This window comes from Heterocephalus glaber, unplaced genomic scaffold (genome assembly GCF_053883595.1).
Source record: "Heterocephalus glaber isolate CG9 unplaced genomic scaffold, H.glaber_assembly_v1.0 deba00000331, whole genome shotgun sequence".
In the NCBI taxonomy this organism is placed as follows: domain Eukaryota; kingdom Metazoa; phylum Chordata; class Mammalia; order Rodentia; family Bathyergidae; genus Heterocephalus; species Heterocephalus glaber.
The window spans coordinates 17,188,460-17,260,548 of record NW_028258142.1 but is presented as its reverse complement, the minus strand read 5'-3'; positions in this window follow the sequence as shown (position 1 = coordinate 17,260,548).

Genomic DNA, 72,089 nt, shown 5'->3' with positions numbered 1-72,089 from the left:
CCTTCGTCTCTGTGTGACCCAGCCTTACTGCTTTGAAAAGTCATCATTTGTGCAAAACTTGAAATTTCTCAGACGAGAATCTCTGTCTTGAAAACCTTTCTCTCTTAGCAATTCATCTCATTTTTTTCCTTTCATCTACACTGTGTTACGTTTTATATTTCTTATTGCCTAGGATTCTCATTGCTAGGACTCTTCATTATTCACTTTTGAGTTCTCTAAATTACAGAGCACAGTGATTTTCACATAGCAGAGCTTAGCAACAATTTTTGAAGATAAAAATAAATACGCTACAAAAATACAAAAGATATGTCTGTAATATCTTTGAAAAGTAAAAAGACACTTGTGAACTGGAATCACCTGTGTCAACATAGCATAAATGAGATTTTAGAAAAACTTAATCAGTGGGACTATTTGCCTCAGAAAACTCTTGCCTTGTAAAGACAGGGCTGTAAACTACCAAATATCTTCCATGTTTGCTTCAGAAAATTCCTATAGATAAATCTATTAGAAACTTGGGTAAACACTTCACTTATCAAACAGTTTACTTATCAATGCTTGCTTCCTTGGTGCTATGTCCACTGATCTTAAATGTTCCATTACAAATTTTGCCAACTTCTAACCGGTTCCTACTTTGAAAGACCTGCTTTAAAATCACCTGAGTCCAGGTGCTAAAGCACAAAAAGTATTTCATCAGCTTTCTTGATGCTGAGAAATTTCCATGACACTTGTAAACCAAAGATGCTTTTTCTCATTCTTCAGTTACAGTTTTCTGGTGATATCTGGGTAGCTTAACATAGCAAGGATGGAAAGTATAAAAGAACTTCAGTTATTTGGATAAGAAGAAGAAGAAAAAGGAATGCACAAATGTATTTTGTTTTGGTTAAAGAGAAAAACAGACTGCTAAAATATGGATAATGTGAGCAGATTAATTTGGGCAAATATATAGATGATAAATGTGTTGGGAGACTCAGGAAATGAATCCCCTTGGGCTCTCCAGGAAAGGCTTCAAAGCTTCTTGATTATTTGTAGGTGCAGGAGAAAATATGCATCTCTTTTAATATAGATAGACAGAATACTCTTATATCCAATGCCTCATAACTCAGTTAACAAGGAACTGGAAGGCACAGTTAGACTTTACTAACAAGAGTTGACTGAAACAAAACACCAAGAAATCCTTTGAGATAAACTTTATTTTCACCTAGTAGGTTTCCTCTTCCCTCCCTCTCCTAAGGAATGTAACCACAGTTGTCCTTGAATCCTGATTAATTTGGAGAGGTCTTTCAAGAGAACAGGGTGATATACAAATACTTGCATGTTCTCCAGTGCACAGAACTTTATGAGAACACAGTCTAAAGCAGTCAGTATTAAATATCTAAACATTCTATACCATAGCTCATAGTGCAAGTGGTATTTTAAAGTTAAATTAATTTAGTGGCCCTTTTAATTTTCTTTAGATTCTCACAAACACATGAAATATTAGTTAAAGTGAAGAAGACTGAGCAAAGGAGAAGGGTAGTAGTTTCGGAGACAAGTAATGATCTGAAGTGTGGTGATCATAGAGGTGTCAGGTAGAGGGTGAGGTGGTGAGAGGCACAAGGAATATAAGAATTTCACCTTGATTCCCTGGGACAGTGATATTACCTTAGAAAGAACAAGGATGTCTGTGCTGTTTGTTGTCAGTGTCCTGGACTCAAAGGAAGATCCACAAAGGCAGCTCTGTATTCTCATCTGTGTTCCCCCAGTCCCTAGCAGGATGCCCAGCCTCCTGTGAGCCTTTTGTAAATATTTGTTGAATGAAGGAAGGAAGGAAGGACACAGCTACCCATTGTTGACTGTTAAATTTCCCCAGTGAAGGGTTTTCTATTCTGCATGTCTACAGCAGAACCTTCTTTTGGAGCTACACTTTGAACTGACTCTTTTGAAGTTTGCTATTGAAAGGGGGCCTCAGTTTCAAAGATTTCAAGCTCATTTTCAGCAGAAGGGATACAAAGAAGAAAGCATGAAGACAAAAAGCCTCTCTGTGCATTTGACTGACATCTCCTGCTAAAAATGCTAATAAGCCAGCTGAGAAGCTGGAGTCCACCATACAGTTCCAGAATTGGTTTGAAAAGGAGTGGATTGACCCTTGTAAATGAGTTTAACTTGCTTTTTCACATGGATAGAAACTGTCAGTTTTCTGTCATCTACACTGACCTGAGTAGCTCTTCATGTACTTTGTGTTGGGTGACACAGCTTTTTTTTGCTGCTTTCATACAACCTCAGGAAAGACCTTCTTCTTTCCTCAGAAACACGATGCTGTGATGGACACCAAACCCAGCTCTTCTTCCTCCCCTTACCTTCAATTATTGCCAAGGTCCTTGTCTTTTTTCTCAAGTGTCTCTCATTTCTTTGAGAAATAGGTTGAGCCTGTTTCCATTTGCATCTATCTGTTGTCCAGAGCTTAACTCCTCTCAGTGTTCTCAGGAAGCATTACTGGGATGGGGAAGAAAGTGACATTCACATTGATACTATTGGAAAGCTATGTGTGATCCTCTTGGTGAAGGTATGGCACCTTCTGAAGTAAGTTTCACCTGCAGGGATGATGCTGAGTTGGGGATCTTCACACCTTTAGATCTTCTTCCTCTGCTTGTTCTAGTCCAGTCTGTGGCTGTGGGACTGGCAGTTTCCTCTCCCCTAGGCTCAGACCTGGCCCACAGAAGGTGCCAGAAGCTCATGCCTGAAGACATTAGTTTCTGGTGTCTGGAATCAAAGGTCAAAGCTCATGGCTTTTCCTCTGTCCAGCTCTCAGTACTGGGCAGATGCCCACTTGGAGGGTATGGTGCATGCTGGGGCTTTCACAAAGAGCCAAGGCTCATTTCCTCATTCTCTTTCTCTGTCCCTTCCTCACCCTTAAATCCTATGTACGTATATGTAATCTGATTACTAACACAGAGCCCTCCCTATCACATTCTACAAATCTCAAATGTAAGGAGATCATATGATTTTAAACAATAAAAGAAGATAGAGATCCTTTCAACTACAAGGACCAATAATGACAGTAATTTTCTATTCCTTGAATCTCTGATTGCCCATATCTTCAGAGGGTTTCAAATGGCATTTTACAGTTTTAGACATAGCTTCACTGATGCTTTTGAACATTCTGGCAAGTATTTACAGTTTATCTTTGAATGGATGACAGTGTTATAGTTTTATTCAAATAGGAAAAAAAATGAGTCATTTTACACCAGCTTTAGAGAAAGAGCTGAGAATGCTAGGCAAACAGTTACGGTGACATGCGCACAGGAGTGATGACTGCATCCTCTGTGAGATAAACGGCAAATAACATCATTTCCCTGGAAGGACTCAGGCATAAAGGTACAAAAGCAATTATACAAGGCAGGTATTATCATTTTTAAACAGTGGAAAATGAAAGAAGGTGTCGTTTTTTAGGAGAGTAGTAGGAAAAAGAAAAGAAAGTCCAAATGCTATGCACTGCCCTCAATCTTTTCAAGAACTTCTCTCTGACCTGCAGCAGAGACTGAGGGCACAAGCAGGTTTACAATTCTTAAACCAACTTGTATGGTTGACCTTATTCCATTCACCAGCCAGTCAGGCTCCTCAAAGGCTGCCCTCTTGTGCTTCTCTGGTTGGTTGGTCTGGTTAGCAGAGTGAAGAAACACTTGCCTTCTATTATTTTTCACTGGTGAAGGTGCAACTCTTAAACCTCTACAACTGTATTGCGATTATTTTATTATGGTTACCATTTGACATTAACAGTGACATTCTAAATAACATGGTTAAATGACATTTACCACTTTGACGCTAAGGTTAACAGACTGTGTGTATGTATACTTTTTATAGTATACATAAAGAATAAATATAGTAACAGGTTATATATACATAGCAGCATATGCAATAAGTTATGTATGTGTGTAGTAAATTACCTGGGTGATCAGAATTGTTAATATTCCTGGAGATTAGTCTCAACATTTTTCTTTTCTTTTTCCCCTACCTCTTTCACTTAGTACTAAGTGTTTCTGAATTCAGAGGAACTCAATCTCTTCCTACTAATGTATGGGGTGATTTTTATTTTAACCTCTGAGTTGTGCTTCCAGGGGAAAATGATAAAACTTTTTGAATTTAGAAATGCTTAGCAATCCTTTTCCCCCTCCATCAACCATGATATGTCTTCTAGGTAGGTACATTTTGAACATACCTGAATCTTTATTTATTAAGAGTTTTCTGCTTCTGTTGTTTATTCTCCACCTGAAGTTATAATCATGTTTGTAACAACGTAATCATTTTGACAGCAGCTGGTCATGAAACTACAAAGTAAGGATTATTCTTCAGATGAGGAATAAGCAACAAAGGACTGATGAGCTCCGAAGAAATAAAAAGAATGTCATTTATATGCAAATCTCCTTAAAGGTGATGAAGGGGAATGGAGAGGCACTGGGCAGAAAGGAACAAAGTAGACTTGAAAAGGTTTTTCCTCAGGGGAATTCAGTGGGCCTTTCACTCTAGCTGCTAGTTGATTTGGTTAGTTCATTTTGATTGACTTATTGTCGCATTCATTTATTCAGTTTGTGGTTTCAGAGGGCCAGACTTGCAGCTGTTAAAAAGGGATGAGTGTGGTGTCAGTATTCTGATAAATGTGCTCTTTGGGGAGGAATAGAGAAAGGACCAGCTGTAGAATGTTCCTCTTTTTAAAGTAACTTCAAAATGTTTTTCTAAACTTTATCTTGAATAGGGGATCAAACATTATAGTGAGGACATGGGTCTCTGTTTCAACTCAGAATACATGGGCCCGTGACCCTTCAAAACTAGAGACTAAGAGAAAAACAGCAGTGAATTGACAAGTTTCTAGAAATATTAGAAGGAAAAGAGGTAAGGAGAATATCATTGTGATTCTTTAGTCATGTTCTAGACGATTCCAGACTTTTTTAAAAACAAGTAAAACTAATTTACAAGCTTTATTTGTAGATTTATCTGAATCCAGAACTCATCACTGATTTCTCAAGTTTTATAGAATGATAGAACAAAAAGGAAGCATGCAAACAACTTAACCTATAATTTGTGTCAAAGAAAAATTGTAATGGGCAAAATTAAGCAGGTAAGGAAGACTGCCTTCAAACTTACTGCAGTAGAGGAGAAACTGAATTTAATTCCACTGCAAAACAGGTAGGATTTAAAGGACTTCAGAGCTGGGGTGAACTGGGAGAAACTACAGGAGGACGTTAGGAAGTTGGTTGATTTAAGTGATTAAATCCTTTGATTGCTGATTGGCTCTTATTGCTGGTTTAGACCTCATCTTCCTACAGAGCCTGGAAGATGAAGAAGCTGTCTCCTGCAAAGATTCCATTTTAGAAGGTTAGCTCCCAGGCCCCTTGATGAAGAGAATACTGTACATATTTCAAAACTGGCAAGGCGCTTAGTAAATATTTATCTGCATTTTAGTGGGCAGAGAAGTAATTTGTAATTCTAAAGTTTCTAAGAAAAGGAAGGTGAAAGCTTAGAATCGAGAAGGGCTGATCTAAAGTTCAGGGAACCCAGGGGACATTTCAGACTGCTTTGGCTGTTGCTGGGTGCAAGAGGAGTTCCAGCGCCTAATGGAGATATAAGGTGCTACACACTGGGAGCTCCATTTACAACCAAGCCATGCCCGGCTGTAAGCTTGCTTTTAAGAAAAGTTTTCCTTCCTAAAAAAAGTTTGGAGACTACAAATCAGGTCCAATGGTTGATTTTACAGGACAGTAAACTAAAGCTAAGAGGGGATAAGGTGAAGACTACACTGAACTTACCCAAACCTTGAGATCCTATGAACGAAACCCCTTCGTTTGTGATCAGAAGCCAACTTAATGCAAGAAATGTCCCGTCCTCATAGGACATGGATGAATCTAACAGGCGGCCTCTCTATTGGTTTAGAACTAAAATGTCTGCCAAAAGCCTCACATGTTTAGAAGTGGGGCTTTTAAAAGGTGATTGGATCATGGACCACTGTACTCATCACTAGATTAATCCACAGAAAATATGCTGTTAGGAGGTGGGGTCTGGTCAGAAGAGGTGGGTCACTGCGGGCGACCTGAAGGGGATATCTGCTTCCTGAGCTCCGCTGCTGTCTCTCTGCTTCCTGTACACCATGATAGGAACAGCTTTCCTCTGCCCAACCCTTTCACCATGGCCTTCCTACCTTAGAACCAGCTGACTATAACTTATGAAACTGAGCCAAAATGAACTGCTCCTCCTTTAAATTGCAGGTGTCAGGTGTTATGTGCCAATGAGAGAAAAGTGACTAAAACAGCCTCCTGTTTACTAAGGACAAAACTGGACGCAATCCATCCAGTTGTTGTCTTTACATGTGATTAGCTGAACTAATTTGTCCCTGTGATGAACTGAAACAAAATGTTTGCTAATCAGACTATGATTAATCTCTTTTTCTCCTAGGTACCTGAACTTCACCCACCCTGAGCCTGACAGAGCATAAATAATCCCTCCTAAAGGGATAGTTTTAGGAATAGGATGATTATAGGGTGAAACATCTCCAATTTAATATCAGCTCATTCCACTTTTCAATCTCTCTTATTCCACTTTCCCACATTTGTACTATTTAACCTTATTAACTCCTCTTTATAAGAGAAAAATATTTTTCTGTCTAAACTTTTGAGAGACATTTGCAGATCTCAAGTTTGGAGCATTCTCCCCACTGTAATAGTTTCCCTCTTCCTATTAGAAAATCTCTTCCATTTTGCAGAATTTTGTATATAGAATAAAATATCTCCTTTGCCAAATGCAGATTTGCTTTGACAGTGTCATGTGCAAATTCAAATAGATTTGTTAAAAGATTGAATTAACAGTCTCAACTTCAGTTCAGTGTTTTCTTCTAAGTGAATACAGCATGGGTGGCATAAAGAAATAGACTTGACAAAGAGGTGAAAGCCAGGTGTGTGCCACCAGAGGTATCTTAGCTTGAGTTCCCTCTGAGACAAAGACTCTGTGCAAGTCATTTATTTGGGAAGTGATGCAAAGGAGGACAAAGAATGCATTGGGGGAGAAGACTTGGGAGGAATGGGAAAGAAGGTAGTCGAAGACATATGAGTGAGCAGGTTACCACATGGGAAACCAGAGATCAGTACACCTGGAGATTTCTGGGAAACTGTGTAGCAAGCTGCAGGGAAAGAGTCCACAAGGGTTTCATTAAGAACCTGCTGAGGTGTTTTCTTAATTTCATCATTGAATTTTTTACTGCTGATTTATAGAAATACAGCTAATTATGATTGTGTTGATTTTATGCCCTCAGCCTGGCTAAATCATTTATTAGCTCTAAGATTTTTGTGGATTCCTTGAGATTTTATATGTACAAGATTGTTTAGGTCTACTGCAAGTCAACAAGATTTTAATTATTCCTTAAAATCTAAATACCTGGTACTCATTTTTTCTTGCTTAATCACCCTAGTGAGGGCTTCCAATACAAACTTAAATAGCAGTAGTAGAGATAGAAATCCTTTTTTTGTTTCAGATTTTTTAAGGAAAAACTTTTCAGTCTTCCAACATTAGATATTATATTACCTGAAGAACTTTTGTGGATGCCCTTTACCAGTTGAAGAAAATTCCCTTACTTCCTTGTTTTTGTTTGGTTTTGTTTTACATTATGAAAGAGGGTAAGATTTTTATCAAATATTTTATACATTAATAAAACTTACAGTTTTTATATTTTATTCTTTTAATATGTGGTATTACATTGATTAATTTTCATATGCTCAAGCAAGTGCTTATTCCTTAGATCATACTTGTTCATATAATCCTTTCAGTATATTTCTGCATTTTGCTTGGTAGCATTTTCTTGATTTTTTCATTTATATTAATAAGGGATATTAATATTTCATATTCCTTTCTAGATGCCTTTGGTTTAGGTATTAATGTAATACTGACTTCACAGAATATAGAAGAATTGATGTTAATTGCTGTGTAAACATTTGATAGCGTTTATGAGTGAAGCCACCTGCACCTGTGTTTTTCTTTGTGAGGTTTTTATTAATACTTAAACTTTTTATTATACGTATCATGAGATTTTCTATTTCTTCAGGAATAAATTTTGGTATTGTGTATGTAGAAATTTCTTCTTTCACATAGATTAATTTGTTGGCAAACAATCATTCAGAAAATTCTCTTTAATCTTGTAAAAATTTCTGTAAAGTTGACAGTAGTGTTCCACCAAAAATACACTAACATGAACTATTGGGCAGCTGCTCTTAGGCAGCCCTTCCCACTCCTTATTAGTCTAGTTAAGAGGCTATTGGCTTTTTTTGTAAATATGAGGAAGAAGGAAGAACATGTTCAAATAGCAAGGGGAACAAGGGAGGGGGGAGAGGGAAGGGAAGAAAAGAAAAAGGGGTTTTAGAAAGAGGATGGAAGGGAAAAATTGAAGACAAAACTTTTGCAAGTAGGGAAGGGAAGAAAATTTGAAGGGAGGGGAGGGAAATGGGGACAAAAAAGAAGAATTAAGACATATCATGTACAGTTACAAGTTATGATGGATGTGGTCATTGTGTATGGCCCATATATACTAATCAAAACATTTTTTAAAGTCTATCAATTTAGTTGATTCTTTTGAACAACCCAGCTTTTAGTTTCTTTAGTTTTTTGTGTTACTTGCTTTAAAGTTCTCTATTACATTAATTTTCATTCTCATCTTTATTACCAACCTCCTTCTACTTTCCTTTCCTTGTATTTAGTTTTCTTTTTCTAAGTTCTTAAGCTACAACATTAGATTATTGACTTAAAATATTTTCAACTTTTGTCATTTATAGACATTAATTTGCCTTTAAAGTATGGCTTTTATTCTATGGTCTAAGTTTTGTTTTGCTGTTATTGTTTTCATTCATCTCAAAGTATTTTCTAATTGATCTTGTGATTTCTTTCATCTATTAGTTATTTAGAAGTCTGTTAATTTCTATAAAGGTGTGAAATTTCTAGACATACTATTGCTATTGATTTTCTAATTTTATTTCAATGTGGTCAGACAATATGCTTTCTAGAACTTTAATCCATTCATTTCTGTTTTATGGTCTAATAATGGCCTGAGAACATATGGTGTTTTTTGAAGAATGTTCCATGTCTATTTCAGAAGAATGTGTTGCTGGATGGAATGTTGTCAGGTGTTTATTAGTTTTAGTTGCTCTGCAAGTGCTCTTCAGATCTCTGTTTCCTTGTACATATGTAGAGATTTGAGAGAGGCACCCATGGGGAGCACAGCACCTGGCACTGGAATATGGAGACAGTTTAGCACCATAACATCCTTAGTTAAAGTGTTTGTTACAAAACAGCACTCACAGTCATCACTTTTATTACCTTTGCCCCTGTGTGACACTAGACTTTCACATATCAAGACATCAAGGTCCTTAAGAAACCTTTTCTATAACTTCAAACTGACCCCAATTCCATTTCTGAAATATTATCAAACTGAGGTAGTACAGCAACACCACTGCTATTTTCTACCTTTAGGATATAGAGAAAATTACTTGAATTTTCTGAGCCTAATCTTCTCCATTTGTTAGAGGAAAAGCAATCCCTATATTTTAGATTTCTTTTTTGTAGAGATTACACGGTACAAAATGTTCAAAGCCTTTGACACGTGGTAGGTGGTAAATATTATGGCTTTTTCCCCTGAATAATTCATTAGTCAGCAAAGAGTGATGTGTTTTAATAATATTTTGGAATACTTTCACCTTAATCCTTTCTTTTTCCCTCTTACCTCCCTTCTTGCTTTTTTATTTTAATCCTTTTCTTCTCAATGTGTTTATTAATATGTAGCCTATTTGTGAAATTTAATGTTGGGAACAATCTGGAATTTAAAACCAATTGTAGATATAGGAGATTTTCTTGAGCACTGTTACATCAGAAAGGGTTGGATGTCTGTTTGACTAGCAGTGTTAGAAGCACCCTTCCATGTGATGGAGGTTGTAACAGGGCTATGAAGTAGAGTGAAAAAGAAAAAAATTTCCTTCTACTCGGTTAGTTATGATGGGTCTACTGGTCATTCATAGTAATAGACTTATAGCAGAGAACAGAATTGTATTAGTCACCTTTCCCATCACAATATTACACAATATCTGACACAATTTAAAGAGGGTAAGGTTTAATGTAGCTCATGGTTTTAAGATATTGAATATATTTTTGGCAGCCTGCAAAGCAGAAACATCATGGCGGAAGGATGGGGCAAAGAAAAGCTTAGTTCATGGCTGCTGGAAGCAGATCAGAACAGAGCCAGAGTGGAGTAGGCAGGACACCAAATATAGTATTCAAGGTCAGGCCTCTATGATCCATTCATATACACCTAGAATCATGTTCACTAATCTGGTAGGTGTGTCTTAATTCAGTGAAGTTGACATATCAGAGTTAAGGGTCATGATAGTTTTATAAAAAAAACAAAACTACTTTTCCAGAATCCACTGGAGAAAGTTCTTGAAAACACGTAAAATAAGAAGTTACGTAGCCTACTTCTGTGATGGATATTTTAACCAGTAGGTATGTATACCTTGTTACCTTTTTTTCAGGCTGGAGTCAGGATGTGGTGGATAAAGTCTTGTCCCTATAGATGACCATCTGGTCTTCAAGGATAGCAGAAGCATAACATTAGGAACCAGTGAGTCTTCTTTAAGACAAAAAAAAGAACACAAAATTACAAATGCTGAATTCTGTAAAAGGAAAATAATTATTGTGGCTAGCTTAGTTGTACAGGACTTGCATGTGCAAGTCAGAGTTTCACCCCCAGCACCACAAACAAAATGAAACAATAAAAATAAGACTGAGTATACAAAACATAATTAAACCACTAAATCAGCATTTATATTCTATATTGACTTATTGGCAGCATTTATACACACACACACATACACACACACACACATATGCTTATAGGTGTCTGTGACTAGAATTTTCTATAAAGTGAATTGAGAGATAATTAAGTAGTTTGAATAATTAATTTAAAATTTACTTTTGGTGTATTTAAAAAGGTTATGTAAGCATCACAGTTCCTCATTGGTACTGTCATATAAATTTTAAGGATTAATGTGGCATTTAGTGAAACATCTATAATGTCTTTTTCACATATAAGCTACAAGATTTTAACACATTTTCTTGCACCAGGACCAGTTTTAAATACACTAAAATGTGTAGGCTCAGGTATATGCTAACTGTAGAGGTGAATCATGAGTTCCACTGTGGACACTGTAGCTGAGTCATAATGGCAGGCTAGTCTACCCAGGACTGTGTTCCTGGAGCCATTTGCTACTATTTGAGAACAGCTACTAAACATTTGAGTGTACATGAAAGTGACTATAAACCACATAAAACATTGTATAATTTTCAAAATAAGACATCTTCAATAAAGTCATCATAGGATATGATATTCCAGGAGCTACCACCAATTTACCCAGTGTTAGGGAATATGACAGGGACAATGTCAGTGTGGGAAGAGGAACTGGCCTAAACTGATGACTGTTGGAAGTTTTACACAAACAAATAACAGAGCAAACCCACCACTTGGATTTATCCCAGAAATATGGCAGGGACATGTGTAGGGAAGGGGCTCAGAAGCTTAAGATCTATTAGATACATGATCAATCCTTTGCTTCACTTATTCTGACTAATGCAATCATTAATTCTGATCTTGAATATTTGATTTGTTATTTTGTGAATAAATTTCTAGCTTTAAGTACCTCACCTACTGCTCCAAACCCCTGCCATTTATATATTGTTGCATCTGCTCCAGCATTGTGGACTTCTCTTTAAACATGGATTTATTTACTGAGACATGAAATAGAAAAACCTATTTTCCATCCCTACACTAGGTAACTGTGTGAAAGTAGACAAGTAATAAATAGTTTCCAATAGGTGGGAATGTTTTGTTATTAATTTATGTATTCTCATGCTCTAACATGTCTTAGTCACTTTCTCAATGTTGAGACACAATATCCAAAACCCACAGTTTAAAGGATCAGAAGTTTATTTCATCTCACAGTTTCAGAAGTCACAGCCCATGGTTGGCAGAGTCCATGGCCAAAATAGCATTGTGGAAGGATTTGTCTATGAGAAGAGCTGCTCATTTCATTACAGCCAAAGAGTGAAGAGAAGAATAGAGAGGGACATATGTATGCCCTTCCAGGCCACATACTCATTGAACCACCTCTTCTAATCCTGACCTAACTCCTCCTAACAGCATATTCAGCTATGGAACTGAATTAATCCAATAATGAGTATAGTGCCACCATGACCCATTCATCTCCTATACTCATGAGAATTTTGGGGGACATTTGGATCTAAACCACAACAAATGTAATAGCTGCCATATGATAGACACTAAGTACATTAATCAACAAAGTGATGAACATCTAATATTATCAGTTAATTCAGCATGAAACAAGACAGTATCTTTTTCTCTGTGAAGCTTATATTACAGTATGGGAAGCAGAAATAGTCTGACTATCTATATGATATAAATATATATAAAATATATATTTTAGAATTTTTCATAATTATAGCTACCAGTATTACAAAGAACAATACAGGAAAGTGGTAGAGAAGGAAGGAAGGAGGCAGATCAGAATTCTATTTTTTTCCTGAAATAAATTTAATCTCTGGATCTGAAGAGCTTACTTATAAAATGGAATATTTAGTCTACATGAATTTAAATATCCTTTATTGCTATTTTTCCGCTGATTTTATGATACTATAGTGGAAACTGAGTTTGTGCTTCTGGAAGATTTCTCAGTCATTTTTTTGAAAAAACAGGCTAGTGCCTTGATTTATTTTCAATTAAAAATGTGTAGGGGCACAATATGATGTTTTGATATATGTGTACATTGTGGAATGACTGAGATAAGATAGAAGAAATAAAGATAGGTAGAAAGGTGATAAGAGCTATGCAAACCAGACCTGAGATAATGGTCATCTAAACCTTGGCCAACCTCTGCTAATCCTTAAAGGCTGGCCTCCTGGTTTTGTGAGTTGGCCAGTCTGAACCCGTGTATCAGAGTGAGACCTCTCTAGTTACTTTAGCTAGGATATTTTCCTGTTCTCCTTTACTATCTAACTCAGCCTAATAAATCAGCATGGTACCTCACACTGATGGATCCTGAAATTCTTCTTCTGTGATGAAAGTCAGTGAACTTACTACCTACTTCCTGGGGATAGCAGGTTGACAGGGATTTTTCAGGGATTCCTTCCAGTGATAATTATGTCAGTGCATACTTATCATTTCTTTTATTTTAAGAATATTTGAAACTTGATTTTCGTAATTTTGAAATATACAAGACATTATTATTAACTGTGCTCAACATGGCATATGATAGATCTCAAAAACATGTTCTTTGTGTCTAACTGAAACTTTGTGTACTTTCATTAATAACTCCCTATTCTGTACTTCTCCCACTTCAACCCTCCCAGCCTCTGATAAACCAATTTGGTACTTTCAAAAGTTAAAAGCCTTCTTGAATTGTACAAACAGACATTCCATGTTTAATGACTGATATACATTTCCGCCACTGGGCTGTTAAATGAATAGGTCACTAAATGAAGAATTGTACTGTATATAGTATGAATACTATAATATTCAGAGCAAAGAAATGATGAATGGAAACTCCAACTTGATGACTTTGTTTTATTTGCATAACTCTTACATGCAGTACTGTAGTGTACAACAGAACATAAAACAACAGTACTGTACTATATAGTATAATCTGCAAAAATTACAGTACTGTACTATAGAAGTCACCATAACACCTCACTGCCACTCACGTTCCTGCGTTTTAAGTCTAAATGCAGGCCTTATGTCCAAACAGCATGCCTTGGTGTTAAGTCTGAACAGTCATTAAATAGGTAGGTTGTTAAACAAAGTATATCTGTATAAGTGAGGTCATGTGGTATTTGTCTTTAAATGTCAAGCTTATATCTTAACTTACAGTCATTTTAATCACTGTATTCAGCTAAAGGCTGTTATACACATGTAACATCTCCCAGTTGGAGATATTCTTAATTTTCATGAGTCACAGGGAATGTGAGGAGAAAAGTGGCAAATACAGAACAATAATTTTATTCTAATCATCTTCCCATCTTTGTCCACTTCTCTTTTAAAAAGAAAATGGCAGAAACTCTGAAGAGGAACAGAGAAATAGGCCAATATTTACTTTTGTTGACACTCCCAGCGGTAGCAGTTTTCCCAAGAGTAAAAGAAAAAACACATAAATGACAGTCAAGTCTTGAACTAGAATTGGTATTCAGAACATATCGAGAATTCTTGAAATAAATTTTTAAAAAGTGTTATAGAAAACTGGATAAAAGATGTGGGAAGGATATACAGGAAATCCAAATTAGTTAAGAATAAAGATGCCAAATGTTATAATTGCAGAGTTGACAAATACAAATGCATTGCTACCAGATCATAAGCATAAAACTAAAATAAAAAAGGTGAAATCTGACAATCACAAGGTTGGCTGAAGGAAAAGAAATCAATAACTGCCGGGGCAGGAGAGATTTACATAACACTTCAAAGAATTTTCTAGTTCTCAGTGCCTATAGTTTTCATAATGTATGGTGACAATTTCTCTTCTAGGAATATTAACCAGAGAAATTCTCATCAGTACATGTGGGAACAAGCTAAAAATGTTCACTGAACCTTTATTAGTAAAACATAAATCCAAAGTTACTAAAATCCCCAGCAACTAATTTTTGTGTATTCATACCACACAGCATTTAAATGCCATAGAGATTTAAAATAAGCTCTGTGGATAAATCTAAAAATACCTAATGCTAAGCAACTCAAGTTGCAAAAGAATACATAAAGAATAGCATAATTCCTGTAGAGTTTTAAACCATGCAGAATAATCGTGCTCATTTATATTTATATACATACAAAATATGGAAGTTAAAAATACTGACCAAATTCAGGAACTAGATCACCCCTAGAAGGGTAAAGTGGGGGAGGATGAGAGCCTACAGTGGTCTTCATGCTTATCTGACTTGTATTATTTCCTTTAAAAAAGAAAGAAAACATGGAGAAACATTGATTTTAAAATAGCTGAATTACAAGTACTTGGGTGCTCTATGTTTGAAATGTTTCAAATAAAAAGGAAAATTAAATAAAAAATAATGTATTCATTTTACTCTATTTGCTACCCAGTGCTGCGGTGAAAACCTTCCAGAGATCCTTGAATGCTAAATTGATGCAAAGTTTAGAGTAAGGAACTCTCAACTCTGGGTGGAACTTTCCATGATTGGGGGAGTAGGGTCATACACCTATCTCTACTTGAAATACATTGTTCTGGGATAAACCAAGTGAGAATTATTTTTCTTGACCCTATAAATACTGCTGTCCCCCAACAACAGCTAAGCCAACTGAAATCAAGACCCCACTAGACTTTTGACTGTATCCAAGGGAGGAAGTAGTTGGAAGCCATGCTGCTAAGTAACGCGATTGTGAAATAAGTCAAGGGTTTATCAATCTGAGTTGGCTGCAAGAACATTTTGTCATAAAGATAGATAAGACAATATTATTTGTAGGCAAAAATAACATTAATCACAAGTATGTGTCAGAAGTATGTTCATTAACGGATTAACAAGAAAATTGCTTGGAAAATTTTCTTGCCAATAAAAATTTAAATTAGAATATTTTCAGAGAGGTAAATGAGAGCATTTTTATCTTCAAAGGAGAGACAGACTTTTATGAGAAAAATAAGCAGTTTGTTCACTCTACTTATTTTCATTCTAATAAATATTGAATTATCTAAGTAAATTTCAGTGAAAATAACATAAATCCAAATCTAACGTTGTCACTGAAATCGATTTGAGTCAAATATATGCTTGGACAGCTGGAATAAAACAAAATAAACATTTACTTTCAAGTGTCACAAACACATTGGCTTTTATTCAGTTAACTCACTCTGCAGTGAGTTATTCAGAAGTAAAGGCCCCTTGTTTGGGCCATCAAGGAAATGCAATGGCACCTTGGGGACTGCTGAGGGCACTCTGGGCAGCACTTAAGGAAATAAAGGCAATTGCAAATGATAGGATGCAGATATAAAACTCAATCCACATTTTTATTGAAAATAGGTCCCTTAGAAGAAAACAGCATTTTTGGTCTCATTATTTTAGCATCTTATAGGCAATATGTACTTATTACTGTAGGTCAACAATAAGCGCTTTCATTTCATAGTAGTGGTGCCCACAAAGCAACGTGCAAATAGCTGGAAAAGGAAAACATTCAGTATGACAAGTAGGCTTTGTCTCTTAAAAATGACAAATCCAATTTTGTTCATATTAACTGAAAAAACATTTGTCTAAATGAAATCATTTATTTAACACAATATATAAGTTGTATTTGAAGAAACAAGAACCCTAAAGGAAAATTGTCTGCTAATCTTGGAGTATCAAGGGAATAATTAGTAATTTATTTTACACCCAGTATGTGTCAGGAAATGAGCTATTTAGTTGCTTTACATGCAACATCCATTTATTCTTTATGGCAACTATATAAAATGTACATAAGATATATATAGGATGTACACTATTTTCCCTACTTAAAACTTGATAAAGGCTGGAGTGATGTTTAATATGTCACTTAACAGCATGCAGCTCACAAGAGATGGAACTGTGGTATGGAGAGGAAGTCAAGATTAAGCACAAAGCCCATGATCCTTGTAATTTTCTCTATCTTATTGTTTAAGGTTTTTGTTTTGTAAAATGTTTAGAATGCTATCTTTCTAAACTTGGCCATAACTTATAATTACAAGTATGTGGTACTGTCATTATTTTTAAAAGGCTATTCTTTATTTCTTACAAAGACCATTCACTATACTTATAACCAGTGCATGTTGCCTTTCTTTGATATCTTAGAGGTTTAAAAATAATGACCCTTGTTTAATTTGTGATTATTTATTATGGGCATTGTTCTAGTTGCTTGCAATTTTTACAACAATCTTTTGAAACAAATTGTCATATTTTTGTATTTTACAGATAATAAAATTGAGGCTCAGGTAACATGTTCAAGATTCTGAAACTGGGAAATGCAGAGCTGGGGTTCATATGTCTGAAAATGCACCCACCATGTATAACTAAACACAAACTGTTTTGCTGCATTAATTTTCAAAGCTTTAGTACTAGAAACTAGAATATCTTTTCATCTTTTAAAAGATCTGCTGTCTATTTATCTTGATAACTGTTAGTTTTTTCTGCTGTGTAACAAGTGACCCCCAAACTCTGCAGCTTCAAACTGTAATTGGTTAGTACTACTCATGTCTTGACTAGACCTAGAAGGACAACTTGGCCTAGGAGTCTTGCTAATGTCTCTAACTAGAAAATGTCTCTAATTCTACTTTGCACAGGAATGACTTAATAAGTATACTTTTTAGTCTCTAATCCTCATTCCAGGGACAGTGCTCTTAAAACGCTTTTGATTTTCTCAACTACAAAGGACCTATGAAAATCCATTATTCTTATATGTGGGGGGCCTTGCCCCCCCGTTAGAACTCTTGAGTGCCTTTTACGGGCATGTCTGGGCCTGCTGCAAGTCTACCTGGCAACAAGGAAATAGCCCCAGTACCCTCCCCTTGCTCCTCCCCTTTAGCCCTACGGTATATATGCTGTAGCAGCTTCTGCAATAAACGAGACTTGATCAGAAACCTGTCTTGTCTCCATCTCTCGTGTCTCTTGTCCCTTGTCATTCTTACTCCCCCTCTAGGGTCTCTGTTGACTTACCCGCGGGCCGGGACAAGTGGCGCCCAACGTGGGGCCCAAGAACGGGGGATCCAGTGAAGAACGCTGCTCGGGGGCCCAATAAAATAGAAGTGACAAATAAAATAGAAAAAAGAGGATTGCGTTTGACGTGAACCTGCTGTCTTTCCTGCACCTCACTGAGTTGAGCAGCGATTATGGGACAGGAGATTAGCCAACATGAGTTGTTTGTAGAAGGTCTTAAAAAAACTTTACAGGCACGAGGGGTAAGGTTACAGTCAAACAGTTGTTAAAATATTTTGATTATATTAGAGATCTCTGCCCTTGGTTTCCCTCTGAGGGTACCATCGACGAGAGGAGATGAAAAAGAGTAGGGGAGGCCCTTAAAGATTATTATGCTACTTGTGGACCAGGAAAGGTCCCGATTACTGCATTTTCTTATTGGAATCTTATTGATGAAATTATCTCCCAAAAAACCAAAGATCCGGTGGTGGCTCAAGCCATCCAGGTCAGGGAGACAGCTCTCCAATCAGAGGAAGGCTCGGTCACTCTCCCTCGGAGTGAGGAGTATGTAAATACCCTCCGAGATGTCAAGATGGTGCCGAGGCCCGAGCCCCTGCGGGACGGGACTTCCTCAAAGAATGAGAAAGAAGACTTGATGTCTTTTGATAGTGACGATGAGTCAGGCAAAAAAAATGCAACGGATGAGGGTTTACAGGTGGGCTCTGCCTCATCCAAGCCTTTTAAGGAAAAGCTTCGGTGCTCCTCAGCTTCTGCCTCCTCCCTTTCAGCCCCTGCCTCTAACCCCGCCCTGCCAGTGAAAGAGGAACCGACCTTGTACCCTTCCCTCCTTCACCTCAGACACCCCCCTTGCCACAGAATGATCCGGGGGAGGCTGACTGGGCCAATCTTGAGGAGGAGGCAGCCAGATATCATAATCCTGACTGGCCGCCCGTAGTCCAAGGTCCGCCTCCTTATGTTCCGGTACCCAACACTCCCAATGCGCCCGCTTTGGCATGCCCTGCTGTTGATCCCCAAAAGGAACTCCAGGACAAGATAGAATTTCTAAAAGAACAAATAAGATTAAAAAAGGAACACCAGGAACTTATTACCCAGCTCTAGGGCTTAAGAACAGGCAAAACCCATGAAAATGTCCATAGAGAGGACAAACTTAAGCCACGACCCCCGTTAGAGGGGCGGCCCCTAGGGTGCCATCCGGGTCGGGAGTATCCCTAGAACTTGATAATGTGGAAGCCTTTCCCATAACTGAAACTACTGACGCGCAGGGACAGGCATGGAGACACCACAGTGGTTTCGATTTTAAGGTCATTAAAGAACTTAAAACGGCCGCAGCTCAATACGGGGCCACTGCACCTTACACAATGGCCATTTTAGAATCAGTGGCAGAAAATTGGCTCACCCCAATCTATTGGCAGACTCTGGCCCGCGCCACCCTTACAGGAGGTGACTATTTACTATGAAAATCTGAATATGTGGAAATTTGCCGAGATACTGCTAGACGCAATGCTCAGGCAGGTAATGGTTGGATGCTCGATATGCTTCTGGGGGATGGAGCCTATGCCGCCAGCGATCAACAGATGCAATTTGATGCGGGGTTGTATGCCCAGATTCAGACCGCAGCCACTAGAGCCTGGAGAAAGCTCCCTTCTAAAGGAGATGTGAGTGCTTCTCTCACCAATATCCGACAGGGGCCTGATGAGCCCTTCGAGCATTTTGTTCATGCCTACTCACAACAGCGGGTCGGATTTTTGGGAGAGCAGAAACGGGGACAGATTTTGTTAAACAGCTTGCTTTTGAAAATGCCAATGCTGCTTGCCAGGCCGCCATCCGCCCTTATAAAAAGAAAACTGATCTCTCAGGTTACATTCGCCTTTGCTCAGAAATTGGGACCGCCTACCAACAGGGGCTTGCTATGGCTGCCGCCATGCAGAGTTACATGTTCAGACAGTTTTTGTCACGCCACCCGGGTAACAAGTGTTTCCGGTTCGGGGCAGCGGGTCACTTTGCCAAGGAATGTCAGGCCCCTAGGGTGTCAGCCCCCAGGGCCACACCTCGGGGGCCTTGCCCTCGATGCAATAAAGGGAGACATTGGGCGAATGAGTGCAGGTCCAAGACAGAGGCTCAGGGCCAGCCCCTCCCGCTTGCCCATAACTCGGACCAGGGAAACGGGAGAGGGGTCCAGCCTCGGGCCCCCAGACCCAAACAAATTTATGGGGCACTCAACTTTGCTCCAGCAAACAACAATCCATTTCAGACCTCTTCAGAGCAACAACGGGAAGTGCCAGACTGGACCTCAGTTCCACCGCCCAAACAGTATTGACTCCCAAAATGGGGGTACAGGCCCTCCCGACAGGGGTCTTTGGACCCCTGCCTAAGGAGACCTTTGGGCTTATAATAGGCAGAAGCAGCAGCACTATGGATGGGCTGCTGATCTACCCTGGGGTGATTGATAGTGATTACTCCGGAGAGATTAAAGTTATGGTTTCTTCCCCCAAAGCCATTAACACCATTCAGTCAGGCCAAAGATTTGCTCAGTTGTTGCTCCTTCCCCTTCTCCCTACCTCTAATAAGGCTCTTAACAATGTCAGAGGCAGCCAGGGATTCGGCTCATCCGATGTCTACTGATCGGAAATACTTTCAGCCCAGAAGCCTCTCATGACCTTATGGTTAGATGGGAGACAGTTTTCTGGATTGGTAGACACTGGTGCTGATGTAACTATCATCAAAGGAAAAGATTGGCCTCAGGTGTGGCCATTAAAAGACACCCTCACCCACCTCAAGGGTATAGGTCAGAGTCAAAACCCTAAACAAAGTGCCAAAGATCTGACCTGGAAAGACCAAGATGACAATCAGGGCACCATTCAACCTTATATCATCTCAGGGTTACCCATTAATCTATGGGGGAGGGACCTATTATCACAAATGGGGATGATTATCTCTAGCCCTAATGAAGTCGTCACTATGCAGATGTTTAAAAATGGGTACATTCCAGAAAAAGGGCTAGGTAAAAACTCTGCAGGTATTATACAGCCCATTGAGCCAGTCCTTTGACCCCCCCCCCCCGAGCAGGGTTAGGCCATTTTCCATAGGGGTCATTGACACTCCTGCGGACCATGCTGAAAAGATCACCTGGCTCTCAGATGATCCGGTATGGGTCGATCAATGGCCCCTTTCCAAAGATAAGTTATTAGCAGCTCAGCAGCTGGTACAGGAACAGCTTCACACTGGCCATATCATCCCCAGCAATTCCCCATGGAATACTCCCATCTTTGTCATTAAGAAAAAGTCAGGAAAATGGAGACTCTTACAAGATCTTAGAGCAGTCAATAAGACCATGGTATTTATGGGACCTTTACAACCCGGTCTTCCCTCACCGGTAGCCATCCCCCTTGGGTATTATAAGGTTATCATTGATTTAAAAGACTGTTTTTTCACCATTCCCTTACACCCTGCTGATCAAAAACGTTTCGCATTTAGCCTTCCAGCGACCAATTTCTGTGCTCCAATGCAGCGCTTCCAATGGCGGGTGCTCCCTCAAGACATGGCAAATAGCCCCACGCTCTGCCAGTCCTTTGTAGCTTCAGCTATTCAGGCCGTAACTGAATCTTGGGCCCAAATGTATGTTATACACTATATAGATGATATTCTGCTTGCTGGACAACATAACAATGAGGTTTTAACCTGTTATGCCGAGCTCTGCCGAGCCCTTGAGGCTCGTGGCCTCCAGGTTGCCCCCGATAAGGTACAGTTAAAGGACCCTTATACCTTTTTAGGTTTCCAAATGGCCGGACCCCACATTTTGCCCCAAAGACTTACCCTTCACCTTGATACCCTAAAAACTCTTCATGATTTTCAAATATTGCTTGGAGATATAAATTGGCTTATGCCCTATCTTAAATTAGCTAAAGGAGAACTAAGGCCCCTTTATGATATCCTACAAGGGGATAGTCACCCCGCCTCACCTCGGGAGCTTACCCCTGCCGGTCGTGAGGCCATCACCTTGGTAGAACAAGCAATTCTTCGTCAAACTGTTACCTTTATGGATTATGGCTTACCACTACAATATATTATCTGCAAGACCACGCTTTCCCCTACTGCTGTTTTTTGGCAGACCGCACCCCTCATGTGGGTGCACCTTCCTGTTTCGCCCAAATGGGTCATCGCCCCCTATTATAAGGCCATTTCTGACCTTATTGCCCTGGACAGACACCTTGGAAAGTGCCATTTTGGGAAGGAGCCTGACATTATCCTCCAACCTTACAGTAAAAAACAAATTGACTGGCTTATGCAAGTTACTGACTTTTGGCCAATTGCCCTCGCCTCTTATGCAGACCTTATAGATAATCATTATCCTCCAGATAAACATTGATTTTGCCAATAGACATGATTTTATTTTTCCAAAGGTCACCTCGCCTACTCCATTAACTGAGGCCCTGTTGATCTTCACAGATGGTTCCTCCACAGGGATGGCTGCCTATGTGTGGAACACTAACACCGTCCAATTCCAAACAAGTTGTTCCTCCGCCCAAATGACCGAGTTACATGCAGTCGCAGTGGTTTTTCGGCCTTCCCTGAAGAGGCCTTTAATCTTTTTATAGACAGTGCTTACATTGCCCAATCGGTACCTCTGTTAAAAACATGTGGACAGATAAAAAACGTTTCCCAGACAGATAACCTTTTTATCCAATTACAAGGTCTAATTAGAAAAAGATCTAAGCCCTTTTTTATTGGACATCTTCGTGCCCACTCTAACCTACCTGGGCCGCTTACAGAGGGTAATCGACTAACAGACCTGGCCACAAAACCTCAGGCTTCTGCCTACTCACTACATATTGGTGCCCCCGTTCAGATTGACCAGACACAAAAGGCGCACCAGCTACATCATCTTAGTGCCCACACGCTTCGCCTCATGTATAAACTTACTAGGAAACAAGCTAGACAAATTGTTAAAACCTGTCCTACGTGCACCCTCCATCTTCCCACACCTCATCTGGGAGTTAATCCTTGTGGCTTAATTCCAAATGCCCTATGACAAATGGATGTCACACATTACCCTGAATTTGAAAATCTTAAATATATACATGTCAACATTGATACATATAGTGGATTTATATTTGCCACCCTACAATCCGGGAAGTCTACTAAACATGTAATTGCCCACCTTCTAGTTGCCTTCTCAGTACTTGGATGTCCACAGCAAATTAAAACAGACAATGGTCCAGGCTATACCAGCTCTGGCTTCTCGAAGTTTTACAAACAATTAGATATAACACACATAACGAAAATCCCATATAATCCACAAGGACAAGACATTATAAAAAGAGCCAACCTCACACTCAAAATTACATTAGATAAAATAAAAAGGGGGGAATGGTACCCTATCAAGGGGTCACCCAGAAACCTAATATCACATGCACTATTTATTCTTAACTTTTTAAATTTGGACGCTAAGGGATTATCCGCAGCTAACCGTTTCTGGCAACCAGAGAAGCAAAAACAATTTGCCTCTGTGATGTGGAGAGACCCCCTGGACCACTCATGGCATGGGTCTGACCCCGTACTCATCTGGGGCTGAGGGTCAGTGTGTGTTTACTCCAAGGAAATGAAGTCAGCCAGGTGGCTTCCAGAACGCTTAGTGAAACAAGTTGATAAGCGTATTGATGATACCGATGACATAATATTGTCCAATTTCAACCAGTTAACAATGGCGCCTACAATTATAATCTAATAATCATAAAGAGAATAGTATAATTCAATTTGGCTAGATATATTTGAGTGCACCCTAATTTTATAAACTGTCTCATATGTTTGTCTGTTGTCTGTTGTTTGTGTTCGTACAGTTGAGCTCAATATTTCTTTTCCTTACTTTTCAAAAGATATTCGCCTATCGTTAAATTGGCTTACAGATAAATGTTATTAAATTAAAGGCATGCCTTCCTTCCCAGGTTGCTAATTGATCAAAGTGCCACTGAGATTTATTTTATAAAAGTAATGTGTATTGTCACCTACATGCAATAACCAAATTGCAATAAACAGTTGTAAAATAAAAAGATATATATATTCTTAATTGCTTGTCAAAATGATTAGAGACTATGGGGACTCCCTTTGATGAATATAGAAGTGGCCACCCAGAAAATGATTATTCTGGTCTTAATTCATTAAAGGGACCCCCTAGTAAATTTTATATTATAATCTTATGGGAGACACATCACAACAAATATTGTCTAAATATGTTATAAATTGATTACATTGGTTATCCTTGATATTTAAACACTGAATATGTTATTACAAAATGTTTACATTGGTTAAGTTCTAAATATGTTATTGTAATATGTTCACATTGGTCATCTTCAAAAGCTTAATCAGGTTAGCCTAATTCTCTTATCTACAGCCCAGCCTTGCTTACATTGCAGGACGAAATTTTGCTTACAGGTTAAAAAAGATGACATCCCTGATTCTGTTACATGGCCTGTTGCTGCTCCTGGCACCGACAGCAGAAAGCGGATTTCAACCAGTTAACAAGGAACAACTGCTCATTGCCCTGTATGGTAACCCCTGTGACTGTGCCGGGGGTTCTGGCGGGCCCGTACCCACAAGTTACACCCGTAGTACTGATTGCGGCAGCAAGACTGCCTACTTGGTTTATGAGGCCTCGATAACGGGAGGATATAACCAAAAATGGGATTGTGTCACTAAGCCTAAAGTCATACTAACAATCAATGACAAACCAGGGCCATGCCTGAGTGCTTCTTATTGGGAAGTGGTGGAAAGTAGTGCACCCCAACTCCACAGTGACACAAGCCCCTGAGCTCAGACACTTCCAGTTACCCTACACATTTTTTTAAAACTTGGATCTTCATCTGTATCCTTTATCATGTCTTTTACTGGTATAATGGACTGGCAAATGCATTTCCTTAAGTTTTTTAAGCTTTTCTAGCAAATCAGTCAAACCTGAGAAGAAGGTCATGAGAACATTTGCTTTATACACAGGTCAGACAGAATTCTGGATCACCTAGAAACTCACTACTGGCTATTAGCAGCTAAAGCATGTGGTGGTAGACAAGGGGAACTGAACTTTAATCTGTGCTTGGGTGGGGGTGCACTAATGGTTTAGTATCAGAATGGAATTGAGTTGTAGGACACCTAGCCAGTGCCTCAGAATTGCTTGTGTGGGGGTCACAGAAGTGCTCTGTATAGTTTTTTCCCTATTACATTACTTTTAATGGCAGCAGCAAGAGCATCACAGAACAAAAGGAAACAAGCTAAGCCACTATGGTCTAGGGCCCAACAATACATTGCCATTTCTACCTCTTGATTGATAAAAGCAAGTCACGTAATTGAACTCAAAGAGGTAAGGCAATATTTTCTGTCTATATGGGATAAACTTCAAAATAATACAAAAATGTCATAGGTTTAGAAAGGGGTGAAGAATAATTGGAGCTGTTGATAGTATCTACCACAATATCTAGTCTACTTTCTTATGTTGATTTAAGACTTTTAAATGCATGTATGTTATACATTATTAAAATATTTACTCTGTAAGACATTATTAGCTTTTAAACTTTATTTTCTGTGATAAGTTGTGTTAGTCTATTTCAGCTCCTATAACAAAATATACTCAATTGGGTAACTTATAAACAACAGAAATTTATTGCTCATAGTCCTGGATGACGGGAAGTCTCAGATCAAAGGGCTAGCTGATTCAGTGTCTAATGACAGCTTTCTGCTTCATTGTTGGCACCTCCTTTCTGTGTTCTCCAAGGTGGAAAAGGATGAACAAGCTCTCTCAAACCTCTTTTATAAAGACATTAATCCTGCTAATGAAGTTCCACCCACCCATCTTAATCACCACCGAGATGTTCCACTTTCCAACACCACTGAACCAGATATTAAATTTCAGCACATGAATTTATGGTAAGCAGAAACATTCAAACCATTGTAGAATTCTTAAAATTATTGTGTTAATATTTTGCATTGAGAGATAAATGCAAAAGATAGTGCTTCACTTGATTTTTGTATTGGAAGCTTTAAATATATTTTAAAAGTCAGAGCTAGACAAAATTCAGTATATAAACAGCTAAACCAAAAGAATACAGTCTTCTTCTTCTGATGGGAAGGTTTTATAGAGAATGGATGCAGTGATAGTAAAACTTTGTTTTTCCATTAAGTTTATTGGTGCATTTTAGGTATAAAATAGTTACATTCATCATTGGGATCCTGTACCTTTCTTTACATGATGTATCTTGGTTCTTATTTTTTTCCATTTCCCCTACCCTCTCTTCACCCCCTCTACCCTTTCCTATTTGCAAAGACTTTCTTTCCATTTTTTTCCTTTTCTCATATTTTTTCTTTTCTCTTCTTTCCTTTCTCCTGCCCCTCCCACTTCTCCTGCTCCTTTAGACCTTTTCTTCCTATTACACAATATCAATTATACATTTTAAAATTACAATATCAAAATTTGGAGGACATTACCACAGATTTTACAGAATTTAAAAGGATATAGAAAGCATATTACAAAAATCTGTTTTGAAATAAATTTGATAACTTCTAAGAAGTACCTTGGAAGACAAATTAATGAAATTGTCTCTGGAGGAAATATAAAATTTGAATAGCACCTATTAAAAAAGTATATTCCTAGCTCAAAAACCTACCTATATGACAACAGCAGGCTCATATACATTTTAACTGATAAATTATATCAAATATTTAAAGCAGAAGAAAGAAGGAACACTTCTGCCCTCATTGTAGGAAATCAATATTGTGCTAATACTAAAACGGGATAAAGATAATAGAAGAAAAAAGTATGAACATAGATAGAAATTTCTTTAACAAGACAAACTATTAGAAGTCAGATCTGGCAGTATGTAGAAAGTGGTTTTATTATAGGGATGGCAGTGTTGGTACAGCATTGGAAGATCCACCCCATAAGTCATCATTTTAACTGAGGAAAGGAAAAAGCCATATGATCCTGTCAGTAGTTGCAGAAAAAGTATTGGACTAAATTTTACAGCTGTTCATGGTAAAAGTTATCAGGAGACTAGAAGTAGAACAGAACCTTCTCATCAGATAAGACATGTATTCCATACTTCCAGCAAAAATGCCTTATATGAATGGAGAAGACACAGTGATTTCTCCCTAAGGTGGGGAACAAGGGCAGATAGATATGCCTACTCTTCATCTGTCCATTAAACTTTGAAACATAGGCCTAAAGCAAAATAGTTTGGCAATAAAAAAAACACAATTAGCATAATATAGGCAATAAAAAAACACAATTAGCATAGGACTGGCAAGGTAGAAGTAAAATCTTTATATGTAGATGAAATCATCATCCACAGAGAAAATACTAAGAAATCCCTAGAACTTGTATTTGCATTTAGCAGGATTAGAAAACACAAGGTATACATAAAAATTCAGGTCTATGTATACTTACTATGAATGAAGAATTGGATATTGAAGCTTAAAAGTTAAGAAGGAGTACAAAGGATCTAGAAAAGTAAAAAGGAAAAAAAAACAGTGTTGGAAGACATTTAATACCTAATTTTAACACTTCCTCTAAAGCCACAGTAATCAAGGCAGTGTTGGTGTAAGGTAAGACATACAGATCAATGGAATAAAACAGAGAATCTAGAAATAGAAGCACAAATATATGGTCCACTGATATTTGAAAGATTATTTAACATTAACATTTTATAGAACATAAACTCAATTCAAGAGCAGAGGAAAAGATAGTGTTTTCAGCAAATGGTACTAGAACACCTGGTATCCATATGTAAAAAATTAACTTCAACCCTTTGTTTCCATACATAAAAATAACTTGAAAGGGTCTATGAACCTAAATATGAAAGACTAAAATATAAAACTTTAAGAAGAAATTATAAGGAAAATTTTCATGAGTTTAGGGTAGGCAAGTACTACCTAAGATACAAAAAACTTGACATATAAAAGAAAAAAGTTGATAAATGATATTCTATCAAAATTTAGAACTTTATATGACATCGTAAAGAAAATGAAAATTAGTTCTTAAACAGACCATATTTATAATACATATAACCTAAGACCAGAATATATAAAGAATTCTTCAGCTCATTAATAGACAACTCAATTGAAAAGTAGACACAAGAAGATGATAAATAGCCAGCCAGTACAGCACAAAGAAAGGTGTGCAATATTAGAATCAGAAAAATACTAATCAGTACAACAAGAAGATCGTATTATACACTTATTAGGGAGATGAAGTTAAGAGTTTTAAAAGAACAAATGTCAGCCTAGGTGTGAACCAGTTAGAACTTTCTAATTCTGCTAATGTGAATGTAAAATGACAAAACCATTTTGGAAAACAATATAAAAATTTCTTGTATTACTGATAAGAACCAACAGTTCTGTTCTTAAGTTTTTACTTATGAGAAATGAAAACACATGTTCACAAAAGATTTGTACATACAAGTTGACTATCGGCTATCTGAAATTCTTGGGATCAGAAGTGTTTCAGATTTTTGTTTGAAATCCACTTGATCCGCAAAGAGGATAGCTATTCCTGCTTTTTTTTTCAGGTTCCTGTCACATGGAGTATTGTTTTCCACTCTTTAACTTTCAATCTATGAGTTTCTTTTTGTATTAAGTGTGTTTCTTGTATGCAGCATATTGGTGGATTTTGCTTCTTGATCCATTCTACCAGTCTATTTATTTTGATTGGTGAATTGAAACGATTAACATTGATGGTTATAACTGATAAGTACTGACTTATCATTGTCATGACCTTTTCTTTTTGTTGGATTCTCCCCCCTTGCATTTAATTTCTAGTCGTGCCTGACAGTTTCATTCTGCTGGGCTTCCTGGGGTTGTGATCCTCATTGTCTTTTCCTAGGATATTGTCCACAATTTTTTGGAGTGCTGGTTTGGTATTCATAAAGTTGCTAAATTGCTCTTTGTCATGAAATTATCTTATTTCTCCATCAATTTTGAAAGATAGTTTTGCAGGGTACATCAATCTGGGTTGGAGGCTGTTTTCCTTTAGGGCTTGAAATACATCAGTCCAAACTCTTCTTGCCTTGAGGGTTTGCATTGAGAAGTCTGCTGTGATTCTGATGGGCTTTCCTTTGTATGTGATTTGTTTCTTTTCTCTAACTGCTTGTAGAATATTTTTCTTCTATTGGGTTTCTGGAATCTTAATTATTATATGCCTATGTGTAGAGGTCTTTTTTTGTTTTTTTTTTTTTAAATGGCTATTTGGAGTCCTATATGCCTCACTTATCTGTATGTCAAGTTCTTTTCCACACTTGGGAAGTTTTCTGATATCACTTCTGTGAGCAGGTTTTTTTTTTTTTTTTAATGTCATCTGCACTGTCTCCTGTTTCTTCATTGACTCTGCTCAGTCTTAAGGTATTCTTCTTTGCATCATCTAGCAGCTGCAGGATTGATTGCCCATGGTACCTTACAATTTTAAAGAAATTTTTCTTTTCCCTGTCACTTATCGCAATCTTGTCTTCTAAATCTGAGATTCTGTCCTCACATTGGCTCATTCTGCTGTGTAGACTTTCAATGGAGTTTTTAATCTCATGGAAATCTGTTTGCATCTGTTTTATGGATGCCATTGGTTACCTGTGTTGGGATTCCATCATGTTCCTTAGCTCCTCTATTTTTTTTTGTCTGTGTCCTCTCTAGATTTATTAATCATGTCTTGCACTATGGGCACAATCTATGCTGTTATGTGAGAAATTATTTCTGATTTCATTTTTTCCAGATCTTCTTTCATTGCCAGTTCAGGGAGTCCAGGTGACTGAGTATCAGAGTGTTTCATCTTGTTTTCCTTTGGGATTGTTTTAGGTGATCTCGAAACCTGGTTTTTATACTTATTTACCTGTCTTCTCATTTTGACTGGGGGTGCTTTTGGGGCCCGTGTGGCTCATCGCCTCCAGGCAGGGGGTGGTATTGGTATGGTGGCTGGGAAGCCTCCTCCTGGGTGCTGGGAGTAGCTCACCTCCTCTGCACTGGGGGAGGTGGTACTGAGGCCTGGAAGCCTCCTCCTGGGCACTGGGGGCAGTGGTGGTACAGCATTCCAGAAGCCAAAACTTTGTTTTTAATACATGGACATGAGCTAGAATGCAGAGCAGAATGTTTTACTTGTGATAGCAAGAAGGAGGGAAATATTTCCACAGTGGGAGTTCTGGCCATAAGTAGGAGGGCCATGTGTCTGTTTTAGTTACTTTTCTCATCGCTGAGACAAAGCACCTGACACCCACAGGTTAAAGGAGGAAAGGTTTATTTCAGTTCACAGTTTGGAGAGGTTTCATTCCATAGTTGGCTGGCCCCAAGGCAGGCAGCATATCAGAGGGACATCACAGAGGAGACACAGTCAGTGGCAGAGCAGGTAGGTACAGGAAGCAGTGAGCACACTTTCCTTCATTTCCCTTCATATTACCTCCAGGCTATATGCCTATTGACTGGTGACACCCACCAGGGGTGGGGCTTCCCATTATCCACACCCAGAAAAATGCCAAACCAATAAGTGTACTAATATAATTATCACACCCTGAATCTTCATTCACATTCACATACCCTGATCCAGCTACCTCTGAAAAGCCCCACCTATGAGCAAATGAGACTTTGGGGTGCATCTAGATATAAACTGTAACTGTGTCCATACTTCTTGGTCTAATGATGGTAAAGTTAGTTACACATTAGTCACTTGTCTTTCTCTTTTAGAGGAGCACCTGAAGGTGAGGTACTATAACAATGGATGCATGATTCCAAATAGTCCATTCAAATCATCAACTATATGCACATTCTGAGTCTGATTACCTGCATGCTGAGCACATCTTATTCAGACCTCCACCACATTTATGGACCCTCAATTCCTTAGCTAATATGGGTTGATCAGAAAAGCAGGTAAACAGCCTTCCTTGTGTTAATTCTTCTCAATATTTCAGAGGCAAATAGGCAGATGTGACATGTAAATTTCTCCAAATTCTTTATCTTTTAATTTTGATTTTGAGCATATTTTTTAGAGCACTGCAAAATTTGAGATAATTTTTTTTTAGTACCAAAAATCGAATTCAGGGCCTCATACTTGCCAGGCAGGTGCTGTGCTGCTGAGCTACATTCCCAGCCCATAATTTAAAATAATTATGCAGGCAAATATTCTTCCTGGTTTCTGACTTCAGAAAAGAGCTGGTAATCTCTTCTTCATCTCATCATTTTTTCCCTACTTCACCATTTAGGAAGAAGACAAGATTACTATCAGTTGCCTCAATAAATCTTTTATATAACGGAAACAACATTTCTAGGTAAAACATTTTTAATTGCTGTGTCTCCTTTCATGAGATTACGTTAGCTCTGTTATTAATAAAATTAGCATGTAGAATATATTTTATCTGAACCTAAAGTCATTCTAGATGATCACAGCTTTATTTTTTTTTAAAGTTACAGTACTTACTTCTCTTGTAATAAAAATCTATGATATTAATACAGTGGCTAATAGACTATCACAGGTCCCACAACCAGATTATCATAGTTCCAATTCTTATTCAACTGCTTAATAATGCTCTGGCTTTGGCCTGGTTGATTAATCTTGCTAGGTCCCAATTTTCTCATGTGCAAACTAGAGATAATGACAAAATTTACCTCCAGCTTCACTACGAGAAGTATAGGAGACAATGCATATATGACAGTGCATATATGACAGAGTGCTGTGACAGTGCTGGCTCATAATGTGATTTCAAAAAATGTAGGTTACTATTATTGTTATTAAAATCTGAATGGGAAATAGCTATTATATTTAAGTCTATCCCATTAAATAAACTTATGACATTGCATTTATTTTGTGGTTTCTAAGGCATTTATAATACTTTCTTTAATTTTTTTGTATTATTGATGTTTTTTCATAATACAAATCCTTTATCATTTATTTCATTTTACTTTTTGCCTTGATTTCCTTTACTGTGTTCTTTGATCCTCTCCTTGGTTTTCTTCTATGTTTGTTTCTTTTGTTTTTCTCCCTCTCACTCTGTCTGAGATTTGCCCTGTATGAGTCCATGGTGATCTCGACCAGAGTGTTGTGTAGAGAAGCTATTCCAGCTTTGTCTTCATTCCTGGCTTCAGAGAGTATCCTCTCCCTTAAGTCCTCCATTTCTTTTAATTTCAGTTCAGTTCACATCTACTCACCATAATTTTATTAAGCTGCTGCTCTGCACCAGGCCATGCAGGAAGCTTTGGAAACACAGGTGAAAACAACCTCCAAAGCTCTCCATTAATTGCTTGGAAATGTGTGTGAGACATGATAAAAAACTATGATGAAAGTTTTAATTTTTAAAAATGTAGTATAGTATAAGACACATTGCCATTAATCTTCCTCAAAATACTCTCTTTCATTTTGAACACACTTATACCATATTTCTTCCCATTTGTTTTTTTTTAAACCTAGTGTCACTGTATATTTCAGGCTGACCTTGAACTCACTGTGTAGCTCAGGCTGGCCTCAAACTCATGGCAACCCTCCTACCTCAGCCTCCTGGGGGCTGGGATTACAGGTGTACATCACCACACCTGGTTGCTTGCCACTATCTAAAACAGTTTTAGAAGTTCTTTTTCATGACTGTCTTTAGTGTCTTGTGGTGGCTGATTTAGTGATCTGAATTGGTTCACAATGTTTATGCTTTATGGTGATTTTGACTTTGAGGAAGAGCCAGAAGTCACACAGTGCCAGATCCAGGGGATATGGTGGGTGGGGACACATTGTGATTTTTTTTTACAAGCCCAACTTTCCACTGGACACTACTTGGCAGCACCATTCAGTATATTTGATTATATCTCATAAAGACAGCCATGAAAGAAGATTTCCAAAACTGCTACAAAGAGTGTCAATAATGATGTGATAAGTGTTTTTAAAGCAGGGGCGGGGTGTTTTGAGAAGGATTGATGGCAATATGTCTCTTGCTGTAAGAGCATTTTTAAATTTAAACATTCACTGTATATTTCTGTCATCCTTGGTAGCTCTAAGGTACTTTGGCGCATGTTATGATGAGAGTGCATGTATGTGCTCCGGGAGAATCCAGGTCGGCCCTAGCACAGACTTCTTCCAAACAGGTTGTTGATGAAGGGATTTAGTAGAGGCTTGAAGAATGAGTATGAGGCATCGAGGTGGAAAAAAATTAGAAGTATTTCTTAGGTACAAGAACAGTACTGGTAAAGATAAGGACCACAAAGTCATGTGCAACATAACAAAAACAGATAATTCATAATTACCAAAGCATGAAACATAGAGTGAACTGAATATACTGTTCTGTTTTTTTCTATCTTGATGGCTATTGAGAAAAATAAAAACTTGAAATAGTCATGTGGGTAAGAGGGATGAAAAGACAATAAACAGTATAATATAATTTAAGTTTAAAAGCAACCTTGCTATTTTTTCATTCTAAGAAGTGACCTAACATCACTTACTTTGAATTCCTTCTTTCTCCTGGCTCTTTGCTTCATTACATAGAGAAGAAGAACTATGCAGTTGAGAATTTTACAAAATAAAGGTAATACCCAGGAAGCTCAAAGGAGGAATAAAGGAGAGAACACCCTGTATAGGTGAGAGTTTTAGAAAATTTGGAATGTGAGAGTGAAAAAAATTTTCAAGAATAGTAGCATTCATAAGACAAGGGCTGTGGCTGGGTGGAATTTTCTGTAAGATTTTACTGAATTTTCTATGAGGTTTACATGTCTCCCTATACCAAGCCATTCATTGACATTTTTGGGTAAGATGACAGAAAAATCATTTAAAATTTTCTTCTAGACTGATCTTAGAAACATATCTCATATATTTACAGATAGATATTTTTATAAACTATTAGAAATTTGTTTTACAAACTTAGTTTTCACTTTCTGCTAGGAAATATCTGTATTTTCTATTACTTTGGTGATGTCCATTAGGGAATTGAGTTCTTTACTAGAAGTAAGTTTAATATATAAAGTTATCAATAATTTTAGCAAATATTTCTGATTTAATTTATCTTTCAATTTGATTAAGAGGATTATAACGAAGTAATCAAACTACTTTGTAGACTAAAATTTAGAAGATGAGAGAAGACATTCCCTTGCCTATAGATATAAATGTCAGTTCACATATTTAAGCTCGGTTCTGCATCAGAGAACTGAAGACTGCATATAGTATATTGAATTGCATTCAGGACTTGGAATCATTTTCTCAACATCAATACATCTTCAAAAAAACTAACATGGGGAAAAATCAGACATGAGAAAGTCATTGAATTTCAATCAGCAATTTATTATATGAATTTCAAATGTGGAAGCAATTACCTCTAAATTTTTTTGGAATTGAGTTTCATCAGAGAAATACAAATTATTATATACAGTCTTAATTCATCGTATGGCCTTTGAAAAAGCCTAAGCCCTGGTGAATTATTCCTACTTAGTTAAGACTGCTCCTCCACTTCTGGGCTTTCTAAAAGAAAATTTCTTCTTTATTTACATTCACAAACTTTTACTCTTTCTAGTTTGCTTCTAAATGTTTTAAAGAGAAAGTGTGATTTACCAGTCACACTTATTTTAAAGTTCTAGTCAATGACATTCCTATAAAATCAAATAACTTACTTTATTCAGCTTGCCCACCCTGTTGTATAGCTTCTGAGTTGAATTGTTAAAAAGGGTGGGAAATCTGAGCTAGAAAAAGCATTCAAGCAGAAAGTGACACATTTTTGACCACATATAAAAATTTGATTGTAAACTTTAGTATGGATAGAGACCCTTAGGCAGGGAAAGAGGAGGGATGCCCCCACCGGGAAGGAGTTTTTAAATAGGTGGCAGAACAGGCTTAACCACCTGTGAAAACCTGACAGCCTGGGGACACACTTCCTCTTTAAGCTGTACCCTGCAAAGCTTGGTTTGCTAAGATTAAGAAGAAAAAAAGGGAAACTTGGCCCTAAGGTGTGAAAGCCCCCATGACCCTTCCTAGTAATGAGCCATGTCAACCAATTAGCCAATCAAGAAGGGGTGCCCTCAGCCCAGAGACAGGGTGAGCTCTCGAACATTATAAAATAAACCCCTTGAGTCCCCCTTCAACGGTGGCTCCATTTCAGGGACCCCTGTCTGTCTCGCTCAGAGAAGACAGCTGTACTCTTGCATGCTGCTGAATAAAAGTACAACTTTGCTTCTACACTTTCGATCTCTATCTGATTCTTCCACAACCTTCTGCGTCGATGGGAGAGTCAGGCCCTGGACTGCATGGACTCTCTACCCATCTCTGCCTTTGAGGGCACTCAAAGGGCACTCACACTTTGAGAGCAGATGTATAGTTTTAAAATTTACTCCGGGCAGAAATATTATGCGAAAGTTGAATGTAAAGTAAAGGAGTCGGTTGTTTCCCGTATCATTTTCAAAAGATCTCTTTGTTTCTTATTATCTTTTATTTTGCCTGTTTTCTGTTATTTAGATTTTATTTTGCTCTTTAGTTTATTTACACCTTAGGTTTCTCATATAAAAGAAACCATGCAATATTTCAACTTGTGTATCTGATTTATTTTACTTTTAAAATTTTTATTTTTATTAGTACAGCCACTATGGAAATCAGTATGGAGATTCCTCAAAAAAATAAAACTAGAAATTACATTCGATCTAGGTATTCCTTTTCTAGGTATCTTTCTGAAAGAATTGAAGACATCATATTCCAGTTGATTACTCTTCACACACACACACACACACACACACACACACACACACACGACATATACTTTGTGCAGCTATATGTTTAACTTATATAGTTTTGTGAAGTGAAGGAAAAAATTGTTTCTCAGTGATGGAATAGGTCAACCCAAATGTTGATTGTCTCTTGGCTATGCATCAGTTTTGTATCTAACTGAGAAATGCTATCATCCCACAAGTATTATATATTCTAAACTGCTTTTTGAACCACTTTTGACATCTTGCTAGATTTCTATTAATTAGATGTTAAATCAAATCTTTTACATGTGACCATTTTGTATGACATGTGATATTCTATATTTGAAATTTACAATTTAGCGTCCCTAAAATCAATGATGATCAATGATAAATAAAATCAATGATAAATTTAAAACAAAGATATTGACTCAAGATTTTCTGCAAAAAATGGGTGAAATTTAAGAGAAACAAAAGGAATATTTTATGAACAGATACCATAATAATATGGAAGACAGAAAATTTGGTCTCATCTGAACTTTGCCAGTACAGTAATGATTGAAGTTTCAGTAAGTTGTTTAGCTGCTTGATTTAATTACATCCCATTTCTTGAAGGAGCATATCTTTTTATTTCAAGTATCAAGGAGTATCTTTGTATTTCAAGGAAATGAAGAAAATGAAATCACCTTAGTCATAATAGTTATATAAATGTAAGTAGTAAATATAATAGAAGTGGAATTTAAGGGATAATAAGCAAAATGCTAAAAGTAAAGGAACACATTTTGTTTAAAAAGCTACTACTAATTTGTTTTATGTTGTCTTTAGATGCTTAAGATAAAAATATAAATCTCCAAGGAAAAACATGATAAAAATAACTTGCTATGATTATCTTTAATTTTATATAATTTCAAATAATATGAAAAATCTTCCTGGAAAATTATTTGTTTTTTAAAAGAAGTTTAGTATTTCAGCAATATATCTATGAAAGAATTTCTTTCTATTTGACAGAAAATTAATTCTATCCCCTAGTACTTCTGGTGAGAAGTGAAACTTCACTGTTTATGGATATGGTATAAGCATATTTTGGTACACATGATAACAGTAAGACTCTAGCCTGTTTGGTGAACATTTAAGGTGATTTCCATCCAGAACCATTGTCCATACAGTGAGTCATAGATGTCCAGGCAATGTGTGAGTAGTGTATTTAACACATAATGGCTCTTCCTGCCAAGCATGGGGAATTTGAAGCATGAGCAATTTATACATTTTTTAAAACACTGAGTAATTAACTCTTATGGTTTGTATCTAGACATCCCCCCAAAGCTTCGCAAGGTCATAGGTTGGGCTTTTTGGAGGTGGCTGGATCTAGGGTGTGTGATGCTGGGATCAAGGTTGTGATGCTGGGATTGATTCATACTGCAATGCTAGGATTAAGGCTGCCCCACCCTGAGTGTGAGTGCTACCTGCCCTAAGGGTGGATACCCTGGATAAGATATAATGGACAGAAAGAGAGTTCCTGCTTGTCACTTGCAGCTTTCTGCTTTTGCTGCTTTTGCTGCCTTCTGCCTGCTGTGAACAGTTTTTTGCCACTCTTCCTTGGAGCCCACTGATTATGGACCAAATCCTCTACAAACTGTGAACAACTTTTCCTCCTTTAACTTTGGATTTTGATTATTTTGTGTCAGCAATGAGAAAAATGACCAAGGCAATAACCAATAAAGGAATAAATATATAATTAAAAATTTTTGTTGTTGTTCTTTTGATTTCATGCTCATCTTGAACTCACTATACAGCCCAGGCTAGCCTTGAACTTGAGGTGATTCTCCTGTCTCAGTATCAAGAGTGCTGGGATTACAGAAGTGTGCCACCACAGCTGGCACATAATAAAATTTAAAAAGCAGTTTAATAATTTATATATTTTAGATACATTAATATCTTCATATATTTGTATAAATTGTTTTGTGTCTATAAAGATATTCATCTTATCCTTGAGCATGTGAAAATACTTCTTTTGCTTTGAAATATAAACATCATCTGGCTGGGTATGCAAGTCTTTATTTCTAAATTGAATGTGTACCCCAATGTCCTGTTGGCATTAAATGTTATAAAGGAGATGAATTAAACATCAAATGGTTTAGAAATAGCTAGCCATTTGCTGTGGCAGTGCTATTTATCTACATGTAAGGGACATAGGATTTAGGTGACTTTGAATTAATGCCCATTTTTAAAAATAGTTTTTGTCATTTGTTGATTGAAGCAATTGAGTTAGATGATCCCCACAGAACATTCCACTTTCCAGACTTTATATTTTATGACTATATTTTAGATTGGTAGAATGTACTGCAATAGTACTTTCTGTATTAAATAAATGTTTAACAAGTAATGAAAGGGTATTGAAGAGGAGATCTTTGAAAAGATCTGTATTTTGCCATTTCTGGAAGAAGTTTTTTTCTCTTCAAACAGAGAGAGATTATAACATATTTTTCTTTTTTTATTTTTATTGTGGTAAAAGCATTTAACATGAGATCTACTCTCTAGAAAACTTTTCAAGTGATTGAAAATTTTACGTATAATTTTTTGCAATTCATTAATTGTAGGTATAATCATCTACAGTAGATCAATTAGAGGTGTAATTGTCTCCAGTAGATTTCTATAGTTTATTCATCTAGGTTAACTGAATCTTAATGCTCATTAAGCAGTAACTTCTTTCTCCATTCTTCTACAGTTGGCTCTCTTGTGTAAGGAGAAGCAGCCAATAATTTTTCCTCTGTGACTAGCCTATTTCACTTATCATAATGTTCTCCAAGCTCTTCCACTTTGTCTCATGTTTCAGAACTTCTTTTTAAAGCTCAACAATATTTCATTATATATACAAACCACATTTTCTTTATTTATCCATCCATGAACATTTATATCTTCACCTTGGATATCACAAATATTGTTGCAATGTATGCTAGTATCTCTTTGGAACTATGATTTAAGTTATTTTGGATAAATGAAGAGTATGATGGCTTTATTTCTTTTTTATTTTCTGCAAAGCCTCCATGTTATTTTCCATAGTGGCTGCAGCATTTTATCATCTCACCAACAGTGTCCAAGGATTCTAGTTTCTTATCCTTCTTTCAAAAACTTACCTTTTTTTAATAGACATCCTGATTGTGTCAACTGATATTCATTATGATTTTCCTTTGAATTTCCATAATAACAAATGATGGCCATTTGTATGTGTGCTTTGGAGAAATGTCTATTTATATCTTTAGCCCAATTTTAATCAGGTTATCGGATTTTTTGCTAGTGAGTTTTAGAAATTCTTTAAATAGGAATATTAACCTATCACATACTAACCTATCAAATATTAACCTATCACATACATGTTTTGCACATATTTTCTCCCATTCTACAGATTGCCTTTTCACTGTGTTTATTATTTCATGAAAAAATAAATCTCGAGAAGGAAGAACAAAGCTGTAGACACTACACTTACAGATTTCAAAATATGTAAGGAATACAGACTAATCAAAACAGTAGGGCACTGACACAGATACAGCTAGATAGAGCAGTGAAACAGGAAAGGAGGCCCCCAAATAAACCCACACATATATAGTCAACTAATTTTCAAAGGGGACGGGAAGGATATATAACAGACACAGGGTAATCTCTTCACCATATAGTGATGGGAAAACTGAATATGGCCAGTTAAAAAATGTAATTGGACCTTTATTTACACTATCCACAAAAATAAGCTCAAAATATATTAGAGGCTTAAATGTAAAACTCCTAGAAGAAAACAAAAAGGAAAAATTCCATGACATGGATTTTGGCAATAATTTCATATTGGTTTTGGCAATTATTTCATGGCTATGGCAACAAAAGCACAGGCAACAAAACCAAAAATAAAGATGTGGGGTTATATCAAACTAGAAAGATTCTTCTCAGCAAGGGAAATGATTACTAGAATGCATGACCAAATTTGATTGTTTGAAATTATGCAAAACATCAAGGTATGGCTAAGAAATTCTTACTGATATTGAAATATGGGCCAATGTATTTCAGTATATAAAGAATACTTTTGGAAAGTTCTTATCAATATTAAAGAGATTTATTTTCTAGTAATAGTTTAGACTAATAGACCTGAAAAACACTTGTGTTCATTTTCCTCTGAACTCACTAAACATTGAATTAGGACATGCCAATCTCAATTCCACCATTTACATATTATAAGACTAACTTTTCTGAACTTTTGCTCTTTTGCTTAGAGCTGAGAAGATTTACATTTTATTGACATTTATTTGGATGAATATAAAGAAGACTCTGGAATATATTAAGAATGTAAGAAGGACTGAATAAAGTGTATTTATGAGTAGGTAGGGCCAGCATTACCATCCAACATTTACTACATAAGGAAATAGATTACAAATAGTTTTGAAATTTCAAAAATTATTTTGATGATATAAAATCCAAACAACAATTAGATCGCGGGTGTTCTGACTTTGAGACTTCAATAGTCCATTTACTGATAAATTGTGGGAGGTTGTTATTGGGGATAAATTTTATTTTTGACCTTTATTTATTCAAATATGTCAAGATGTCACAAGAAGAATTTTGACTATCAAACTGAAGTGAGAGTTTGATACCTTTAACATACAATTTCACTTTATTCTGAACAGTGTAAAATATATTTGAAAAATAGAATAATCACATATTTGTTTGAACTCATCAAAAGCAAGGTCAAAGCAGAGTTCTAAGTAATTTTAGTCAAATACTAAGAATATATCAAAAACTATGATAAAAGGGAGAAATACATCAAAGTTCAAGTAATGTTCAGACAACTTCTTCATGAATATGACTTCCATGAAGAAAATTAAAATGAATGACAAAGACTTATGGTGTTTAATAAAAATAAGGACAAATTGAAATATTTTATAGCTTACACATTTTAAAAACAAGTTACATCTCAAAAACAAATACAATGGAAAGGAATAATGCTAAAAATGTAAAAAAGTGACCCAAGTCATTTTAATACTAAATAATTTCATTTAAAAATATATACACATATCTTTTGTCATTTTGTGTTTTGGAGGATTTTATATATAATTTATTACTAGTTACAAAGTTCTCTCAAACACTGTTATCGTCATCAATGACCCCTTGAAGAAAATACAGGATATTGAGATGCTTTATAATTATACACCTCCAATACATTTCACTGGGGAAGTAGATGCTCATACAGTTGGCATGTCTTTGTCAACACCTAACAGCAATAAGCTGGGTGGAGGGAAGAAATAAATTTGTTTCTAATATCACAAATAAGAACAGTAAGCAGCCTCAGAGGTGGGTACTTAAAGAACTTCATGCACTTTGGAAGTCATGCCATGTGTTTTATCTCCCAACACCAGGGAATTATTTTTAAATGCTGAATTTCACAATTTTTTTTTATCAGCAAAATATTTTAAATTTGTCATTTTGTGGAGGAGTCACATAAAGAGGGTTTAAATAAGTGTCCATAAATGGTTGGAACTCAAGGGCAATTAAAGGCAGAAAAGGTGCCCATACTTTATTACAGAGTTAAGGGTTAGAATGGCATCACTGCCATGGGGCAGCTACTGTCAGTGATTCCTTTATCTCACTTTGGAAAAAACATATGCTAAAGCTATGTGAAATCAATCTCTCAGGCATGGTATGGGGTGGTGGCAGTGAGGAGGGAGGTGCTTGAAAGAAAATTGTGTGTAAACAGCCTGAAGATACAAGGTTAAATTTTCCTCGACTGTGTACAACCCATATAATCTAAAGAAAGTCAGTCAATTTCTGGCTTCTGGGAAACTTTTTTCCTTCCCTGATGGTAGAACAGCTGATTTCCTAAAATGTCTTTGATGCTCTGCTCTGTGATTCTAACTTTTTGCTCTAATTTTTCTAGGTTGAATGATTAGAAATTTCTACTCTGGAAAACAGAATACCTGCCATGTACTGTCCCTATTCTGTCCTTGTGTCACCTATAGTATTTGGGGCCAATCACATCCAACATATATTATTTGTAGAAGGGAGATTTCTATGCCATCTTTTTGGGTGGTAGAAAATGCCTAGAGATGTAGATGATAAAGAAAAATCCCATGTGATATGCAGTACAGTAGGAATTCCTGCTTCCATCCTGGGCTAATAACACACCAGTCTGAAAATTGCAAGAAGGAAAATAAGCCTTGTAGATGAAAAATAAGTGTCATGAAGCTGGCCTTAGAAAGTAAAAAAACAACTTTAAAAAAAAAAGTTAGTTTATTTATATCAAATCATAATTGTGGAGTTATTACAAAGTCTTTTGTTAAACTATTACATATAATTCTCTGCTTCATTTATATTATTATTCCTAGCATGTGCCAGACACATAGCAGATGCATAACAAATGTATGTTGAATGAATAGTTTAATGGTTTGAAGAATGGCTGATGTATAAGTACAAAATTGAAAGCCTCACTTAGTTTTCTGAGAGTTAAACGATAACTCTTAGGAATAGGGTTCCCTCATGATAAGTTAGATAAAAGCCAGTTCTTTTCTAGCCTTATAAAGATATAAAATATACAAAGCTCTGATTAATAAATGATCAATTTTACAAATAAACTATAGAGATATTTATCCTTACAGATAAAAAGTTATTATATGGCTATGAACCCTGGTAAATATTCTACTTAATTTAATATATAAGCTTTCTTAACATCTGGAGATGACAAAGGAAATCATAAATTTCTTAAATAATGAGACCATCGAATCTTACAGCTGGAAGATAATTTTAAATCAAAGCATTATGAATTAGAAGTTTATAACTTTTCAGGCTTGTTCAGGTTAGGACATTTATCTTTTATCAAAACTTCCTGCATACCTTTGCCTCTGCCAGAAGAAAATTCCAGAATTTTGACCAATAACAACTTTCCTCAGAAAGATGTCTGTCTTGCTACTGGACTCAAATTTTCTGTGACACAATCTGATTGTTTTTTTGAATCTCTATTTAGTGACTTGAAGAACTATTCACTCTTTTAGATATATGGAAGAAATCTTTATAAATCTGAAGACTCTAATGTGGTTTAATGTATTCCTTACACCTAAGTGCACACATTTCCCTGTCACCTGGGTAGTTCTTAAAGAAGGAAGTCATGCAGAAAAAATGACTTTTGAGAGTGAGATGGATGTTTTTGGTTATCAGCTGTTGGAAATGGAGCAAAAGGTGAGAGAAAATAATAGTTTCACAGGATTACTAGTATAAAAATGCAGCTATTGCTTATCATAGAAACATATTAGAAAATCAAATCCAAATGTCTAAGAAACATAGAAGATATTGAATAAAAATATCATGGAAATGTGTTTTTAAGTGGAATTTACTAACTGTTCAGCATTTCTTATAAATTAGTAACTGGGGTTGTATGTTAATCTACATTTGCTAAAATCCCAGCTCTACTATTTACTAATTGTGAAATACTTGGAAAGATAAAACTTTATTTTTTAATTGAACACATGGCTTCAGGTACACTAGGTGAGTGCTATAATAATGAGCTACCTCTCAAGTCCCCTAAATAATAAAAATGTAAGTTTCAGTTTTCTTTGTGTATGATGGAAATGATAATAATGCATATGTTAAGAATGAAATAATGCACATGTGTTAATTATTGGTATTTCTTGCACATAGTAAATGCTTAGCGGGTGTTAATATAGTAAGAAATATTCTGGTTGCTTTACCTCACTTGTTCACAGCAATACAGTGAAGTATGTACTATCATTATCCGTCATCTATAATCAGTAAGGAAACTGGACAAGATATACAGGAAGAGCAGGTGGAGAGGCTGCGATTCTAACCCAAAACTCTCTGTACCCAATCCTATATACTATACTGTTCACAGAAGGCAGAGCCTCAAGTGCTGGAAAGGGCCATTGGGCTGAGACAAATATGTGAAGTAGACAGGTGAAAGTCAATAGAGAGTGGATTGCTGCTCATTCATTTTTTACTTTTTTCTAGCATTGTGCTAGTCTAATGTAATACATTCTGTAGGATAAACTCTGTCTGTAGAACATTTGCTGCCCCTGGATTTACATACTGCTTGGGTTGGCCCTGGGGAAACAGTGCAATGGTGGGATCTTGTACTCTGGCTTTAACTTTCAGTGCCAGTGCCCCACCCCCCAATTTCACTGTACCCAGGTGACCTCTCTGGTTGATGAGTGCAGTAAATAGTGTCACAGAAGAAATCTTAGCACTCAGTGAGTGATAATTTGCATTAACCTTCCAGGAACTACTTACTGTCTTTTCCATTGGGTGGGCCACTTCTTAATTTTAATGTCCTCAATTAATTGATTCACAGAGCAACAGGTATTTTGTAAATCTTCAGAGGTGGAGTGAAAGAGTGAGTGGGTCAACTAAGGGAGTTTTCGCAGCATTTCTAATAAGATGTCAAAATCTAACAGGATTTTGGAAAGAAAACAATATATTAAGAATAAAAGACTTGGATTTTAGAATTTCTGTGTAACACTTTATATTAGGACAAATTTCTTAGTGTTTTTGTTCACGTTCTTAGCTATAATTAGAATGGTCTTGACAAGACAGTTTCTAAATTTTCTCTAATTCTTAAATTTGCATATGCCTAAATTTTACCTTTATCTTTCATAGTTCATCAAAATTTATTTCATGAACAGTAGTATATTTCTGGTCATCTTTGGTATAAAGTTATGGCAAGTAAACATTTAGAGGACATAATTTAGATGCTTACATTTAACTGAGCTCCATTTAACCCAAGAATAAGTCTGTCCTGATTACTATATTGGACTTGCACTGCTTTATTTAGAATATTCTAGTTAAGTAGGATGATGTGTAAATTTATGGCAAAAGTTAGTCATAATCTGTAGTACCAATAAAGTTCAACTACGTAACTTTTGACTTAAAAATTAGTGATATTTTAAGACAGGTGACATGATCTTTTAGGAGTTAAAGAGACCTACAGCCCTGGAATGAATATTGTAAAAAGTCCAGCAGGTTCAACAGTTCTGATTCTGTTTTGATATTTCAGCTTGTGAGATCAACAAGTTTTGAACACTATATAATTCACCTTCTCTGAGCACACTGTTTCATATCCATCTGAAAGGCTTGTTCAACTAGCCTAAGAATATTTAAGTGCCCACTTTTGCACTAGCCTTCATAGAAAGTGGTAGCATATCAGAGAGCAATAAAACAAGACCATTATTTGAACTATAAACAGGCTTTGGCATTGTGCCTATTGCTAATAAAAGTCTTTATATTGATGTTATTACCAATATTTAGTGTGATTATTTTGCACAAGACTTGCTTTCATTGCCTAACACCATCTGGAAGCAGTGATGTAGGAGAGAGGCATAGTGCTGTGAACTAACTTCACCCACTAAAGGCTATTGATATTTAATGAAATTTCTGACTGTCGCATTGGGCTAAATCAGTTCAAGATATTGACAGAGTCACTTACCTGGGGAATTCACAGTTGCATATGCTCATTTGAAATAAGAATCAAGTAAAATAAAGACTAGATATTTCCTCTCCTAAAGTAACAAGATAAATTGCCATCAGTGGTATCAACAAAAAAGATAAAAAATATTATAAACTTAAGGTGTGTGAATATAGTTTTATCCTTGAATTTACTTCTCTCATTCAGAATAGATAGACCTGAAATAAGAGTTATTGCAGTAGATTGAGGTAGAAATAGAAAGAGATATTTGTAATTTTGTATGCTATTACTGATTGTTTCAAATGAAAAAGTCTTTTTTTTGGCTATATATTTTGTGGTACTGGATGCTGAACCCAGGGCCTTGCACTGAGCTACATCTCCAACTCTTGTATTAAAAAATGTTTTATTTTGAGACAAGATCTAACTAAATTGCCTAGGATGCTCTCAAACTTGCAGCCCTCCTGTCTCAGCCTTGACAGTAGTTGGAATTACAGTCAAATGTTTGTAAAGTTAAGTTCACAGTACACTCACTTAAAATCTATACTTTGTACTGTGTCTAGGGAACAGAAGTGATTAAAAGAGACAAAAATTCCTGATTTCATGAACTCTGTATTCTTTTTAAAAATTTTCTTTATTTTATTTCTTAATTATTTTTATTGGTACATTTAAGGTATACAATATAATGACATTCATCATTGGAAACATGCACCTTGAGATTATCCATCTTGGTTCTTATTTTTTCCCCCTTCTGCCTTCCCTTCAATCCCTCTGCCCCTCCCTATCTACAAAGACTTTGTTTCCATTTTTTCTTTTTCTCATATTAATTCCATTCTCTTCTTTCTTCCCTTACCCCTCCCAATTCCCCTTCCCCTTTGCATGTTTTCTTCCTATTTCACTTTATCTATTATACCTTTTAGTCCTTATTTACACTTTCAGTTTCTCACACTAGAGAAACCATTCAGAATTTACACGTGTGTCCTATTTATTTCACTTAAGCATATCGCCTCAATGTGCATCCATTTAGCTATAAATGTCTCTAATTTCTCATTTTTTATGGCTGAGTAGTACTCCATTTTATTAAAAAGCCACATTTTCTTTATCTAGTCTCCAGTTGATGGGCATTTGGGCTGTTTCCAAGTTTTAGCTATTACAAATTGTGCTGCTATGAACATGGGTGCATATATATCACTGTGGTTTGATTCTATTAATTCTTTGGGGAAGAAACCCAGCAGGGAAATAGCTGGGTAAAATGGGACTTCCAGTCCTAGTTCTTTGAGGTATCTCCATACTGATTTCCACAGTGCTTGCACCAGTCTACACTCCCGCTAGCAGTGGAGCAGGGTTCCTCTTTCCCCACAGCCCCACCAGCATTTGTTATTGGTTAATTTCATGATAGCAGCCATTCTTTCTGGAGTGAAGTGGAATCTCAGCATTGTTTTCATTTGCATCTCTTGAATGATCAATGATGTTTTACATTTTTTCATGTGTTTCTTTGCTATTTCTCCTTCTTTGTCTGAGAAATGTCTGTTCATTTCAGATGCCCATTTTCAGATTGGGTCTTTAAATTTGGGAGGTCTGATTTTTTTAAGTTCTTTATACATTCTTGATAGTAGACCTTCGTGTGAGGAACAGCAGGTGAAAATTTTTTCCCACATTGTGAGTTGTCTTTTCACACTATTGGTCATTTCTCTTGGTGTGCAGAAGCTTTTTAATAAGAAAAGATTCCACTTACTGATTGTTTCTGCTAGTTCATGAGCAACTGAGGTTTTGTTCATGAAATCTTTTCCTACACCAATGTCTTTAAGAGTTGTACCTATCCTCTCTTCCAGCTAGTTTAGTTTTTCTGCTTTAATATTTAGATCTTTAATCCATTTCAATTTTAGTTTAGTGCATAGTGAGAGATATAGGTTTAGTTTTAATCTTTGGGAAGTTGAAACCCAGTTTTTCCAGCACAACTGATTGAAGAGGCTATCTTTCCTCCAGTGAGGGTGTTTGGCTCCTTTGTTGAAGAAGAGGTGGCTGGGTGTGTCTGGAGTTGCTTCTGCATCTTCTAATCTGTTTCACTGGTCCTCAGGTCTACTTCTTTGCTAGTACCATGCTGTTTTTATCACAGTAGATTTGTAGTATAGTTTCAAGTTGGGGATTAGGATACCACATACCTTGTCTTTATTGCCTTGAATTGCTTTTGCTATTCTGGATCTCTTCTTGTTCCAAATGAATTTATGAATTGTTTTCTCAAGTTCTGTGAAGTATGCTGCTGGGATTTCAATTGGGATTGAATTAAATCTATATAGCAGTTTTGGAAATATGGCCATTTTAACTATGTTGATTCTTCCTACCCAGAAGCAAGGGCTGTCTTTCCATTTTCTGATATACTCTTCAGTCTCTTTTTTCAGAGTGCTATAGTTTTCAGAATAGAGGTCTTTCTTTTCTTTCCTTAAGTTGATACCTAGGTATATCATTTTTTTTTTGATGCTATTATGAAGGGAGTTTTTTTCTCCAGCTCCTTTTTCAGTGAGTCTGTTGTTAGTGCACTGGAAAGCTATTGGTTTTTATGTGTTGACCTTGTATCCAGTCACTCTACTGAATTTAGTTATTAAGTCTAGAAGACTTTTGTCCTATAGTTCTCTTTTTCAGTTGGGTCTTTCTCTGCTTTGGGGATCAAGATGATACTTGCTTCCATGAATGAATTCAGGAGTATTGCTTCCCTTTCAATTTCACTGAAGAGTTTAAACAGTAGTGGCAGTAGTTCCACTCTATATGTCTTGTAGAATTCAGCAGTGAAGCCATTAGAACCTGGGCTTTTCTTAGTTGGTAAGTTTTTAATTACATTTCCAATTTTATTGATTGATGTTGTGTCTTTCAGAATTTTTAGGTCATCTTTGTTCAACCTTGGTAATTCACATGTATCTAGGAATCTGTCAATTTCTTCTATATTTTCCACCTTTTTGACATATAGGTTCTTGAAGTAGGTATTGATGAACCTCTGGATTTCTGCTTGGTACATTGTAATTTCACACTTTTTATTCCTAATTGCATGGATTTGGGCCTTTTCTTTCCTCTTTTTTGATGAGATTGGCTAAGGGTTTGTCAATTTCTTTTATTTTTTCGAAGAACCATCTCTTGGCTTCATTGATTTTTTTTTTATTGTTCTCCTAGTCTCCATTGCATTGATTTCTTCTCTGGTCTTTATAATTTCCTCCCTTGTATGAGCTTTGGATTTGTTCTGCTGTTCTTTTTCTAGAAGCTTGAAGTTCAGCATCAGGTTGTATAATTTAGCTCACTCTGTTTTCCTAATATGAGTATTCACTGTTATGAATTTCCCTCATAAAACTGCTTTCATTGTGTCCCATACATTCCAATATGTTGTGTTGTCATTGTCATTTAATCATGGAAACTGCCTGATTTCTTTTTCATTTCCTCTGTGACCCATTGGTTCTTCAGAAGTGTGTTGTTCAATTTCCATGTGTTTATGAAATTCTTGCAGTTTCTTTTTCTATTTATCTCCAATTTCATTGTGCTATGTTGTGATAATATACAGGGGATAACTTCTATTCCTTTGCACTTACTTAAACATGTTCTATGAGTGATTATGTGGTCTATTTTGGTGAATGACCCATATGCAGCTGAACAGAACGTGTATTCTGATTTTGTGGTGTTGTACCACTCTGTAAACATCTGTTAAGCTCATTTGTTCAAGAGTTTGATTGAGTTCTAGTATTTCATTGTTTATTTTATGTCTAGTTGACCTATTTGTGACACTGCAGTATTGAGGAACCTCACTAGTATTGTATTGGTGCTTATATGATTTTTCATGTTCATTAGTGTTTGTTTTATATAGTTGGGCACACTAGTGTTTGGTGCATATATATTAATGTTTGTCATCTCTTCCTGTTGGATTGTTCCCTTTACAAGGATGTAGTGTCCTTCTTTGCCTCTCTTAAACAGTGTTGGTTTGAAATCCACTTGATCTGCAAAGAGGACAGGTACTCCTGCTTTTGGGGGGCGCTTCCTGTCATGTGGAGTATTATTTTCCACCCTTTAACTTTCAATCTCTGAATTTCTTTTTGAATTAAGAGTGTTTCTTGTATGCAGCATATTGTTGGATTTTGCTTCTTGACCCATTCTGCCAGTCTATTTCTTTCGCCTGGTGAATTGAGACCATTAATATTGATGGTTATTACTGATATATATTGACTTATCCTTGTCATTAATTTTCCTTTTTGTTGGATTCTCCCCCTTCACATTTAATTTCTTGTCATTCCCAATGGATTCATTCTGCTGGGCTCTCCTGGGGTTGTGATCCTTGTTATGTTTTCCTAGGATAGAGTTTAAAATTTTGGGGAGTGCTGGCTTGGTATTCATGAAGTTCCTAAGGTGCTCTTTGTCATGAATGTATCTTATTTCTTCATCAATTTTGAAAGATAGTTTTTCAGGGTAACATTAATCTGGGTTGGAATCTGTTTTCCTTTAGGGCTTGAAACAGATCACTCCATGCTCTTCTTGCCTTGTGGGTTTGTGTTGAGAAGTCTGCTGTGATTCTGATGAGCTTTCCTTTGTATGTGATTTGTTTCTTTTCTCTAACTGCTTGTTTTTTGTTGAATTTTGTTCTTCTCTTGGGTTTCTGGGATCTTAACTATTATATGGTTATTTGTAGATTTATTTTGATCATGGCTAGTTGGAGTACCTACATGCCTCGCTTATCTGTATATCAAGTTCTTTTCCCCTATTTGGGATGTTTTCTGGCATGACTTCTGTGAACATTATTTTTATGTCATCTGCACTCTCTCCTGTTTCTTCATCGACTCTCATCTGTCTTATGTTATTCTTCTTGCATCATCTAGCAGCTGCTTGATTGATTTCTCATGGTCCCTTACTATTTTTAAGAATTTTTTTTGTTTCCTGGTCACTAATTATAATCCTATCTTCTATATCTGAAATTCTGTTCTTGCACTGGCTCAACCTGCTGCATAAACTTTCAATGGAGTTTTTAATCTCCCAGAATTGTATTTGTTTTATGGATTCCATTTGTTTCCTATGTTGGGATTCCATCATATTCCTCAGCTTCTCTATTTTTTATCTGTGTCCACTCTAGATTTATTAATCATGTCTTATACTATGGACACAGTCTCTGCTGTTATCTGAGAAATTATTTCTGGTTTTATTTTTTCCAGGTCCTCTTTTTTTGTTGCTAGTTCTTTGAGTCCAGGTGGTAGAGTATCAGATTGTTCCATCTTGTTTCCCTTTGGGGTTGCCTTAGGTGATCTGGTAGTCTGGTTTTGAGACATATTTATGTTTCTTCTCATTTCAAGAGATGGAACCTGCTGTGTCTTTGTTGAGGTGACTTTTTGCTTGCCCAGTGGTCTTCAATTCTCAGCAAGCCACTGAGCCATCTTTACTCTGCTGCTCACCAGTACACCAATTTCTGGGGTCAGAATGGCCACCTTCTGGATCCTTGAGCTGACTTGTTGTCTGTGAAGGCTTCTGGATGGGGCCTGTTTACACTTGGGATGTTATTTAGGTGTGCCTCTCACTGGACCCCCTATGTAGCTGTTGTCTGGGAGGGTCTTTGGCTGGGGCCTGTGCACCCCAGTTCCTGTTATCTTTGCAGACTTCTGGCTAGGGTCTCTATGCACTTATCAATAGTATCAGGGCAAGCCTCTGGCTGTTGGTTTTGCACCTGTGTAGCTCTTTTCCAGGGGAGCCTTTGGCTGTGGCCTATGGTATGGTATGTAGTGGGCCTCTGGCTGAAGTTTGTATGCCTGTGCAGCTCTTTTCTGGGTGGGTCTTTGGCTTTGGCAGGTGTGCCAGAGCCTCTGGTGTCAGGGTGGAGTCCTGGATGGGATTTGCCTGCAGCTACACAGCCCTGGTCCACACAGCTGCTCCCTGCGATCTGTGCCCACTTACTGATGGTATGGTGGACCTCTCATTAACCCCATTTTCTAACGTGGCAGAAAATGCATTCATAATACAAACATGTATACTACCTTACATGCTGATCAATGCTACACAGAAAATTGACTTGAAAACCAGGCAGGGAGTGGTGAGGGAGAAGGAAGACTTGTTCAATCTTCAATAGTAAAAACATAACTGCTACCTTGATGTTTGAGGAAAGATCTGAATGAGAAAAAAGCAAATATGTGCATGTGGAAGGCCAGACAGAGGAAATGGTTAAGGTGCAAGAAATGAGCCTAACGAGTGTTTAACAAGAACAAAATTCCAGTATAGTTGGAGTGGAGTGAGTGAGGGGAAGCACCATAGGGGATTAGGTGGGAATAGGGAGCTAATTTGATCATGTAAGCTCTTTCAGTGATCTTTAAAATTTGACTTGCACTGCAATATTTTGATCAGCAGAGAGACATACTTTAACTCATATTTTAATAAGATCATTCTGATGGTTAGGTTTTACATACAAGAAAGTGGGAAAAGGCAGAAACAGGGAGAATAGTTTAATAGAGTACAATAGTCCACATGAGAAAGAATGGTAGCTCAGACTGAGGTATTAATGATGTAGGATGCAAGAAGTCTTTGAACTGTAGATATGTTTATAGGATAGAGTTGTAAGGATTGGTTGATAGGTTAGGTTGAAGATGTGCAAAAATAAAAGGAGTCATTTGTCTGAGCACTTGCAAGTTTGGAATTTCTGTGACTATAAATACAGAAGATACCTAAACAGAAGTAGATTTTGGAAGAAAGATGAGGAGCTCACATTTCAACATAATAGGCTTAAGAACCCTATTAGATATGCAATTAGACACACTAAGTAGACAGTTAAGTATACATGTCTGGAAATCAGGAGAGTGAAAAGATTATTTTAGTTATCAGCACATAGGTGACATTTAAGATACTATGACACTATATGTAATTTACCTTAAAATATAGATAGGAAAAGGAAGAGATTCTAAAATTGAGTCCAACAGCATTCCAGAAAAGATCAGGAGAGATAAAGAGAAATACTAGGAAAGGCTAGAGTGAACATTATGCTTCAAGAAGGAAAGAGTGATGAATTCCTCCCCGATGTCATGCATGATTTCTTTGTGAGTTAATTATTATCCAATGAATACAAAAATCAAAACATCACATTATACTTCATAAATGCATACAAATATTATGTGTCAATCAAAAACTTAATTAATTAGAATGAGTATGCATGGCTTTATTAAAAATTTTTTTTGCAACTGAGATTATCACAATGGATCTTTTAAATACTGTACTTGAAACTTATTCCAAAAAACTGTGTTGTAGAAAATGTCTATATTTATAAAAATATATGCATTTAAAGAAGCTATGGAAACTGACCACTTGAACAACTATAATATTGGTTATTTTAGTTGCTTTTAGTTTCCTTTTTCTGTGGAAAGTTTATATGATATTTATGTGAAGTTACCTGTATAGATCTCTATGTCCTAGTTTGAGAGATGTGGAAATTACAGTTTGCTGAGTGCCTGGGATATGGAGCTGTCAGGCTGACAGCTGTGGAGAAAGGACAAAAAGCCCTTCAATATTTAATGTTTCTTTGCATGCACTATGTAAGAGCTGAACACATGTTTCTGTGTTGATAGAAATACATTTTTTCACCTTAGATATAGTCAACTGTAAATGTTTATCAGTAAGGACTGTAAAAAAAGAATTTCAGCATTTGCATCAAGAGCTGGGTATAAACCAGCAAAAGACAAGTGAGAAAAATCTTTTTTTTCTAACAAATTGTTATAAAATTGTTCAAGTATAAAGAAAACTTGAAATATTATAGTTGATATTTAAATAGTCGATAGCTAGATTTCACCAATAAACTTTTATTATAATAAGTACATACTCCTCTATCCATGTATTGATCCATTTCTTGGATACACTTCAAAGTAAATACCAACTTTATTTGTCTTCTAAATACTTCCACATGTATATCACTAACTACAAATCAATGTTTCCAGTTTTCTTTGCGTTTTTATACATTAAAATCCACAAATATCAAATGTGCATCAATGAATTTTGTAACCCAAACCCCTATAAAGTTACAGAATGTTAGCCTCACTGTCTCTATCCAGAATGCTCTCTGAAGCTCTTTTCATTCATTCTCCACACCACTCCCAAATCATCTTCTATTCTGATATTATTCCATTATAGATTTGTTTCTTATATTTTTAGGCCATTCCATAAATAGAATTACACAATAATTTTATGTTTATGTAAACCTACTTTTATTCAATATATTGTTGAAAATATCTTGAAGAAAAAAGTTTACGAAAGGAATCCAAAATATTAGTATATTTATTTAATCCAAAGGCTGAGTCAAATAAATGGTTAAACAAAAAGTGCACTTTGACAGAAATATATGAATTCTCTGATCTGTAGATTTCAGAGTCACATGCATGTACTTCTGTGGAAGATCATCTCAGAATACTGATACTCCTTAAACACTTTTTAAGAATAAAAGAGGAAGGGCCAGGGATTTAGCTCAGTGGTTCCACCACCTGCCTTGCAAGTGCAAAGTCCCCAGAGGAAGAGAATTGATATTTACAGACCACCTAATGTGCACCAGATATTTGATATGTTTGTTTTTTGTTTTTTGTTTTTTTTTGTTTTTTTGCACCAGGGATCGAACTCAGGGCCTTGTACTTCTGAGGCAGGCTAGGCACCATTGAGCTAAATCCCCTGCCCCCTGATGTGTTCTATTTCATTTAAGCTTCCTACTACAACATAGATATTATCTGCATTTTGCAAACAAACAATTATCTTGCTAGTGATTTTTGCTATTCCCTGGAGTTTCCTTCTACCTTGTATTAGTGGAGTGATCAGGGTGCAGAGGCCATTCCTGGATAGCCATTCCTAGATAGCCTAGATTACTTTCCTTCCAGATACTTCATTTATCTAAGTCTTTCCCCAAATTGGCAATTAGCTAATTTGTTAAGCAGCCGTGATTTAATGTCTTAGCAATGCTAGTATACTCATAGTTGCTTCTTATGCTAGATAATATGTTTAATCATAGCAAGGCTGTCTGAAAGTGGTGAGGATTTTAGATGCTCCTTTAAATACCCTGTGAAATCTTCAAAAGACAGACGTCTGTACTTTTCTAAAATGTATATTAACTAACCTCATAAGACTTTCTACACTGTTGTTTGTAATTTCTAGGTATATGATTGTTTCCAAATCCATCACTAGGAGCTGAGAAGTGGGAGAGCTGGTTCACAGTTGTCAACAAGTGTTCTAGAACCTTCAGACTAACTCAAGTTGCCTAATTAAAGCAGTATATTTAGTAGTCACATGGATACTATATCTTGGCCTTGATTTCTTTATTTTTTTTTATTTCTTTATCTCTACCTCCTACCTCCCTCAAATGTGAGCATATCCTTTGTCATCACAGTAAACTAATATCTGGACCTTAGAGTTGAGGATCCCAATTCCTGAAGATATCTTCTGTCTCTGCAGCTTAATTGTATACAATCCTTTGACAAGCCCCTTCATTTATTGCTCCTAAAACTTCCTTTTCTATTCATTTCTGATACCTGTAATTATTGCCTTTTTTCTTATATACTTCAGAATATGTATTCCATACTTTTAATATTTCTCCTATACTTGTTTGAATGGTTAAAACAAAACTTTGGTTACGTAAAATGCGGGTATTAGTTCATGTCACTCTAACTTCAGCACACAGAAAATGGTCTAGCAAAGTCTATAGGTTCTAGAAATATTGAATGACAGAATAATGGTGCATGAGTGAACGGTGGGAATATATAGTATTGAAAATTTATCTTAAATTTTAAAGTTTCTCTAGGGTTTCCAGAATTACTTGGGATTATATGAAAAGTACCAGAAATACTAAGCACATAGTACCAAGCCCTTATGGTGTGATTATTTTGGGGCCTCTTCCAACTGTAGTATTCCTCTACAGAGGTTCCTGCCAAAGGCTCAGAGGCCCACCACATCAGAAGCTTCCAGAGACCACCCTTTGGCAGTTGACAGTTGCACAGCATCCCACGGGCTTACTCAGCAGTTTGTCTCACTTCTATCGGCAATAGCTTCCTGGAATACCATGTGCTAATAGTGGTGATAGTGCCAACATTTTCTAGTAAAAACGTATGGAGATTCTGATGTTCATCCAGGATTACTTCTCTACTTATAAAGCTTCTTTCTGGCTCCATGAAATTATCACAATTTAGTGTCCCATGAAAGAAGTTCCAGATTTTTCAAAGCCAAGTGTTTTTTCAATATTTCACCTTTCAAGAAAATTCTGTTTCCCAAAATGCTTCCTAGTTGAAGCAGCAAGTATAATAACACAATACTTTCCACATTCCTTTTCTGTGTCTTTCACTCAATTCTCCCACAGCCTGACCTCTCACATTCTCAGAACATAATAGATGAAATCCACCACTCCTCCCAGGCACTGTCTAAACTTGGGCATCAGGAGAAGACTTCCACATATATCCCCCTTAGTGCTGAGGAACTTAAATTTCAGCAATGTATCTGGATAAAGGAGTCTTTTCCCTCCTATTCCTCTACCCCAAACTTAGATGTGCAGTCAGAATTATATTTGTTAGCTTTAGGTTAGTTAAATATATATATATATATATATATATATATATATATATATAATATTCAAAATTGCCTATCACAAGTGATATGTTTGAGCTGCCCTCCCTCCTTTGCATTAGAGTAGCTTCCCAAATTTACCTGAGTATAGAATCACCTGGGATACCTGAGATGTCTATTCAAAAAGTAAAGATTAAGATGCAATCTGTGTATTATTAACTTCCTACAATGCATCCTAATAAAATTAGTATTTAATCAATAAACCAATTAGTAATTAATTAATAACAATTTAAAAATAATTAAAATAAAACTCGCTCATCTTCCCTCCCAAAAAACAAAGAAGCCCCGACTTATCCACTGGAGCTTATGATTCATTAAGGTTTTGGCATTTTAATGGTAGAGCCAAGGGATGGGGGTGTGAATGTAGTGCTAGGGTTGGGAGTTACCGTATTAGCAATAATTACATACAATTCAAACTGTCAAGCCAGTTTGAGAAGTTCTATGTCACAAAATGGGAGTGTTGTAATTTGGTCATTCATTTCCTTTTCTCCTGCCCTCACCTTGTCAAGAGACTGAAAACACTCTCTTTCAGTCTTCATTTTTGTGTCTGTGATGAACCAAAAAGATTTAAAAAGTGAATGACCAGATAATAAATGGTAGACAAGTGTTAAAAATATTCCAGAAGCTTAGATTTGACCCTAGATAAATGTGAACTCATAATTTATTCATTAGTGATATTAACACTTGCATAAATTACTGTAATTCTGTGAATGAAAAATAAAGTGCCATGATCATAGAATCGGAGCAGTGCTTCGTAACACACACAACTCTTTAGAAAGTAGGAGAAATGTAGGGAAATATGAAGAATCAGTAGCATTTCCTTTCTGCTGGCCTACATGAGACTTGACAGAGCATCCAAATTGCCCCTCTTGTCCCTGTACTTCAAGGTAGGGTTAACCCTGAAAGCCAAGCTTTGAAATTGCTCTCTGAGATACAGAAGTGCTTTACCAACAGAGTTACCTGGGGAATTGCTCTTTTGAATTGTACCAAGAAAGCAAAGGGTGCAAACAATTAGAAGATAATGAGGTTACTGTAAGCCTTGGAAACAATCTGCCTTCCTTTGGACTGGACTGGACTGTTAATGAGCAGTGAAAAGAACAACTACCAAACACAGTGGAGAATCTGCAGCGGTCTGAGCAAAACACAAGCCTCTGCTAAATCCAACAGACTTTCTTTTTTCTGCTTACTTTTTCTGACCTAATAACAGATGTTCATTAGAATGCCAATCACACTCCAGGTGGTGACTGTATGAGTAAATTTTGGTCCTCTGTATAATGCATGATAAATAGGCGTGCAACATATGTGTACATATATTCATAGAATTTGTACATATGTATATACATGTATGTAATGCTGCAGTGTGGATGTTTGTGTTCATCCAAACGTCATATGTTGACCATGTTATCTTTCTGTTCCTGGTCCTTGTAGAATAAATACCTAAGAAAAAGAAATTAGAGGAGAAAAGATTTACTTTTTCTCACAGTTTGAGAGTTTTAAATATCAGCCAGCTCCATTGCAGTTTTTGGCCTGTGGTAAGGCAGAACATCCTATTGGAAGGGTGTAGTAGAGAAAACCTGGTTACGTCATAGTAGCCCAGAGGTGCAGGTGGCAGGGATCCAAGAGGTAGGGGCAGGGAAAAAAGATGAGTCCTCAAAGTCCTGACCCCATGACTCACTCCCTTCAACAACTCAGCACTTCTGTTCCCAACTCTTCCTAATAAGGATATCAAATTATGATCTCATCAGTGTTTTAATCCACTGATGAAATAAAGGCCTTCAAAATCTTCTTTAGATCCTACCTCTGGGCATTGGTGCATTAGAAATCAAGCCCTCAAAGCATGAGTGTTTGAGAAGTGCTTCATAATTAAACCAACCATAGCACTGGCAAGCCTCAGTGTGTTGATATTAAGTGTTGAGATCTCTGAAAGCCATTAGGTTATAATCATGGACCCTTCTTGAATGAAATTAGGGTCTTTAGAGACCCAAGGGAGTGCATATGCCCCTTCTACCATACAAGGACACAGTACCAAGGTGTTGTCTATGGACCAGGAAACACACTCATCTGACACCAGATCTGTACAGAATTTGTGCCTGAATATTTTCTCTTAGAGTAATATTTTCATTTCAATTGGAGACAAAGTCTTAGGCACAAAAAAATCTCAGTAACTCTGTTGCTCAGAGCAGTGTGTGTTTGTGTGTGTGTGTGTGTTAGAGAAAATGAAGGGACCCATAAAAATTTCCATATAAATTTGTATCTATTCACTGTATGTAATGTGTTGGTTTTGCTGTTGAGAAATAAGGATACGTAGAGGTGCAAAGTCTGATAGAAGTAAGAAAAGTTATTTAAAAGTAGTGCACACTGCTTTATATGAAGTAGCTCAGAAATAAGTACTAATATGGCAAATGTCATCTGTTCAGTTATATACATGTTGGATGTGTAAATATTTTTAGATCACAGTTTAAGGGCACCTATGATTAACATAAAATGTATAATCCTTGCATTCAAGAAAGAAGGAAATTACATATACTTGGGATAATATCACCATTCTTCACATTAATGAGTAAACTGAAAGATTAAATTACATAAAGTGATTTAGATTCTTCTCTTAGCTCATGTACATTTAGTATGTCAGTGTTTACTGATTAATAAATTGCACACAAGTTAGTTTAAATGAAGAAAATTGCTCACATATTCATATAATTTAAATCCTTAACTACCTCCCTGTTTTTCAGGCAGTGATCTTAAGGATTAAAAATAGAATAAATAACATGTGGATTGGAAAAACAGACAAAATTTTTTAATATTACATTGTGATAAAGTAAATTATGTCAATATTATGTGTTAACACATTTTTTCATAGACCTAAAAGCTCTTTTAATTCCAAGTTTCAAATAAAATGAAGACATTTTGTGGATCTATAAAAAGTATTGTGAACCCCTGGCACTGTGATTCTGGGCCTAAGGAATTTCTTCCTCCAGAGCACCAAAGTCTTAAGCTATGTCACTGTGATTATTTCCAGATCTCATACACATGCAAGGTTCTTTCACAAACTTGTGTTCTGTGCCTTTAAAACCTTGTATCCTCTTCACTAGATGACAAGGTTTCATCCTTGGAAACATCTCAAAATTTATCTCCTTGGTGAATGGTTTTCCTGAATTGCCAGGGAGAATTGGTCACTGTCAGATATTTCTTTGGCACTCTGTATATAACTTTAATATTATATTGTTGTAAAAACCCTCATAATATTACTTACCACATTTCCCTCTTTTGTAGGTCTTAATATTTAGAAAAAAATTTAGATTCACAGAAAAACTGAGGAGAAGGTACAGAAGTTTCTATTTACCTCCCTTTCCCCACACAATCACAGCCTCCTCCCACTATCACAATCTTGAACCAATGAGGTGCATTTCTTACAACTCCACATATTTGTTCCAAGTGTTTAATTTATTTTTGTTTGTTGTTATTGATGATTAGCTCAGATTTTCGGCACAATCTTGTCATTTGTAAACAAAAAGAGTTTTATTTATTCCTTCTTGATCTGCATACCTTTTTAATTTCCTTGTCTTATTGAAGTAAGTAGGAATTCCAATTAGATGTTGAAAATAACTTGTGAACTGGGACAATCTTGCCTTGTTCCTCATCTTAATAAGAAAGCTTCTAATTTTTTACCAGTAAATATACTACTTGTAGACTTTTTAATATATACTTTATTAATTATAGGCTATCCCCTTTTATTCCTAGTTTGATGAGCATTTCTGTCATGAATGTATGTCAGATTTTATCAAAGGATTTTGTGTATATAGTGGACCCTCAAGTTACGACAAGCCTGACATATGAACAAATTGGGTTATAACTGGAATTTTAGTTTTAACTTATGAACAAGGTCTTCAGTTACTACCCGAATGCCAGCCACTTGTGCTTCCAGATGGTCTCAGGTTCATATGTAACCCTCAAAGAGTTCAGAAGGAATATTACCACATTCTTTCCTGTGTGGGGTTAATTGAGAAATCCTGGGCCAATGTCCAAGGACACTGAGATCTGCCTGTATACAGGAGAGGGATTTTGAAGACTGTGTAGAGGAGCCTGGGCCTTCAATTGACCACCTTGAGTTACAACCAGCTCTCGTGAATGAGTTGAATTTGTTAGTCAAGAGTTCACTGTATATTAATGTGATCATCGAGGTTTTTCTGCTCTAGCCTGTTGATGTGAGGAATGTCTTCAATACTTTCTGGTTGCTAAGACACAATATCCTACATCCACAACATAAAGGAGGAGAAGTTTATTTTGGCTCACAGTTTGGAGACGTTTTAGTCTACAGTCATGTTTCCAAGGCAGGACAGTATAACAGAGGGCCATGCTAGAGGAGAAGCAGCTTATGACATGGTGATGGGAAGTGAGACCAAACAAGGAGAAGACAGGAAGGGAGATAGACCCTTTCTTGCCACAACCACAGTGACCCACCTCTTTGGACTAGGCTTTACTTCCCAAGGTTACATTTAACTATAAACTCATCAGTGGACTAATCTTTTGATGATTACTACATGTCCTGGCTTACTTACTATCTTGTTGCTGGGACAAAATACCGGACACTCATAAGTTAAAGGAGAAGAGCCTTATTTTTGCCTCAGATTGTAAAGGTTTCAGTCCCCAGTGGGCTACCTCCAAGCCAGAGCATCATGGCAGAGGACTATAGCTGGGGAGAAATAGGGCATGTCAGGGCAAGCAGGAAGCAGAGAAGGATTAAGAGAGTAAAAAGGATATATACTTCCAGGCCACGCTCCCAGAGATCTACCTCTTCTAACCAGGATTCACCTTTCAACATCACACTCAGCTATAAAACCCATCAGTGGACAAGTCCAGTATCACACACCCATGATCCAATCACCTGTGAGTGCACGAGGCCTTGTGAGGACATCTAGATATAAACCACAGAACATGGATGACAATAATTGATTTTTAAATCTTGAATTAGGATTGCATATGTGGGCTAAATGTAACTAGGTCAAAGTGCATAGATCTTTTATGTATTATGGGATTTGATTTGCTAACAGTTTGGAGGGTTTTTTTATAAACATTTCTGAGTCTTATTGATCTATAGTTTTCTTGAAATGTATTTACCTTGTTTAGGTATTAGGGTAATGCTGCCTCAAAAAATATGTTAGAAAGTATTTTCTCTGTTTCTATTTTCTGAAAGAGATTTTGGAGATTTGCTATAATTTCTTTTATAAATAGTTGGTTGATTTTACTAGTGAATTCATCTGACCCTGGTATTTAGGGAAGTTAGGAAAGTTATTAATTATTGATTTAATATTTCTAATAGAGGTATTCTTATTCAGATTGTCTTCTTTTTGTGTGTGTTTTGGAAGATTGTCTTTTAAAGAAATGGTTTATTTTATCTTGATTGTCTTAGTTGTTGACATAGAGCCAGTCACGGTATTTATTATCATTTTAATATATATGGGTTCTGTAGTGATGTCCTATTTTTCACGTTTCATATCACTAATGTGTGTGTCTCTATTTTTTTCTTATTTGGCAGATAAAGGCTTATATATGTTATTGATCTTTTGAAAGTACCAGCTTTTACACATTACATTACCCATCCATAATTGCACATTGTCTGCTTTTTCAACTAAAGCCTTTAGAAAATTATTCATAGTTGTTCAAACTTTCTGGTTTGATAATTCAAACTTCTCTGCCATATCTGAGTCTGTTTCTGATGTTTGCTTTCTTTCTTCAAATTATTATTTTTTATTTTTAATATCTTTTATGATATTTTGTTAAAAGCTGGACATGATTTCATTGATAAAAGAAACTATAATAAGTAGGTACTGAGTGATATGATAGGTATAGAGAGAAGGGAATCATTTCACAACTCTATGATTAAATCTTAACTTGTACTGAGGCTGTTCCTCTAGACTGTGAACTTGAGGATGCTTCTTAGTCTGTTCCCTTGTTTGGGTGGGACAGGGTGACTAGAGATGGCAGATATTGGTTATTTCCTTTCCCCCATGCCAGTTAGGCCCTGATATAGCCCCAATAAGTTAAGCTGTTGAAACAGTTTTTCTTATGGACAGGCCTTGTTAAAAGCAGAATATTCTAGTATATTTCAAAATGGTTATTTTTTTAAATCTCACCCTTCTAGAGGTATGAAGGGATTTTTCTGTAATATTTATTATGAAATCCTGGGCCAAGAATTTAAAACTCACAATAGCGTAGACAATTTTATGTGTCAACTTGACTAGGCTGTGGGGGGTCCCGAGATATTCAGTCAGATATTATTTTGGGTATGTCTGTCATAGTGCTTTTCTGATGAAATTAGAAATTGAATCAGAAGATCTAAAGCACATTGCCCTTCTTAATAAAAGTGGCCTTTATCCAATCAAATGAGCTTCTGAATAAAGACTCATCAAAAGTGAACCTCTTCAGCCTGACATACTGAGCTTCATGGTTGTTGTCTTCCTGCTTTTAGACTTGAACTGAAACCTCACCTCTCTTTTGCTCTCATATTTGCCAGATCTCAGACTAAATTCTACAGTTGTCTTGGTTCTTAGATCTTCAGATTCAGACTGCCACTGCACCGTTGGCTCTCTCAGGTCTCTAGATGGCAGGATCTAGCCTGCAGATCTTGGGACTTGTCAACTTTCATAATCGTGTGTGAAAATTCTTATAACAGATTCATTTATTTATATACTCCGTTGATTCTGTTTTCTGGGGGGTCTGGATAAAAACATTTCCCTTCCTGGAGTTTTTAACTCTGAAACTTACCATACTGATCCTCCATATCAGTTATACTTCGAGTTTTCTCACCCAGTAATGGGTTTTATGGATATTTCTACTTGTATGTTTCTACTCCAAGATGTGTTTTCCTGTAGTATCTTTGTCTTTTCAAATTTGGGAGTTGTAATTTGCACCATGACATCTATCACTTTTTTGATAGTTCTAAGAATTGTTGATATTTCAGTTCAGATTTTTCCTTTTTAGGACAAAGTAACAACTTTCAAGATCTTTACATGCTTTGACCAGAAACTAGACATCTTCCACATTTGTGCTTTAATAAATTATTTGTTTGGGAATAATTTTCAAATCACACTAAAATTCTAAAGATAGGTAGATTCAATTTTGGCTTTCCCTAATGTCATTACCTTGCATCATTTTGATACACCTATTAAATTAAAAAAATTAATACTTTACTATTAACTAAATTCCAGATTGTTCAGATTTCACTAATTCTTTCAACTATGAATTTTCTTTTTCTCTGTTCCACGGTTTCAGATTTCATTTCCTTAGCATGTTCTTCATCTGTGATGACAATTTATCAGGATTTTCTTCATTCGTATCATCTTGAAGGTTTCAGTAAGGTATTAAGAGGTATTTTGTAGATTGTTCCTCATCTGTCTTTTATGTTGGCTTTTCTGTAAAGAATAATATGAAGGTTTTTCTCATCAGAGCATATCTGGATACCACTTTAATTTGTGGCTATAGATATGCATGATTTTGTCTACATGGACAATATGGGCCCATGTTAAGTGAACTGCAGTTGTGTTTCCAGAACACACATCATAATGGATGGAATGTACTAAATATTCAGTGGTTTTGTTTGTCTCCCTTGCTTGATAAGAAGCCTCTTAAAGCTGAAAACTATTTCTTCCTCCTTTTTTCCTTTATCTCCTTAGTACTAGACACAGTGCTTACATTTAAGAAATGCTAAATAAAACTTTTCAAATTTATGTTAGATGGATTATGTTTGTAGCTGTATCCAAGGTCTTGCAATGTTAAATATGTCCACACAAACAAAATGGTTGGCAAGACACAAAATCCTTAGGTTTAGCCTATAAATGGGAAGTACAGATAAGACCCAAATTGATGCACTTTCTCTTTCTTGAAAACTAGTCCACTTTGATACTTAAGTAACCTGGACTATTGAGGTTATTATTTAAGCTTTGTCTTTTAATGGCACCCTCTGGGTTTGTTCTGGGATTTCTTATTCATTAGATGGTAATTCCTTAAGTAGCTAACTGCAAGTGTTTCTGGTTTAAGTTGAACTTGGCCTAGAAATTTATGACATTGGGGACCTAATATGATAATAGTGGAAGTGATATAAAAGGACTGCAAATTACAGAACAGAGAAAGATAATAAGTAGAGTTGTTAGAAGAACAAGGAACAACCTAAATGCCTTTAACGGGAATATTTGCCTAAATTATGAAACATTTTCACAATGGACTACTAAATGATCCTTACAATTTTTGTTTAAAAATAGTTTTTAATGGCTTAAGTTTTTGTCTCAAATCAGATGCAGAATATATATAAGAAAAATGTTAACACACACATATAGGAGTGGAACTTCAAGAAAACCGTAAACTGTACGTATTCCTTATTCTGTTTATATGGTTGATAATTAGGAAAGAAAGACAGGCTACTTAGTAGCAGAATATAAGGATAGATAGAATTTGTACATATCGGTTTCAATAATATTGGAATATCCTATATATATTGTTTTGTGACACTATTTTTTATGACCAACCCACATATTTTTATTCACTTTTTTTTTTTTTTTTAGTACCGGGGATCGAACTCAGGACTTCCCGCTTGGAAGGCAGGCGGCGGAAGCACTGAGCTAAATCCCCGGCCCTTTATTCACTTTTTTTGATTTTTCTAATTTTGTTAAAATGTGTTTTAAATTTTCAATCATAAAAATAGTGTAAAATGAAATAATACTCAAAATCATTTCGAGTTCAAAAGAGTAAAAATAGTAGCAAGACATTTCAAAGTAACCAAAATGTTTCATCATTTTGTTCAATTTAATGTTTTATTTCATTGCATATACTGTAAACACTAATTTTTTCACTAATTAGTATTTTATTTTAACATAGACTATTTCAATATTAAGCTATTGAAAATATCCTAGGACCAAAATTGACACTAGTTAGAACAAGGAGCAGCAGATGTTTTCAATTCATCATGAATTTTATCAAGTTCTTTCTGTTTCTCCTCTGAGAAAAACTCCTTTAAGCTCTTTTCTCAAGACTATTATATTTTGTAAAACATTTACTTATTTATGATTACCATAAAGTTTTGTAAACAAATACTGATAATGATAAATTACCACTTTTTAATAGTGTTTACTAAATGCAAAGAACTGAGCTAGGGGTTTATACATAATAGCACACATGGTCCACAGGATAATTCTATCATCTAGCTATTATCTATCCTTTTTTGCTGACGATAAAACTGATAGGGTAACCTTTACAAAGGTCACATAGTAAAAGACAGAGTAATTAAAACTGAAGTAATTCCCCAAGCTTTTCCACTGGCTCTCTATGCTGCCTCCGAAACTGTACTTCTCCAGCTCCACATCCCTAGTGGAAATGATTTTTCTACCTTTATGCCATCTGCCAGGAAGTCATGTAGCTCAACTAGTCCTTCATAGATGGTGAGTAGAGTTCATGCCTCTGTTACCTCTTCCTCTAACTCATCAGGCTCCTCTTTCACGCAGCTAAGTTATCGTGGTACAGCATACAAGCGTGGGTTCTGGAAACAGTTATATCAGGAGAGGCTGTACTATTTAATATATATTTACCTGTACTTAATAATTTTCAGCCTCAGGTTCTTATTCTGTGAAATGGAAAAAATTATGTCTTTTTTACAGTTCACCTTTATGAAGACTAAATAGGGGGAATTGTATATAGTACCTCAAAGAGGCTTGAATGAAACTTGACTGATACTTTTATTAGTTTCCTTTTGCTGCTGTAGCTAATAATAACAAACTGTGATTTAAAATGACTCACACTTACTACTTTACCTTTATGAAAGTCAGAAGTCCAATGTACATTTCACAATAGCTAAAATTAAGGTAGCAGCCAAGTGGTGTTCCTTTTGGAGTCTTTCAGAGTTTTTCAGGGTCTGTTCTTTACCTTTCCCAGTTTCCTTGGCTTGTGATCTCTTCCAACAGTGGTGTCATTTCACCCTCTGCTTCCACCACAACACTCTCTTCTCAGACTGAGTCTCTTTTCTTTATAAGGGCCTTCGTGATTTCATTGGTGCACCCATATAATCCAAGGTAATTTTCTCATCTTGAGTTCCTTAATTTATTCACATTAACAAAATCTATTTGTTTCCTATTTAGTTTTGGCCACGTAATGCAACGTATTCACAGGTTCCAGTGCCTACAATGTGGATAGTGTCAGAGGATGATCCCAGTTTTCCATTTTTTTTCTAAAACAAGTCGGATGTCATCATTTACCATCTTTAAAATTAGATACACTTGATGAATTTATAATACCTGTAAACTAAGATGCAAACATTTTGGCATAAAATTTTAGAGCTTTCATGATTCAGCCCATCATTCTTTGCCAACTCCACTTTCACTTTTTCTACCTACCAGTCCCAGCCTTTCTTGGACCTGTACCCACCTGCACAGTGTCCTCTCAACAGTAGGCCTCAAAGGTTTGCCGATATTGTTTCTGGGGCTAGAATCTTTCTCTCATTTCCTCCCCATGATTATGGCCTTCCAGTTTTATCTCAAATTCTTTTTTAATGAAATCTTTCCCATTTATTATGGCTGAGAAGAATCACTTACCAGCATAGTCACAAGTCTTTTTTCCATTCTACCTCTATACATATTTCATTCTCCTTTTCAGATTCTTGTTTCCTGGAGCATTATTTCTTTTCTTTTCTTTTTTTTTTTTTGGGACCATTATTTCATTGGGAGAAAAGCCTGCCTTTATCTTCCAGAAAGAAATCCATAAAACTGGACATATCTTTCTATTAGTATTGCAATTTCAGCATTTCTAGCCCTTTGAAAATGTATCCCCTCCATTTCTTGAACATTCACAAGACTGTATAATGTCTGCTTTTTAAAACAATCTCTGAACATTCGTGCAGTATCCACTACTTTCTTTCTCATCTTTACCCTTAAGAGAGCTGCGACTGAGGATTCTGAAGATAGTATAAAGGATGTAAGCATTAACCAAGTCATTGTGCCACCCCTCCATCAATGCTGTTACATTTACTGCCTCCTGACATCACTGCTACCATAGCAAATGTCTTCCTGTCTTCTTCATTAATAGAACTCACCCGCCTTGGCACCATACTCATTCTGAAGGCAGCCATATTTAAACTTCTAACCTCTGATACTGCTAAGTTGGATGTGCCACTGAATCTTAGGGACTTGAGCTTTTCTTATCTTTTAGTAACAGTCTCTCTAAGCATAATTAGGCATAAATTCACAGAAAATGTGTTGATAATCTCAATTTCTTTACTTGAATTGTGCTCAAAATAACTTGATCTTAGATCAGTTAAGTATGTTTCAATAATTTTCTTTCAATTTGAATTATTTTGCCAAATGCTTTTCAGCCCCACATGCAACTCAATTCCTAACAGACCTATACCCTAATTATGTACTGTCAGAAATATTGGGGTGGTTCCAGTCTAGGATTACTTTATAATCCATTTTGCCATTCTCATGCAACTTATTTTTCTTCTTTGATGCTATAAAAGGTCCTTGAGAGGGGGAATAATCTCTGCATTCACTCCAGGGTAGGGTCATGTATTGCACACACTACAGACTAGATAAGTCGTTTTTGAATGAACACAATTGGTGTAACATGGATATTTCCTCCCACATAGAGAAATAGTTAACTTACTTTGTTGGAAGAGCACAAATACACCACACAATAAATGCAGATAGCTAGCAGATGCTGGAACTCTTTCAAAGTGGCTCTGGGTGTTTGTTCAAATCTGCCATTTCTCTGTGCATACACAGACACACTTAGAGTTGCTGTGCCCTGGGAGAACTGGCATTCATCAAGATTTCTAATCCATTACTGTTTCTATGGGCCCTAGCTAATGCTTCCTTCAAAACATGTGAAAGCCCTGCTAATTTCTTCTAATGAGGACCTACAGAGGTACAGAAGTTGTGACTAGAAAGGTCCTTTGCTAGAACATATTGGAGGTGGGGCTGGGGAACACCCTGAAGCAAAAAAAAAAATGAAAACAAATTCATCAGATTATACTTTTATATGAATAATCCATCATAAATATGTTTATTTGTCTTCCACTGAAGAAGAATTTTAAAAGTTAACATTTGTCTGCTTTGGATTTTTGAAAATTTCTGTATTCTTTCCTTACTTTTTCAAAATGCATCTGGTAAAAATAATAAATGACAGTATAGTTTGTAGAAAGTTCTTTTTAGGTCAGTATTGAATCTCCTGAAGATAAGGAAGAAAAATAAATGTCTCTCTAGAGGTGTGAGAGAAGGACCTGAAGACAGCTTAGCAGTGGCATGATGTGATCGGAAACAGAGACAGAGAGCAGCATGGGAAGGGTTGAAAGACCCAGAAATGCTCCATAGAGAGAGATCTTATCCTGGTTTCCCCACTTTCCTGGGGGTCCACAGCAACATTTGGGAAGAGAAAATATTGCAAAAGACAAACTTCAGTGTCAATGTTTAAAACCACACTATATTGACTCTACAACCTGGACCTCTCAGAGGTAGAATGCTTCTATTCAATTCAATTGTCATAGAATCATGCAGCACAACAAAATTTATTCCATAAAATATTATCAGTCTGTCTCACTTAGCTCTTCTATGCAGCACTGATTACATGCATATACTTCTTTGGGGTGAATGAGAAGACTATGGTACCTTGAGAATTGCCATACTTCCCTTGAGTATCTACCTGGTAGATGTGATATGCGTCCCTCTCCATCTGTACTACCTGGCTTGGATTGGAACCATAGAAGACTCTTCTGGAAGTACGGCCCAAACTCTGGACAGAGGGCTGACTTTTCCATGTTAGAGAAGCAGAAGAGCATGTACCCTACCATTAGAACGTCTGTCTTTAAGCTACTAACAACTCAGGCATTTTGACCCAATGAAACCTCATGTTTTGGTACTAATTTTTCTAGTGAATGTGCTTTCTTGGTTACTTTCACCCTTCTGGTAGTAGGTTTTATGGTTATACATAATAATGTGCTGATCCCAGCTTTTATGGGTTGGAACTGATGGCAGTTGCTATAACTAAGCACCTTAAATTCAATGTCCTAAAACTACAGAATTGTATCTGTCAGTACTTTGGAAGTAAGAAAATCAAGATGATGACCATCCCTGTTTACCTCTGAAGGTTCGAGGGCAGAACGACCCCTTTCTTCTCAAGTGTTTGGTGCTCCCAGAAAGCCTTGGCATTGGTTGGCTTGTAGGTTCTTCATGCCAGTCTCTGCCTGCAGCTTCACATGGCCTTCTTCCCTCTGTGTATCCTCTTCTCTTATTATAAGGATGTCAGGCATTGGAATAAGGTCTTACTCAATTCAGTCTATCTCACTTCAATTTAATTAGTCACCACAAATAACACATTTCCATATTTTGAGTTTCTGGATTCACATGCATTATTTTGAGAGGCACTCTTCAATCTACTTAAGAATACTATAGCTAGCACTAGGATCCAGCCATATCACTTGGCAAACTACATTTTAATAAACCCAAAGCTACAACACAGTCAGTAGTGAGTGGATCACTAATAGCCAAAGAGGCTTCTTGGTGAAGAAAAGTCCTCCTTCCGTCATGGTGCTACAGCCACCTGTTGAAAAGTGTCTAGACCTAGAATGTCTACACATAGGAATGACTTTCCTTGGAGGCAAGCATGTTCATTCTCTGTTACCATATTTTATATCTGTGTCCTTAGACAACTTACTCCTCTGGACCCCATACTTGTGCATCCTATCCCTGGGAATCCATAGCAACATTTGGGAAGAGAAAATGTTGTAGGAGAAGAACTGTGTATGAAAAAAGTAGATGGGACTGCACAGCATCAAGAATAAGGGAATTGCAGAATATATAGCTACATGTACACTCATCAACTCTTTAGGATATGAAACAAAGAATCTTTGAGATTGAAGCTTTTTTAAGAAATCCACCTTTTATCTAAGCAATTGCAAAGAAAGATAAAAATGATCACATTTTGCAAGTTATCTATATAGACCCTTTAGGCTAAGGTAGAGAGTACCTGAATTGTTTAGATAATGGCCTTATTTCTCTTTTAGTCCTTGGAGTAGGAAATTTTTGACCTGCTTGACTCTGGAAGTTGAAGTCCCTTGACATCTCAGTGTTTCTTTCTCCAGCTGTTCAATAAAGGCTTAAAGAGTTTTGGGAAGCAGGTGACTAGGAGGTAAAAATGTTACATGTTTTGTTTGTTTTAATTATTTGCTGGCAGCATATGGAGAGAGAAAGTCAATTAGGCAGCTAGGGTACTGATTACTATAGATTCAAACTTGTACTTGCATCCTGATGGGACCCAAACAGGAAACCATTTGTTTAAGGGATCCTAGCATTTTAACTGCCACCAAATCTAGCCCTTTCTAGATTGAAAAGCAAGTGCTGTTTAATTGCCCTCAGCATCTCTAAGCAACAATTAAGAACAGGAAGTGAAAAGCACCAGAGTCCAATTCTAACTCCAAAGCCAACAACTAATGTGAAGCAAGAGGCACTGCTGACTATAATTTCTTTCAGTTCTGATGACTGACATCAGCTGGATATTCACTGTGCACTTCAGTTCAGGATACAGCTTTCGTGCTGTTAATGCATATTTTCAACACCGTAAAATTTTATGCAGTGGCAAATTAAAATGAATGACTAGTTTATAATCAGCAAGATATGGTTTCCTAAGAAACATTTATAGTATTAAGTAAAAATAATGTATTTGAATAAAAAAGGCCATAATTGGTAAACACTAGGATGTTGGCAGCAAATTTCTGGGGATCACTTTTCTATTGATATCTGAAGTGTTCATTATCACAGTGAGGTTGTCCCAGTATTTGCACACATTGGACAAAACATGGCTGTGTCAGTGTGTCAGTACTCTCTCTGCAACATGGATATTTGTATGTGACTTTGGATTCTGTCGGGTCAAAGCAGAGACCAAGAGTTCCTGGTCCAACTGTGTAGACTTATTTGCTTTTATAAACTTGACCAGGGTTCTGCCTAAAGAAAACTTATGGTAGCCAGTACCATAAAAGATCTGAAAGACATATCAGAGGTATGCATCTACTTTAAGAGTAATTTATGGAGGTGTTTTAACAATTTCCAGGAACTTAGCTTTCAGTCTTAGCTACCTCTCAGTGAGTGTTTGGCCATACAGACCAGCATGGATTTCAATTGAAAATCTGGAGGACATTAGAGATAATTGTTTTTTAAGCCCAGGCATAAGTTGATTTTGAGTCATGAGCTTCTGGCATAACCCCATAGACCATCTAACTGCCAGCATCTATGACACTTGGTGTAGGCTTTGGTGTGGGGACAGCTTGTCCTCTCTACACTTGTGGCAGATCAGTATGCTACAAGATGGATGTATTACCTTCACCCCAGCATCTCTCAACTAGTGACTAACAAGAGCTGGAGGATTAACACTGACACACTTCACTAGAGATAATTCTTAGGTGAATGCCCTCATTGTCCTCTGAGCTTTTCAGTGTGATTCAGCTTCGATTGCCCTCAGTGCAATTTAATTGATGATACAAACTTTTATAGGATATCTCCCTCCTTGGTCTCCTTTTTCTCACTCTCCAACTCCATCTCAAGGCATTTAGAAAAGTGGCAGCCAGGTTTAGGAGCTTCCCGGAATTATGACTCCAAATGAATAACTTGCAAGTCAATGCTCATCTTAGGCTGTGTATCTGGGAGCCAAATATCAGGTTTTCCTGTTTTCTTCTGCCTTAACAGGTTCACAATGCTTATTTATCATCCATTGAAGCAGTGTCCACTATTGTGTCCTGGGAGCCTGCCCTGTCCCCAGAATGTGCTCAGATCTGCACTTGGAATATTTCTAATCCTAACAGTTACTCTACAATGGGACTCAGCCATCTACCAAGCCAAGCTCTCAACTCAAATCCTGATGTAATCTCCCTGAATTTCACTCTCCCAGTTAAATATTTATATGAGGTGTATTTTGATCAACAACAAACAACACGAATGCACCACTCACCAACACTTTCTCCTCTGTCATCAGGTGTCTGTGCCCACGCAGAAATGGGGCTGTCTGCATGAGGCTCACTTGAGGCCTCCAGTCATTCGCTAAAGAGGCAGTTAGGAATCAGAGAGCGCAGGAAACCTCAGGCAAGGCTGGTTCATTAGTGCCTCTGCTGATTAATCAAGACCTGGCTGGCACTTTGCTAAATGCCTCGAGGTGGAGTTGGAGGCAATCAGCCCTGTGGAAACTGCTTGATTGCTTCTCAAAGTGGCAGTTTGCTTTTGGACACTGCACTCATTCTTGTCAGATCTGTATTGTGACCTTCACTGAGGACAATGACCCTGCCTCCAAGTGCAAAGTCGATGGGCGCACTGTCTTAGAGTCTGTTATACAAAGACAGTTTCACACGAAGAAGCAGCCACACAATCCCCATATGAAATTAGACTAGCTTCATAAATGCAGCCCAATTATTGCATTTGTATTCTTTTTGTATTTAGCTTAGAACAGACACTCCCTCTGAATGTGCCAAATAATTTATTTTGGTCTCTACTTTTAGAGAGTACATCAGGAAAATGAAGGGAGTTCTCCCTCCTTTCCACAGTAAACAGCCATATTACTGTAATAAGAAGCTTTCTGAATAATTTATAATTTGCAAACAAAAATTCATCTGATTATGCAGAGATGACAGACACTGCATAACTGGGTGTATTATCAAAAAGAG